The sequence below is a fragment of the Hippopotamus amphibius genome, chromosome 5 (assembly GCF_030028045.1).
Source record: "Hippopotamus amphibius kiboko isolate mHipAmp2 chromosome 5, mHipAmp2.hap2, whole genome shotgun sequence".
NCBI classification, from domain to species: domain Eukaryota; kingdom Metazoa; phylum Chordata; class Mammalia; order Artiodactyla; family Hippopotamidae; genus Hippopotamus; species Hippopotamus amphibius.
The window spans coordinates 173,233,378-173,303,633 of NC_080190.1; the positions used below are offsets into that span (position 1 = coordinate 173,233,378).

A 70,256-nucleotide genomic window follows, 5' to 3' on the forward strand; every position below is an offset into this window, starting at 1 on the left:
GACTTACTATGGTTGTCTTTGACAGAAAGCTGAGCAGCGGAGGGGACAAAAAATTACAGTTTGGTAACACAGCTGTATGAATAGCAGATGCTACTTCTGCTGATTACTTTTAGGTTATGTTTTTGAACTGTAAGATGACTCGACTCTGAATTCTTCTAGTCCATTTCCTCAAACCTTAGCTGCAGCTCTCCAAACTGAAGCGTCCTATTTTTCTCCCACCCTTCTGGTCTGCAGTCATTAGGAACTAAAACTGCCCCTTTTGCTAAAGCCATGCAAACTACAGGTGGACAACTTTCTATAAACTTCTGAGAAGTCAGCACAGCAGCTCAGGTGCAGGCAATCTTTGTGCCCGTTGCCACGTCGGCCATTCAGAAAGGTCATTCGGAACATCCACGCTGCAAACCAGGAACATCTGTCCACATGTCCCGGCGGCCCTCAGACCATCTGAAGAATGCGTCAAATCGGACACGCAGAGCTCTTCAGGACTGGCCGCCCTCAGAACTCAGACACTGGTTTACAGTTTGCTCCCATCACTCAACGGTATTTTCCCTGCATTTCCATGGCAATGCCTTATTAAATTCCTGACTTCTCCCACAATGTAGGCCTACCTTAGCACCCCAGATGTGCCACCATCTCTTGTGTCACACAGCTGCCTAACTGAACGGATCGCTTTTCAAGACGAAGAGCTTCACTCAGTGAAATAATGGGGCGACCTACCACGTCAGCTTTCAAGTGTGAAACTTCCAGGCAAGGTGGAGAAGGGCACCCACAGGGCTCGAGGCACCGTGTCCACATATGCCAGCGCCGCCTAATGATCCTTTGGCGGAAAGTTACTTGAGAAACACCCAGTACAAGAAGAGCGCCCTGGCCTTACTCTGGTCCCCTGAAACCAAGAAGCAAAACTCCCATGGGAAGGTATTCCCCCACCATGACATGGGGAGGATTGGAGGGCATCCTTAGCGCCAAAGACAGGGGCACTCTGAGTCTGAGAAAGGGGTGTCCACAAACTGTTACTTCTTTAATCTGATGACGCAAGCAAAAATCCCCCTGTTGCATCAAATCTTTTCAAATAATCGATTCCTTGTCTAAACGGCCTGCACGCGGCCTTCTTCAGGCACTTCGTAGTCCTATACCCACGGGGCCTCCGTACTACAAAATTAAGTTGGTTCATTTTCCTTCTGTTAATCCATCTCACATTGACTTGATTGGAGCAGCCAGAGGAACCTAGAACGGTAGAGGAAATCTTTTCCTCCCTTACATCAGCCAGAAAGACAATCAAAGGGACATCCTAAAACAGAAAAACAAAATATTTGAAAGTGAAAAACTCACTGGATGGGATGAACAGCCAGCCACGTGCAGGAAAACAGAGCCAGAGAAAACCTGAAGACAGGTCTACGCAAAGTATCCAAACTGATACCCAGAGAACAAAAAACAAAGGCACGAACAGACCTGGGAAAAGCACACTCTCGGGTCAGAGTCCAATACCTGGCATCCATGCAACCGGAGTCCTAGAAGGAGAGACAGGGCCATGGACAGAGCCGACCTCTGAGGAGACGGTGGGGACACGACTTCCCAAGATGAACGTGGGGCATCAGCCCACAGCCCAGACAGCTCAGTGGCGCAGGTCCAAGGAAAACGCAGGCGACGCAGACCACTCTTAGACGGACCACAGCCGAACCGTGGAAAACGACTTTTAGTAAGTGAAAACCTGAACGTCTGCCAGAGGAAACGCAGCAGTACCTTCAGGGGGGGCCACATGCCAGCCACGCCTGGCCTTTCCACGAAAACCAGGAGACACAGAAAACCTCAAGGACAGTCCCTTCCAAAAGCTGTACAAAGACGCCGCCGATCACCAAGACTTGTAAGGAAGGCAAAATGCACTTCAAAAATGAAGGGGAAAGGAATATGGCTGGACACGAACACGGTTCCGCTGTCTCCTTACCGGCAGATCCCACTACAAGACCTGTTCACTGCACATCACATTTAGAAATAAACACAGGACAACAAGAGCACGACGCAGAGGAGGTCACAGACGTGGGGGTGGAAGAGCTCCTTTGGTATCAGCCAGTGTAGACTTCAAGGCAAAACGTATGACAAGAAAGAAAGATGGATGGAAATGTCACATCCATAAAGGATGTTTGAAACTCACAGTCCCTTTCCTGACCACAGCGGCAGTGAGCAAGAAACAGTCACTTCAGGGCTTTGGATTCAAGAAGGCAATTCCAAATAATAAAGCCCTCCCCTCCCCAGCCCACCCCTACCGCATCATCCCAAGTAGAAAATACAAACTATTTCCGGCAGCATGATGATAAAAATCTAGGAAACAAAACCAGACCTAAACAGCCTCAAGAGGTGGCAGGGAAAGACGGGATGGCAAGCATCCCTCGGAAATGCACAGAGGCTGAAGCCCAACGATCTGGTTTTCCTCCTCCAAAAAGTGACAGCCAATTCAGCCCCAAACAAAGGGCCTGAGGAAAGAAACCACAGGGGCTGCACTGGGGCGGGGCTGCTGGGTGGGAGGTGGGTGTTGCTGTACCCAGGGCCCCGGCCGCTAGGTGAGGAGGGGAGACCGCAGGCCCCACGGGTGTGGGCGCTTCGGCGTTCGGAGGGCTGCCCGGCACCAGCGGGATCCCAGAACCTCGCTCCAGGAGGCAGGGCCGAACCGCAGGAGCCGCCAGCACTGACCTGAGGCACAGGCCAAGCCTGCAGCGCAGCCCCCACTGCCCACCGCCCGTGACGTGCCCAACCACCTAGAACCTTCCACGCTCCCCGTGTCCTGCCCAGACCTTCTGGAACCGTCCCCGTCTCCCGTCTTCCCCTCCCCCCGTCCCCGTGTCCTGCCCAGAGCTTTTGGAAAGTGCCCCCATCTGGAGTCCTGCACAGACTTTCTGGAGACGTCCCTGCAGCCCCCACTGCTGCATCCTGCCCGGACCTTCTGAAACTGCCCCGCCTCGCCCGTCCCCGAGTCCTGGCCAGACTTTCTGGAACCTTCCCATGTCAGTCACACACACCCCCACTTGAGCCCCCCCCCCCCACGTCCAGACCTTCTGGAAGCTTCCCCACTCCACCCCCACCCTCCCCAGACCTTCTGGAACCTTCCTCACTGTTGCTGCTGGCGTCCCCCCCACTCCTTCCCAGACCTTCTGGAACCTTCCCCATCTCACTCACCCCCCCCCCCCGCCCAGACCTTCTGGAACCTTCCCCACTCCACCCCCACCCTCCCCAGACCTTCTGGAACCTTCCTCACTGTTGCCGCCGGCGTCCCCCCCACTCCTACCCAGACCTTCTGGAACCTTCCCCACCCCCCCCCCCACCCTTCCCAGACCTTTGGAACCTTCGGAGACACGACCCGGAGCGGTCGCACTGGCTGCAGGGAGCGCCGCCGCCGCAGGGGACTGAGGAGAGGCTGGTCAGGCGCGGAGCCCACAGCCCGCCCAGGAAGGACTGAGGGGCCTCTCCCGGCAGGCTTTGCGCGCGCGCATGCGCCGCTTCCAGAAGGTCCGGCCTGGCCTCGGGGCGGGCGCGCGTTCCCAGAGGCGGCTCCCCCAGAGTGCCCGGCCGCGGGGACGGCACCCTAAGGTGTAGGGAGGACGCGGAAGGGGCGATGGTGCCAGAAGGCCTGGGCAGGATGCGGGCGGCGCGGAGGCTCCAGAGGGACCGCGCCAGACGCTGGGCAGGACGCAGAGAAACCAGGTGCTCACACGCGGCTGGTGCCGCGGAAGGACGGTGCAGCCCACGTGCAGAGCAGGGGGGCAGGCGCTTTAGACACCAAACGAGCAACTGCCCGAAGATCCGCAAACTCACTCCTCCCAGCGTTCCCCAGACGAACTGAAAGGTGCCCACGTGGCCATAGAGACCACATCCACGGATGTATGCGACAGCTTATGGGTCACGTCCCAAGGCCAGAAACAGCCCCGATAGCCTGCAGTGGGTAAACACACCATGTGACGTGCTCACCTGGGACGTCACTCAGCAGTGAAGGGAGGAACATGTGAAACACGCACCGACTTCAATGAGTATCCAGGGACTTACGCTCAGTGACAGAATGCCTTACTGTTTCTTTTCTATACCGTTGTGCAGGGGACCAACTTCACAAATGGGCACGAAATCAGCGTTGCAGGGGACACTGTCTCCAGATGTGGGTCGAAAGGAGGTTTGTGTGTCCATATAAGGGATAATTGCGGTGACAAAACCAATCTTTTTCCTCGCTGTTGTGAATGGCACTTCCCTATTAGTCGTGATACTGTCCTGTATTTTGCAAGATATTAACAAGGAACCGAGTAAAGGACTCGCAGGAACCTTCTGCATTTCCTGCACGTGTGCTTGAATACACAGTTATCTCAAAGTAAACGTTTAATGGAAAGGAAACAAACACACATTAATTACCTTACTATTGAAATGGCTACAGTTAGGAACTCAAGACTTCTGGGGTAAACTAAAAGTAACCTATTCACTTTATTCGGGACATGCTTTAACTCAAGGAGGAGAAAAGATTGAAAATGAAATATAGAAATGGTCTACAGTTTGATTTCCCCCCAGAGGGACCCTCTTCTACACACACAGAGCCAGAGTAAATAGTAAGACGAGAGCATTGCTTATGGGAAGAACCACACTGTGTAGAGGCGAAGCCACACAATATCAAAAACATATCACAGTCTAAATCCATATACACACCCTAACACAGGGTCAGAATACATACAGAAGACACCTTGGTGGAACTTAGGTATTGCAGACAACTCCATTATCCTAAATTTAGTTCCGATCACCGCTTCCCCTCCACAGCTTCTAGATGCAGGAGAAAGGAGGCCACACTTAGCACAGTGATACACTCAGGTCAACAATCTTTTCCTGAAAGGACCAGACAAGAAAGGTTCGCAGCCTTGTAGGCCTTCTAGTCTCTGTCAGGACTACAAAACCATGGTCCTTGTGGGGGTGGAAGCAGCCGGAGAGGACAAGTAAACATACGCTCCGCCCTGTGTTCTAACAAAGCTTTATTTACAGACACGGTTGGGGGACCCACGAGTTCCTGTTTGCCAGCCTCTGCTAGAGAAGGTTTGAGCAGCTCCGTTAACGAACTCAGAACAATGAGCATATGTGACAGCAGACCCAGAGATGACCAGATACAGCGGTTTACGGGGTCGCCTATGTCTCTACAAGGTGGACTTCATGCCATGACATAACCAGCATCAACAAGTCTTAAATGATTGCCATTACCTTGCGTTCCTTCTCTATTACAGTGAAATTAAGTGAGAAATCATGCCTCAAAAGAGAACCAGGCAACCACCAACGGCTTCGTAACTATTCGGGGCATTTCTAGACAAATCACACAGAAGAGAAGCCCCAACAGAACCTAGGAAATCGTGAGGTCTGGATGATTATGAAGTTATGCCAAGTTAAAAGTGTGGGGAAAGCAGTTAAAAAGTGCTTACTGCAAAGTAGATCACATCACAGGCGTGTAGGAGAGCAGAGTGAACATTCTCTCCGCTTCCATTCAAGATGTCAGAAAAAGAATACATTATCCACCCAAAGAAATGAGGAAGGACATATGAAGAGGATAGCAGAAATAAACAAGAGGTAAATCCACAAAGCCGAGGTTGGTGTTTTGAAGGATTCGCAGTATGGGTAAAACAGAGGACAAAACAAAGAGGAAAAATGGAATTCTCATTGCCACTATGAGGAATGGAACGGGAGGCATCCATCGGCCCTCAGAGACCTTATGAAGAGAATAAGGGGCTGTTATGGTCAGGCTCCCTGTGATGAGTGTGAGACTCCTGATGAAATGCACAAACACTAGAAAAACAGTTAACTGTAACCGCCTCCCAGTGAGATTGGGAGGCTGAAATGTCCTTAATACTTTCCAAATAAACCTACAGACCTGAGATTCTGTTGACTTTAGAGCTGTAAACCAATAGAAGGATCCACCAAGCTTAAGGACGGTGAGTCCCAACACAGCAAAGATGAATCTATGAATTCATGGAAATGGCAGTCAGAGTCTCAGCAGGTGGGGGTGTGTGTGTCTGTGTGTGTGTGTGTGTGTGTGTGTGTGTGTGTGTGTTTATGAAGACCATGTGCGGTTGGGCTCAGGATTGAGAAACAGACCAATGGAGAAGAAATGCAAAGTCAGAAAGCACATACATCCAGTTACCGGCTTCCTGACAAAGCCGACCCTGCCCTGGAGTGGGGAGAGACTCTTGTTGCCTTGGCGGGTGGTGGATACACGAGCTCTTAGACACAGTGTTCACAACACACAAAAGAAGCAGGTTCAGGACGTTGTTAGATCGCAATAATACCCAAAAACGAAGTGGTTAAAAAGGACAATGCAGAAGGCTACCTTCACATCCTTTAGAAAAGTAAGAATGTTCAAAACTGAACAAAATGCTGGTCACAGAAGAAAGAAAGATAACTGGTGTTATGTAAAAATTCACAACATCTGCCCCCAAGAAATACTGATAAGACAGTAAAACTACGCCCCACGAATGGGGAAGAAGCACTTCAAACACATCTGCTAAACGCCTTGTATGCAGAACACAGAATGAACTTCCTCCTACCAATCAGTGACTAAAACAGCAGAACATCCAATAGAAATCTGAGCAAAAGGCATGAAGGCAGTTTACCAGATGGGAAATTTGTATGGGTAATAAGTATAAGAAAGTTGTTGAACATGATTCCTCTTGGTGGAAAGGCAGCTTGAAAGCACAATACGATGACCCCAACAGGAACGACTGAACATTCAAAGAGGACCACACCGTGTGCTGGTGAGATTTGAAGTGTGAGGCTCCTGTGGAGTAGAAGTAGGTACAATCTGTGGGAGTCTCTTCAACAGCCTCTGTCAGAGCTGCACGTAAGCGTGTCCAACACCCAGCGTCACCACTCCTGGGTACATAGCGCCTGAAACACGCACACCGCCCCCCCCAGGACAAGGACAGGAGGACTCATGCAGCACCACTCGGGGTAGATTACAACCACACACAGCCTTGGTGTCCATCAGCAGTAAACCGTGGCATATTCATCAATGGAAATGGACACCTACGAGAGTGAAGAACACACAGCCACGCACAAAGGCAGGGACGCATTTCACAAACACCAGCAGGGAAGGGAAGGCGGCCGCAGCAGCTCACAAAGTAGGGTTTCCCTGTCATTGGTCCACAAGCAGGAAACTCATGTGTAGGCTCAGAAACGCAGGCGCTTCCTTCTTATCTTTGGCCTTGGCTGCGTCTAGTGCCTGAATGCAGGAACGGAGATAGGACTTCGGGACTTTCCACCCAGTTTTGTTCTTGAGCAGGGTGCTATTACAGGGTGGTGTGCGCTTGGTGAAAATCTGTTAAGCTGTCAACTTCCAATTAGGTATGCTCTTTTCTGTAGAATGTGGGACTTTAAGGAACTCCATATCGCATATGGAACATAAAGAAACGCAAGTGACTGGAGTGCAGTCGTCCGTTCCTTCTGATGTGTTTGCAGAGGCAACCTCAGAGGCACGCGTGGGCACATCCATCCTGGTTAGCTCCAGGAGGAAGTATTTGTGCAAAGGCTGTGAGGCTCAAGGGAACAGAACAGGTGGACGAGGCCTGTGGCATTTACCCCAGGCAGGTCTCAGGGGGAGCCCTGGTCAGAAAGCATTGGTTGGTCGAGGCCACTGGCGAGCCCTCCAGCGAGGGTCATCACGGTAGTTGTGGGGCTCTGCCTGGAACGGTGCGTCCAGTCTGCCCTGGGGAATAAGTGGCCTTTACGGGGCATCAGCGTCTCTATGTTGGGCCAGGAGCTGGGAGGAGCAGGCCAGGGGGCTCGGCAGGAGCTCATCTAGAGGGGCCATGCCAGCTGCGGAAAATCAGCTGAACACCATGCTATAGGGGCGCTCTGCTTGAGCAGAACATGTTTCCCGGTCTCCATTTTATTCAGCGTCCCAGAAATCCTACGACAAACACTGAACAGGACAAACCATTTGCATCGCGACATGACCAGGGACCATAAAAGTCCGTAGGGAGGCCAGGTGCCCAATACGGTGGCAGGGTTAGCAGAGAAGCGTCTCCAGGAGAAGGTCTTCAGGAATCACGAGAACCTCTAGTGGACTTGACTATTCCTGCTCAGTCAAGACTCTCAGGCAGTGTAACAGCATTTGGGGGCTGAGCTAGCTAAATAAACGTGCTTTGATATTTGCAAGTAGAAAACATGAAATCTGTGATTTTCATTTCCATTTCATTTTAGGGCTTAGCATTCATGAGCAACATATTTATAAGAGCTGTACATACAACTTCACCTTTGTCTGTGAAGCCGTGCAAACTTTTGAAACCCCGAAACACTGAAGAGCTAACACACCCGGGTGTAACTCTGGAACTTGCCTTTTCACTTAATACCTGGGGAACATCATCCTACACAAAAGCTTATACACACACGCACCTCACTTTTCCATCTCACTGGCGGTTAGGGTTCTGAAGAACAGACACACCCAAAATTAGCAATCCGTTTATTGACGGAAAATGACATTGTGTACATTAGACGTCATGAAAATCGTTGAACTGAGTGTCCATTTCTATCGTGTAGACTCATAGGCTATGACCCCAGTGAGGGCAGGACTTGCCTCTCTCGCTGGCGTCTCGCACCGTGCCTGACACGCAGAAGGCCCCAGCGCGTCTGTGTTAAGTGCTGAATGACAGGGGGTACTTAGCCATTTTAAACCTTGGCCGGTGACCCTACTGTTGTCCATCATTCTACCCGGGGCATAAGACCACCACCAAGTAATTCTAGGACCTCCCTTGCGAGGTGGGCAACTCTTTCCACAAGAAAGTCGGAAAACATTTTGCAGACACATGACTCGACAACCATAGGGATGTTCGGTCCCCCACCAGAGCCGCCGTGGACAGAGAGCTTCCAGACACCATCTACTTAAACGTGCCCCTGAAGGTCTTCAGGTTCGAGCAAAGTGATGGAGCTGACACTTGAAAAGCCTCCCACTCCAGCAAATCTACTCAATCAAAAACATGTCAAAAGTGTGTTTCTGGGCTGGCAGAAAGGGCAGGACATCTTCAAGATCCTGAAACAAAGAGGGACCTGGACCAGGGAGGAGGGAGCACAGAAGCCAGTACAGCAGCTGCCGGGGGAGAGCTGGGCGCAAGTCACCAAGTGTAACGCACCAGTGGCTCCGGTTACGGGGGAAAAGGACGAGAGGCACAGGACAGCAGGAAGACCAGAAATTGCAGCTGGAACCCCACGGAGAGGCAAGCCTTTTCAAACACTACAACGACGTGGAAAATGCAGCCCGGAAACCTGCCGTCCAACACTATGGGGAGGTGAGCTTCCCAAGACTGAGATGGGGGACGGATTCATATCCCCCCTGAGACCAAGAAAAGGCCCCCACATTGGTTCAGGATTTACGTTACTCACGCCTCAGAGGAAACCCCAGGCTGCAAAGAGTGGCCCTGGGAAAGTGACAACCCTTGGGCAACTGGAGGACACAGCCTCAAACCAGGCCCCAGCGACACACGGGACGTGCACGATGTTGCAGTTCATGGCCTCGGGCGTCTTAAAGGCAATACTGTTTCTACACTGAAAGACGTGAAGAGGCATACGGATTATGACGATCACACAGCAGACTGTCCAGAGGACCTGGAAGACTTTTAGAAACAGCCAGATGGACACACACACTGGAAAGGCACAGGGAGTTCCAAGCAGGATAAAGCAAACAGGCCCCCTACATAGACGTGATACAGGCACACTGCAGAAACACAGAACACCAAGAGACGCTCTTGAAAGCATCCAGAGACGCTGTAAGTTGGAGGTTGTCTCCAAAACGTGCGTGCTCAGTCCCAAGCCAAAGTCCTTTAACAGCAAGGAGATGCGATGAGGCCTTACAGATGGGACTGGCATCCTGGCTTCAGGCGGTACCCCTGCCATGGATGGGCTGGGAGACTCTGGCAGGTGAATGAACTCCCTAAGCCTCGGTTTCTTCACCTGCACAGCGGGATGAGCGTGGCGTCTGCCTCCCAGGGCTGCTGCGCAGAGCGAGCGAGCGTGTGTGCCGTGCGCCACAGAGTGACACACATTCACCACAGGGTCACGAGGTTCTGACTCTGTTCCTGCCGTCACCGTTCCTCCACTCACCCCAGAGCAGGGCCACAACCAAGGAGGCGGCTTTTGAGCGTGGGAGAAGATGTCCTCATTCCCTGAGTGTCAGTTAGCCAGAAAGCTGCACACTTTCCGAACACCAGTCTTCCTGTGTGCCCCTGGGGCCTGGTGACGTGGCAGTCACGCAGACCTCCCACATGAAGAGCGTGAGGCTCGGAGGGATCGAGGGCTGGGCCCACGTGGTAAGCCGGGGCTCCAGCTTGTGCCTACGTGACCACAGAGGCTGTGGCCTCTTCTCCGAGTCCCCTTCAACAGTGCCGGACTGGGGTGAGAGAAGACCATGCACAGGGCCACAGGCCTCTTCCAGCACAGGGGGAGTGGAGTGGTGGGGCTGTGCAAGCTCTTGGCCGCCTCTGGGATCTTGGCACCAAACAGATGCCCTTGGGGCGGCTCAGTGTGGCAGGGCTGTGCAGCCAGAAACACGACGCCTCCTGCCCTACTGCCTCCCTGTTACTGAGTACCTGGTTCTCACCGGACAAGGTCAGGGGGTGGGAGGGAGGGAGAGTGGAGAGACACCCCCCCATCTTGCCTCTGGGCCCCCTTTCTACCTGGGGGCATCACCTGGCCCAGGTGGCACGGGACCCACGTGCTTCTGCCAACTAGGGGAGCCCGGCTGGCTCTTAGTTCCTCAAAGCCTCTTCCACCCACGAAGTCAGGGTAGCCCCTCTGCTGTGGGTCACTGTGAGAGCCCAGAGGGGCTCCCTAAAGGGAGCACGAGGTGGCCCCACACCCTTCTTCTAGAGGCTTCTCTGCGGCCACCCTGCCTCCTGCCAGAGGGGTTCACCATCCCTCCTGCTCTCACATCGTATCACCGGCCCAGATGTCCAAGTCGACCCTTCTAGTAAACACGGCTCCCGGCCTGCCTATCCAGGCCCTTGGCTGGGCACTTCAGCCACAATCCCAGAGGACCGGCACTGCCAGGCGGAGCCCAGGCAGGCTGGGTGGAACCGGTAGGTGGACAAATAACAACCCAGCTTGAAGGGCAAGTCTACTGAAGAGCACTGCAGACAAAGGGGACGGCGTCTGAAACGGCAACGAGCAGGACAGGGGACGCCCAAGTGGCCAGCTCTTGCGTGGGGTCGAGTTTAGCAGAGAGGGCATAGAGACTGGACAGGGAGGCAAAGGGCGGGCTCTGAGGCCCCTTGCTTGCTTGGATGGACACCCGAGGAGCCCGGAGCTGTGCTGGGGCCGCAGGGGCTCAAAGGCCCTCGGATGCTGCTCCTTGCTGGACAGGGCCCTGGTGGGACTGGGCGCACGGCCAGGTCCTGCCGCCAAGCTTCATCCAGCTCTGCCCTGGCCTTGCTGCACAGGCTGGCAAGCCCTGACCCTCGGAGGGCTGGGCTGTTCCATCTGTGCAACGTGCTGCCTGGGCAGTGGTGTGGCTCAGGAAGCAGGGCCCATGGGAGAAAGGAGGGGTGGCCTGGGGTCAGGCAGAGGGGCGCTCGTGGCGTGAGTGGCCGACAGATGGCGACGCGACTAGTTGAAGGCCCGGAAGGTGAGGAGGGGGAGGGTGGAGGGCACCAATATGAAGCGGTAGATCATCTTTAGGTCCTCTTGCACAGGTGTCTCCACCAGGAAGTGCTTCAGCACCTAGGACAGAGGCGCGGGTTCTGCCTGGCCCAGCCTCCCCTGCCTTCCAGGGCCCCGAGGCTGAGGTTGGCGCCCCGGGAGCAGAAGCCTGGGGTTCCCAACCGGGCTGCCCGCCCACGCCCCACCCAGGCCCACTCACATGGTGCAGCAGAAGCAGCATCTCCACTTCTGCCACGCGCCGCCCCAGGCACTGGCGCACGCCAAAGCCGAAGGCCAGGTGTGGGAACCTGGTGCCAGCGGCCCGGTTGTCCAGCCAGCGCTGGGGATCATAGCGCTCGGGCCTGGCAAACACGGCGGGGTTTCGACCCAAGGAGTACAGTACCACCTGCACCAATGTCTGAAGACAGGTGGGGAGGAGCGGGGTCAGCTGCCCCGCGGGGGAAGGTCAGGGGGCGGGGTGTCTGCCAGAGGAGTCCTGGGGCCTCACTCACCCCGGCCGGGATGTGGTAGTTCTGCAGCACCATGTCTGAGCTCACGTGTCGCTCCAAGAAGACACCCACGGGGTACAGCCTGGGCACAGGGGCGGCCCATGGGGTCTTCAGCTGGGACGGGGCCCTGACTGCCCTTCTGCAGCCTTCCTAGCCCAGCGCCCATGGCCCGAGCGCAGCTCCCCCAAAACCCTCACAGGTGGCTCCTGGCCCTGGGAGCCCAGATCCTGAGGAGCTGCTTCCTTGCCCCTCCTGAGTCAGCCAGAGGTCCCTGCCCCCCCCGCCCCCCCCCCCCCCCCCGCCGGCCTGAGCAGCCCCGGGCTAATGAGGACCTGACCAACCAGGGCCCCGGGACACTGGGGTGGGACCCCAGAGGAAGACGCACTGCCATCCCTCTAGGGAGAGGAAGAGGAGGTGCAGGGGGATGCATCCTTGGGCAAAGCAGCTCATCAGCCCCAGGAAACGTCTGCAAGCCCCGGTGAGCAGGCTGTCCAGACAGCGGGGCCAGGGCAGCCGGGGTAGCCCAGGCCTACCACGCCTACCTCAAGGTCTCCTTGAGGGCCGCCCGCAGCAGGGGCAGCTCCGTGATGGCCCTCCGGGGATCTCCTGAGATCCTGGCCTCGGCCCCCAGGCTCTCCTGGCGCAGGGCCTCCTGCACGTCCGGGTTCCGAGCCAGCTCGAAGAGAGTCATCAACACGGGGATGGCCGTCTGCACGGACCACGGGGCCAGGGTTCAGGGCTTAGACCTCGGCCCAGGCCGAGCCCATCCCACCAGGGCACCCCTCCCAGAAAGATGGCCATCCCTGGGCCAGGGGACCTGCGCGCCCAGAGATGACAAAGCCCAGAGCCTTGAACCTCGAGATCCTAAAACCACCTCGTCTACGTCCCGTGAATCCCTCAGGGAAGGTGTCCCCAACCTCATTGAAGACCGGGCCTCCTCTGGCCACGTCGGAGCCAGGTTCCCACCCTCTTCTGGGTGCACCAGGGGCTCACTCTTGCCCCCTGCCCAGCGGGGAGGCTTCAGGAGCCCCGGGTCTGCCTGTTCTCATGGGTCCCCTCCTCTGGGCATCCACAGGCAGGTCCCAACCCGGGGTCCTAACAGGAACCGGCCACCCCGGGCCCCAACCGTGTCCTCCTCCTGCATCATTTCCCGGTGCGGGGAGAGGTGTCCGCCAGCCCAGCCTGAGAGCGGGCAGGCTCGATCTCTCCTAAAGGCCGTCCCCAAGGCAACGCTCCCCCGCATCTTCTGACGTGCAGATGTGGCCTCCCTGCTGCTCCCTGAGCTTTAGTCCATGTGGCCCGTGAGGGAGCCGAAGTCTGAGCCAGAGGCTCCCCACGCTGGCTTCCTCTAGCCTTGGATACCCGCCTGGTGCCCACAGCCCTTCCTGACAGGGGCCCTGTCCCTGCCCGCCCTCCTCTGCCCACGTGCCCTGTCCCCCGCCCCCCCATCTCAGCCGCACGGCCCTTCCTCGCTGTCTGCTCTTGCAGGCCTGGCCCGCTGCCCTCCCAGCCTCCTCTTCTTGGCCTGTCTTGACCAGCTTCTGTGTGGTCCTTCCACACTCAGCGGAAAGCCCTCTTTCTCCAGGAAGCCTTCCCAGAGCTGCCTCCTGAGGCACAGGCCCTGCCCTGAGCGCTGTCCCCTGTGGCTACAGCACAGCCCGCGCTCAGGGAGTGTCTCCACCACGGGTCTGTGCCTGTGCTCAGCATCCTGGGTGCCTGGCCCAGAGCAGGCCCTCAGAGCTGCCGGCAGATGGGGGCTGGCTCTAGAGGCAGGCGGCTTCAGCGGCACCCGCACCCCGGGGCACCCCGCCCCCTGTGCTGGTCGCGGCCACCTGCCCTCCCTCACACACTGGAGCCCCGTGCTGTCCTTCCCATCTGTCTGTCACCACCAAAGGCTCTTGAGTGACAGTCAAATGCACTCTGTCCCTGGGAAGGGTCCCCTGTGTGCCCTCCAGCTGCACCTCAGCCCTTTCCCCCTGCTAGGACCCAGATGGTCCGCAGGGGTCTCTGTGCTGCATGTCCCCGAGCCTGGTCCACGCTGCACTCTGCCTGGACCGTGGTCTCCCATGTGAGGCACACACACTCCCGCCCTTTGGGACTGGGCTCGCGTGTTCCCCCTTCTCGGTGCAGACGCTGGAGGCATAGATTGGGGACGGGGCGGGCAGGAGACATCTGCCACGGGAGGAGGCGGCCTGGAGGCAGGAGGGCTGCTATTCTACGGGAAGGGCTGGGAGCTGGCCTGACCGTGTCCACACTCCCGGCAGTGAGGTCGATGGAGTTGGCCTTGATGGCATCCGGGGTCATGTCTGCGCGTGTCAGCAGCTCCGCCACGATGCCGCTGTAGCGCCACGGGTGGCCGAGGGCCAGCTCCTGATAGATTCTCTGGATGGCTCTGTTGGCTGCGGGACACAGAGACACGGAGGCCCTGGGTCTGGTGCTGGGAAGCGCTTCGTGTTGCCGTCCTCCTACCCTTCGGCCCTCAGTACCCCCAGGTCTCCAGGGGCTACCCCCAGTTCTCAGACCAGCCCCGTCCGGCGTCACGGCCGGCTCTCTCGGGGACCGTGAAGAAGCCGCAAGCCCTGCGCTGGCCTCCGCGCCCCGGACTGTGGCTCCTGGAGGGAAGCTGGGGTCCTCGGTCGCAGCGCGGCCCGGTCCCCGGCCCTCACCGTACTGGAAGATGTAGTCCCAGGCCTCAAAGTGCGCCCTCCACACGCTGCCGCTCGCCCAGCGAGACAGGCTCCGGGGCAGGAACAGGAGCTGCACGGTGGACTTGAACATGACCTCCAGCGCCTGGATGAAGCTCCGGCTATGGGGGTCCGGGTGCTCGGCAAACAGGCCCAGCCGCTCTCCGTACAGGACCAAGTTGCTGGCTGCGGGGGGAGGGGGCTCCTGAGCCCGAGGCCGCCCAGGGCCGCACGACCGCCTCCCCGCGCCCGCCCCGGCCTGCGGCGGCCCCCCTGCGCCGCACCCTCCTCGGGAGCCCACACCTTCGATGGTGTAGTGGAAGACGCTGGGCCGGATGTCCAGGGTCAGGCTCCTGCGGGCGTTCTGCGCCGCCTTCGCCTGCAGGCCCCGGGAGAAGTCCCTGGCCACCTGGGCCACCAAGGGCGTGTACTTCTGCACTGCCTGCAGCGACAGCACCTCGGGGTTCAGCCGCAGTCGGTCCTGACGCCACTGCGGCCCGTTTCTGTCGAGCGGGGAGCAGAGCGTCAGGGCGTCCAGGGTCCGCAGCTGGCCCCGCCCCGGACCCCACCTGCCTGTCCCCAGAGGGGCAGGGGCGAGGCGGGGCGCCGCCTATGGCATCCTCAAGGGCAGGGCGCCTGCGCTTGGGCCTGAGCCGCACCACTTGCTTCATATGCTTCGCCCAGGTCGAGACGGGCGCCCCTGCCTGAGCCTGCTGCGGGGCTTTGTGCAAACGGGCAGGCCCCGTGCCTGGCACACCCGGCTCCCGTCCAGGCCCTCTCTGGGGCTGGAGGCTTTTTCTGCCGGGAAGGAGGCTGAGCCCCCAGGCAGGGGTGGCCCAGCTTGCTCACACCACGCCCCAGAGAGGGCCAGGCCCCCGGAGATCCTCCTCCCCAGCTCCCGCGGTGCGGCCTCTGTGCCAGCCTCCCTGCTCCCCTCCCCACAGAGCCTCCTGCTCCCCCGTGGTGGGAACCAAATCGAGTCTCTCTGTCAGTCTCCACGCAGAGCCCAGTGCCCACGGGGGCTCTCTGCAGGGCCTCCAGCGGAGCCGGGAGCCGGACGGGGGGAGAAGTCCCACCCGCACGCAAGCCCCTTGGAGGCCTGGGCAGGCCTCAGCCTTCTTCCCCTGGGCCTGCAAGAAGGGGCCAGCTCGGGTCCCCACCGTGCCCTGCTCCCCTCCCCGGTCCCAGGGCACACACGAGCCCCAGGGCACGGGCACACATCCAGAGCCGGTGGTCGCCCTCTCTCCACCCACCCAGACAGGCCCCGGGCAGGCCAACGTGGCGGTCTCGCCCGTCTCGCCTCCTCTCTGCGGCCAGGCTGCCCACGCCCCTCCCGCCGCATCCCCACTCGCCCTCACAGCAGGAACACGCCACATTTGAGCCCACGGTCCCGTCGGTAGGCCAGCCAGGGCTCCGGGCACATCCGCCGCGGGTGAAAGCCCTCCACCTGCTGCAGCCGCTCCACGTCCTCGGGCAGCATCACGAACACCATGTGTCTCCCTCCCACGTCATACCTGTGGGACAAAGCTCCCAGCCCTGCCGTGGGGCCGTGTCCTCCCCCCCCCCGGGTCCCACTCTGCAGAACCAGCGTGACGCTGGCCCGGAGCAGGCGGGCCCTCCCGCCGCCCCACTGAAGCCTCCCCTCCTCCGGGGTCTGCGCTCTGTGCTCCTGGAAGCAGAGGGAGCCGCGCAGGGCTCCATGCTCTGGAAGGGCCCCAGTAGGCAGCCTCAAAGGCACAGCCCTGCCCGCTGAGCCCCCTCCCCGCCCCTCCGCCACTCCCCGGTGCCCCTGCAGGGAGGTGGGGCAACCCTGTGGCCAGCAGGGACTCCGCCACCAGCAGGGACAGAAAGTGAGGGTTCTTCCCGGCGAGGTGGGCAGGGAGAGCTTTACCTGAAAATGGGCCCCAGCTCCTGGAAGGCCTGGTGCATGTCCAGGTGTAAGTTCTCAGAGCCCTGCTCCTTCCAGATCTGCAGCAGCCGCAGCCACTTGTTTCCGGGACAGCGGGGCATGGCTTCGAAGGGCAGCACCGCCTTGGGGCCCGGAGCGGCTGTGGTGCCCAGGGTGCGCGCCCTGTGCAGGGACAGCCAGGGCCCTGCCACCCGCATTCCGGCCTTTGCCCGCAGCGCCATCCTGCTGCACCCCTGCGCCTCGGGCCCCATTCTTTTATCTCGCGCGGCTTGTTGGCCCGGCCCACTGCATCACGTCAGAAGAGGAAGCGTCCCTGGGCCAGGCCAGGAAGCCCGGGGCAGCGGTCAGGGCTGCAGGCCTCCAGCGGCGAGAGAAAAGAGATGGACAGGTGCCCAGTCGGGCAGTGACGCAGGTCGGGCAGCGGGTGGCTGTCGTGAGCGGGGGCAGGGACCCAAGGGAGTGGGGGTGGGGGCAAGAGGCCCCCCTCCCCTCTGCAGTGTGGGAAAGGGGTGAGATAGATGGGTGCCTTATCTGAGCAAGGGATCAAAGGGGACCTTGGGGGTTTTCATCTCTTCTCTACAAGGACCGGAGCAGGAGGCAGTGGCGAGGGCTCTGCTCTAATTTTGTTAAGCCGCGTGTGTTTTGTCTACTCTTCCCCGGGTCCTATGCTCGGTCCAGGGAGTGGAGGCAGGAGCCAGAGGGGGTCCCTCCCGATGGAGGCTTTCCGTCCCACGGAGGCGGTTGGGGGATCCAAAGACACTGGCGGTGGCACTGGGCTGCCGGGCACCGGTGTGGCCGCGGCCCTGTCTGGCCTTGCCGGTGCGGCTGAGGAGCAGAGGAATCCCAGAAACGGGGCACGGGGTCTGGGCGGCACCCACTCCTCAGGCAGAAAGAGGAGCAGAGTCCCTGCCTCCCCCACGGGGCCTGGGCTCGGGGCCCACACCCTCCTTTCTCCCCGGAACATGAGCTCCCGGGCTGGGTCAGGTGCATGAGTGGGTGTGGTTGTGGGATCCCCACTGCCAGGGACGCTTTCCAGCAAGCACGCAACCGAGCCAACCCTGAGAGCCAACCCTAAGATGGGCGTCCGTGGCTCGGGGTCCCGCGTCGTCCCACCCACACCTGGCGGCTTTCCCATGAGGTGGGTGTCGCTGTCACGGTTCCCATTTTCTGAGCAGGCGAGTGACACCCAGGGCTTCTGTCACCTCCCAAGGCCCCCGGGGGCATCAGAGGGGCCGCTGAGCCCTCGTGCTCGGCCCTCTTTAGAGGTGGGCACGAGCCCTGACCTTGATTTGGGGATGAGGCGGGGGGGGTGTGGGCACCGCGGTGCAGGCTCTGGAGGCAGGACAGAGGGTATGTGTGGGTTTGAGCAGGGTGGGTGGCCGCCTGAGGGTGATGGGTCATTTGAGTTTAATTCGTTCCCTGCTCCTGACACTTCACTGGGGAACATCCAGCTGGGGTAGTGCGTCAGGACTGTCAAGGCCCCTTGTCAGGCTGAGACGCACGACGGGCCTCAGCCCCTAACGGTGAAAGAGCTGTCCTTGGGCCGAGACGCAGCCTGGAGTTACGGCCCGCCCTCAGCGTGCTGGCGCGGGCGTCCAGGCCACGGCGGCCAGCCTCCTGCAGCCCTGCTCCCGTGCTGAGGCTGGGCAAGCCGGATGTCTCCCCTAAGGCCCGGCTGTGGGCGAAGGCCCAGCCCAGCCCCAGAAGGCCCCGGGGCCTGAGAGGGAAGCCCCGCCCTGATGTTCTCCTACCCCGGTGAGGGCTCGCCGCTGTTGCCTGGAGAAGCACACGGGGTACAGGCGTCACAGAGCCAGGTCAGCGCACGGTGGCCCTGCGTGTGGAGGGCATCCCCAAGCAGAACCTTCCTCCTCCCCGGGGGCTGGGTCACGGCTTCTCTACATGTCATCCCCGGTCCTTCCTATCCCCACGCCAGGCACCGAGCCTGCGCCCCAAGAAGGGTCTCAGACCTCCCCTGGGCTAGGGGAGGCAACCAGAAGCCCAGCAGCAGCCCAGCAGCGACCCAGCCCCTGCCTCACCTGCCCACCCAGGCAGAGCCCCAGGACCCCGTGGCCGGGATGTCTGAGCTCTTGGTCACCCCCTGGGGGCGGCAATGCCAACTGCAGCTTGAGGCCAGCCAGGAGGGCCTCCAGGAGGCAGGGGCCCTCTCCTCCCAGCCCTGGACTTCACGTACCCTGGGATCCTGCAATGCCACTCCCAGGTCCATGCTGTTCCTAACAGTCTGGGTGTAATACACAAAGACCAAGAATGACCCAGCAATTCCACTCCTGGGTACAAGGAGGAAACGAAACACCCTCCTTTGAAAAGATGTTACAACATTGCCAAGATATGCAAGTCACCCAAGTGTCCATCAACAGGTGAATGATGGAAAAGGAAGATGTGCCGTACATTGGGTTGTCCAAAGAGGTAGTTTGGGTGTTCCCATACCATCTTATGGACATTCCTGAACGAACTTTTTGGCCAACCATATATATACACACACACACACACCCCCACACACCGCCACACACAGGTGTGTGTGTATATATGCATGGAATGTATTACTCAGCCGTAAAAAAGAATGAAATTTTGCCATGTGCAACAACACGGATGCACTTGGAGAGCATTATGCGAAGTGAGGTAAGTCAGAGTAAGACAAACACTGTCTGTTGTCACTCATATGCAGAATCTAAAAAATAAAACAAACTCCTGACTATAGGCAAAAACTCACCCGTACAGAGACTCACAAATATAGAGACCCAACTGGTAGTTACCAGCGGGGAGAGGGAAGGAGGCAGGGGCAGTATGGGGCAGGGGATCGAGAGGTACAACGTGTTATGTATAAAATAAGCTACAAGGGTATTTTGCATAGCACACGGGATGCGGCCAATATTTTACAAGTATAAATGGAGCATAACATTTTAAAATTGTGAATTGCAATGTCATACACCTGTAACTTACACGGTATTGTACATCAGCTCTACTTCAATTGTTAAAAAGTGGCACATTCACACAACTGAATTGTTCAAGTGATGCAAACGGCGGGTTACCTTTCACTCACACGCCTCTCTTAGCAAGTATGAACAAGCGCAGAACCTGGACCCTTCTCTTACACTCACACAGCGGAACTTCCAACAATGGCGGAAGGATTGCCTACAGGACACACAATTAGAAGGATGACCAACAGTGGAAGGCCTAGCTACCAAGACAGCACTGAATAAATGAGAACACATATGGAACGTTTGCAAGCCCACGACATGCTTTGCAGCTGACCTGAAGTAGACAATTATATGCACCAAATAAACCCGTTTCAAATGGGATCAAAGCCTAAGGCCAACAAGATCCGGTGAGGACGCCCAGTGTGGGGGAAACAGGAAAGGAGCCTCGCTGGGGACATGGAGGTTACTGCCTAGATTCCAGGGCTTGGTCGGGTCCTGCGTGCCCGGAAGTTTCCAGAAGGTCTGGGCAAGACAGGGGTGGGGGCAGGTGGAGGGGGGTGGACGCAGCCGGGAGGGAGGAAGTTCCTAAGTCTGGCTAGGGCCTGGGACCACAGGGAAGGTTCCAGAGGTCTTAGCAGAACACTGGGGCTGGGAAGGTTCCAAAAGGGGGGGGGCGGCGGGGGGGCGGAGGGGCGGGGCCCGGGGGCGGGGTGTCGCCCGGAAGGGCGGGGCGGGGCCCGGAGGGGCGGGGCCCGGGGGCGGGGCGGGGGCGGAGCAGGTGGAAACCGGCCCATAACGTCTGGGGAGGAAACGTGGCCACAGGCGAGGTCGGAAGGTGTGAGCAGAACACGAGATCGCGGGGAAGGTTTGAGGAGACCTGGGGAGGGCTGCGGCGGACACGGAGTGGGGGAGACAGTTCCCGAAGGTCTGGGCAGGATACAGGGCCCATGGAGAAGTTTCCAGAAGGTCTGGACAGAAAACGGGGACACAGAGACTTCCCAGAAATTCTGGGAAGGACACTGTGGCGTAGAAGGTTCAGGAAGGTCTGGGCAGGACAAGGGGTGGGGGGAAGGCGGGAGGACTCGAGGGGGTGGGGGGTGGGAAGGTCCCGGAAGGTCTGGCCAGGAGAGCGGGGAAGTTTCCAGAAGGTCTGGCCAGGACTCGGGGACGGGCGAGGCGGGGCAGTTTCAGAAGGTCCGGGCAGGACACGGGGACTGGGGGGGATGGGCGAGGCAGTGACGGTTCCAGAAGGTCTGGACAGGACACGGGGAGCGTGGAAGGTTCTAGGTGGTTGGGCACGTCACGGGCGGTGGGCGGTGGGGCCCGCGCTGCAGGCTTGGCCTGTGCCTCAGGTCAGTGCTGGCGGCTCCTGCGGTTCGGCCCTGCCTCCTGGAGCGAGGTTCTGGGATCCCGCTGGTGCCGGGCAGCCCTCCGAACGCCGAAGCGCCCACACCCGTGGGGCCTGCGGTCTCCCCTCCTCACCTAGCGGCCGGGGCCCTGGGTACAGCAACACCCACCTCCCACCCAGCAGCCCCGCCCCAGTGCAGCCCCGCCCCAGTGCAGCCCCTGTGGTTTCTTTCCTCAGGCCCTTTGTTTGGGGCTGAATTGGCTGTCACTTTTTGGAGGAGGAAAACCAGATCGTTGGGCTTCAGCCTCTGTGCATTTCCGAGGGATGCTTGCCATCCCGTCTTTCCCTGCCACCTCTTGAGGCTGTTTAGGTCTGGTTTTGTTTCCTAGATTTTTATCATCATGCTGCCGGAAATAGTTTGTATTTTCTACTTGGGATGATGCGGTAGGGGTGGGCTGGGGAGGGGAGGGCTTTATTATTTGGAATTGCCTTCTTGAATCCAAAGCCCTGAAGTGACTGTTTCTTGCTCACTGCCGCTGTGGTCAGGAAAGGGACTGTGAGTTTCAAACATCCTTTATGGATGTGACATTTCCATCCATCTTTCTTTCTTGTCATACGTTTTGCCTTGAAGTCTACACTGGCTGATACCAAAGGAGCTCTTCCACCCACACGTCTGTGACCTCCTCTGCGTCGTGCTCTTGTTGTCCTGTGTTTATTTCTAAATGTGATGTGCAGTGAACAGGTCTTGTAGTGGGATCTGCCGGTAAGGAGACAGCGGAACCGTGTTCGTGTCCAGCCATATTCCTTTCCCCTTCATTTTTGAAGTGCATTTTGCCTTCCTTACAAGTCTTGGTGATCGGCGGCGTCTTTGTACAGCTTTTGGAAGGGACTGTCCTTGAGGTTTTCTGTGTCTCCTGGTTTTCGTGGAAAGGCCAGGCGTGGCTGGCATGTGGCCCCCCTGAAGGTACTGCTGCGTTTCCTCTGGCAGACGTTCAGGTTTTCACTTACTAAAAGTCGTTTTCCACGGTTCGGCTGTGGTCCGTCTAAGAGTGGTCTGCGTCGCCTGCGTTTTCCTTGGACCTGCGCCACTGAGCTGTCTGGGCTGTGGGCTGATGCCCCACGTTCATCTTGGGAAGTCGTGTCCCCACCGTCTCCTCAGAGGTCGGCTCTGTCCATGGCCCTGTCTCTCCTTCTAGGACTCCGGTTGCATGGATGCCAGGTATTGGACTCTGACCCGAGAGTGTGCTTTTCCCAGGTCTGTTCGTGCCTTTGTTTTTTGTTCTCTGGGTATCAGTTTGGATACTTTGCGTAGACCTGTCTTCAGGTTTTCTCTGGCTCTGTTTTCCTGCACGTGGCTGGCTGTTCATCCCATCCAGTGAGTTTTTCACTTTCAGATATTTTGTTTTTCTGTTTTAGGATGTCCCTTTGATTGTCTTTCTGGCTGATGTAAGGGAGGAAAAGATTTCCTCTACCGTTCTAGGTTCCTCTGGCTGCTCCAATCAAGTCAATGTGAGATGGATTAACAGAAGGAAAATGAACCAACTTAATTTTGTAGTACGGAGGCCCCGTGGGTATAGGACTACGAAGTGCCTGAAGAAGGCCGCGTGCAGGCCGTTTAGACAAGGAATCGATTATTTGAGAAGATTTGATGAAACGGGGATTTTTGCTTGCGTCATCAGATTAAAGAAGTAACAGTTTGTGGACACCCCTTTCTCAGACTCAGAGTGCCCCTGTCTTTGGCGCTAAGGATGCCCTCCAATCCTCCCCATGTCATGGTGGGGGAATACCTTCCCATGGGAGTTTTGCTTCTTGGTTTCAGGGGACCAGAGTAAGGCCAGGGCGCTCTTCTTGTACTGGGTGTTTCTCAAGTAACTTTCCGCCAAAGGATCATTAGGTGGCGCTGGCATATGTGGACACGGTGCCTCGAGCCCTGTGGGTGCCCTTCTCCACCTTGCCTGGAAGTTTCACACTTGAAAGCTGACGTGGTAGGTCGCCCCATTATTTCACTGAGTGAAGCTCTTCGTCTTGAAAAGCGATCCGTTCAGTTAGGCAGCTGTGTGACACAAGAGATGGTGGCATATCTGGGGTGCTAAGGTAGGCCTACATTGTGGGAGAAGTCAGGAATTTAATAAGGCATTGCCATGGAAATGCAGGGAAAATACCGTTGAGTGATGGGAGCAAACTGTAAACCAGTGTCTGAGTTCTGAGGGCGGCCAGTCCCGAAGAGCTCTGCGTGTCCGATTTGACGCATTCTTCAGATGGTCTGAGGGCCGCCGGGACACGTGGACAGATGTTCCTGGTTTGCAGCGTGAATGTCCCGAATGATCCTTCTGATTGGCCCGTGTGGCAACGGGCACAGAGATTGCCTACACCTGAGCTGCTGTGCTGACTTCTCAGAAGTTTATAGAAAGTTGTCCACCTGTAGTTTGCATGGCTTTAGCAAAAGGGGCAGTTTTAGTTCCTAATGACTGCAGACCAGAAGGGTGGGAGAAAAATAGGACGCTTCAGTTTGGAGAGCTGCAGCTAAGGTTTGAGGAAATGGACTAGAAGAATTCAGAGTCGAGTCATCTTACAGTTCAAAAACATAACCTAAAAGTAATCAGCAGAAGTAGCATCTGCTATTCATACAGCTGTGTTACCAAAATGTAATTTTTTGTCCCCTCCGCTGCTCGGCTTTCTATCAAAGACAACCATAGTAAGTCTACTGTGTTTGCAACGTAAGGCTAGTTCCAGTCAACTTGGCTTGACCGTTTAAATAAGTGCAGCAGGAGTAGAGCTTCACCATGTGGACTTGAGAACTCTGTCTTGCTGGAACTTTGCACAAGGAGTCACTGATTGGACTTCTGAAGCCTCCGGAGGCAGGGGAGCCGGGTCCCGCATGTGCCGTCAGACACCGTGTGCAGCGCCTGCCCGCCTGGGTGAACTCCTCCTTCCTCGAGGCTCCCAGAACGTCCTGAGGTTCCTGCCCCTGCCGGGAGGTGCCCTTCCTTACTGACCTGCTAAGGCCACCAGGAAGCCTGTCACCAGGTACCAGGCTGTTTTCCAAGGGGCTTCTTTGGCTGCATAGAATCAGTGTTCGCTCCTTCAAGCTGTCTGGTCATACCTGAGTCTGTGTATTTCCTCCTCACAAATGACATTCCAGTCAGAGCCTTGGTAACCTGACCAGTGTTTTCAGCTGAGTCCTGTTAGGAGGAGAACAGGTTCTTAGTGAACTCATGCAATCAGCTCTACTGCCGGGAAGATAAGACTACTCACTGGGAGCTTCCCGATTCTGTAGGGATTAGGCAGAGAGGAAGAGTAACTGCTTCATCTTGGTTTGCAAGGTGCAGCTTGTCCAATTGCCATGAGTCATAGATAGCTTAAGAGGAAAAGTTTCCTTACATCCTGAAAATCAAACCACTGAAAAACTCACGAACGTTTCAAAGTTAAAAAGTCATCAAAAAATCAGTCATCCCCTCAGTTCCCGGTCCCATGTAATTAATTCTTGTTGTGCTTGGTCTTTTTTGTTAGAGGTTTTCTGAAGCCATCCGTGTTTCCCTTAGAGTTCTGTAAATCCTCCTCTGGTTCAGTGGTTGATTGGAAGTGTTATCAGAAAGCTGTTTTCTAGCGTGCTTGTTGGAGTCCTTTCCGTGAATCCCCCTGAAGAGAAAGCACTTTTGCAGGAACACTTTTGTAGGAGCATCAGAGTAGAACAGTATCCGTAACTAACAAAAGACTTAAAAATGGCCACAGGTAAAAATCTGATGAGACTTACAACTGTCAAAGAAGTTGGCTTATTTCTGTGACACATGACACTTCAAGATAATAAGCAGAATTGCAAGTGATGACATACCAGGACATATCGGATTTCCAAGAATTTCATATGATTGCTGGAAGACATATTAATAACATAAACCCATGAAACATCCTCCAAGGGTGTCTACGCATCGCTTGTTTGGCAATGCTTCCCATGTAATGTAACGAATCTCGTTGTTAATTGCAGCCTAGTTGATTTGTAATATCGTGTTAGTTTTGGGTGTACAGCACAGCAATTTGTGTACGTATATTCATATAGATATACAGATTCTCTTCCCTTAGGCAGTATTACAAAATCCTGAGTACAGTTCCCTGTGCCATACAGTTGGTCCTTGTTGGTTGTCTGTTTTATATATAGTAGTGTGTATATGCTAATCCCAGTCTCCTAATTTTTCTCTCCCCCACCCCCTTTCCCCTTTGGTAACCATACATTTGTTTTCTGTGTCTGAAACTCTCTTTCTGTCTTGGAAATAAGCTCCGTGTTTTGTTTGTTTCTTTTGTTTCTTTGTTTTTTTAGGTTCCAAGTAGAAGCGTTATCATCTGATATTCATCTTTCTGTGTCTGGCCGACTTCACTTACTCTGATAATCTCTAGGTCCCTCTATGTTGCTGCAAACGGCATTCTTTCATTCTTTTTATGACTAATAGTCCAATTGATATATACACCACATCTTCTTTATCCATTCGATGTCAATGGACATTTAAGTTGCTTGCATGTCTTAGCTATTGTAAATAGTGCTGCAGTGAACGTTGGGGTGCATGTACCTTTCCAAATTATACTTTCTCTGGGTATTTTCCCAGGAAGGGGATTGCAGGATCATATGGTAGCTCTATTTTTAGTTTTGTAGGGACCCTCCATCCTGCTCTCCATGGTGGCCACACCAATTTACATGGCCACCAACAGTGTAGGAGGGTTCCGTTTTCTCCACACCCTCTCCAGCATTTGTTATTGGTCGATTTTTTGATGATGGCCATTCTGTCTGGTATGACATGATACCTTGCTGTAGTTTTGATCTTCATTTCTCTAATAATTAGCAGTGTTGAACATCTTTTCATGTTTCTTTGACTATCTGACTGTCTTCTTTCGATAAATGTCTATTTAACTCTTCTGCTCCTCTTTTGATTGGGTTTTATTGTTTATATTGAGCTGTAGGCACTGTCTGTATACTTAGGAGATTAATCCATTGTCTGCCTCATTGTTTGCAAATAATTTCTCCCATTCTGTAGGTTGTCTTTCATTTTGTTTGTGGCTTGCTTTGCCGTGCAAAAGCTTTTAAGTTTAATTAGGTCCCTTTTGTTTAGTTTTGGTTTTATGTCCATTACTCTAGTAGACGGATCCAAAAAGATATTGCTGCAATTTATGTCAAAGAGTGTCCTACCTAGGTTTCCCTCTCGGAGTTTTGTAGTACCGGGTCTCACATTTAGCTCTTTAATCCATTTTCAATTTATTTTCGTATATGGTGTTAAAAATGTTGTAACTTCATTCTGTTACATGTAGCTGTCCAGTTTCCCAGCACCACTTATTGAAGACGCTGTCTTTTCTCCATTTTATTTTCTTGCCTCCTTCATTGTCCATTAGTGGACCATTGGTGTGTGGTGATCTCTCTCCTGTTCCCCTGATCTGTATTCCTGTTTTTCTGCCAGTACATTGCTGTTTGATGACTGTGGCTTTGCAGTAGAGTCTGAAGTCTGGGCGTGTGATTCCTCCAGCTCCATTTTTCTTTCTCAAGATTGCTTTGGCTCTTCGTGGTGTTTTGTGTTTCCATACAGATTTTTTAAAGATTTTGCTTCTAGTTCTCTGAAAAGTGCCATTGGTAATTTCATAGGGATTGCATTGAATCTGTAGATTGCTTTGGGTAGTATAGTCAGTTTGACAGTATTGATTCTTCCAATCCAAGAACATGGCATATCTTTCCACTTGTCTGTGTCATCTTCCATCTCTTTCATCCGTGTCTTTTGGTTTTCAGAGTATGGGTCTTTCGTCTCCTTAGGTAGGTTTATTCCTAAGTTTTTTATTCTTTTGATGCGATGGTAAATGGGACTGTTTTATCAATTTCTCTGTCTCATCTTTCATTGTTAGTGTATAGAAATGCAGGAGATTTCTGTGTACATGTCTGTATTCTACAACTTTAGCAGATTCACTGCTGAGCTCTAGCAGGTTTCTGGTAGCATCTTTACTATATTCTCTGTATAGTATCATGTCATCTGCAAACAGTGACAGTTTTACTTCTTTTACAGTTTGCATCCGTTTTATTTCTTTTTCTTCACTGATTGCTGTGGCTAGAACTTCCAAAACTATGTTGAATCCAAGTGGCGAGAGTGGATATCCTGCCTTGTTCCTGCTCTTAGAGGAAGTGCTTAGAGAGTGACGTTCATCTCTGTATCCTCAGTGCCAAGGGTTTTCCCTGTCTACCTTCTGACTTCAGCTCTCCCACCTCCTTGTCTGCACATGTCACACTTGGGCGAGAGGCTGATGGAAGACGCCGGTAGGGTGATGGGCGCAGGCTTCTCTTCCGAGACCACTTGGTCCCCCAGGATCCGCCGAGAGCTCTTGGAAGCTCTGCCTTGGGAAAACCGGCTTGGTCTTTACAGATCCTGGAGACCGAGGGCCTCATCACGGCCCATGAGCCCAGACAAGCCTCCTGGTTGGTCTTCCCTGCCAGATTCCCTCTGCCTGAGCCAGCCTGGGCTTCAGCCAGTGGCCAGACACACGGGGGGAATCGGGATGACAGTGACTCCTCTGGGAGAGGCTTGTCTGTCTTTGCGATTTCAGTTCATCTGGGGCTTGGTGCCTCCCTGTATGTCCAAAAGCTCTAAAAATGGGACTTTAAACCCTCGTCGGGTTTCCTGGTTGTGGCAGCCCGAGTAGCATCCTACCTATCCCTGGTCGTGGTCATGTTGCATGGGTCCTCGTGATGTACCAGGAGGCTGAGCGACGGTGGAGGGGGTGTCCCTCCAGTAGGGGTTTCTTGTGCTTTGGCCACTTTTCCCAGGACCAGGACGTTCATGACCTCTGCAAAGTGATTTTCCTGCCCGAGGTTTATGGTCCCACAGTCATGTCCCTCCTGACCCAGGCCTGCTGTGGAAAGGTGGGCTCCTTCCGTGCTTTTCCTTGAAGCCGAGGCCCACGTGAGTTCTCCAGGCGTCTCTGTGCCCACAGGCCACACTCGCCGGCCCATCTCGCTCTCTGACACTTCGCTCCTGTGTCGCTCCTGGGGGATCCTGTTTTGTTCTGTGTGGGAAGCGCAGTCCCCACTCTCCACTCTTCAGGGGCCCTGGCTTCTCCTCCAGGACCTGTTTAGCTGTCAAACCCTGAATCTCTGAGCACTGGGTGGTAACAAACGGTGCCGGGAATCGTATTACTGGTGGACGCTTTGCAGGCTGGTTTCTGCTCTGTGCTCATCCAAGCTCTTGAGCACTTTCCCATCTGCCTGAAGGTCTCAGCGGGGCGTCAGTGAAGACAATTGCTGGGCAGTGGTCAGCGTCTTGTCTGGGTATGTGCAGTGCAGAAGGGTTCAGAGCGTTCAGAGTGCAAGAGGCGGAAGAGGGCCTCGGGGCATTGGCTCTGGGTCCTGAGCTGCGGGCGAGACTGGCCGTGGGAGCAAGGGTGGCACGAGGCCTGGGGGGCGCAGATGAGGGAGAGCAGGCAGCAGCACGTGGGAAGGGGCTGCGGGGAGGCGAGGTCCGGGCGTGGAGAGGGTGGGGGTGCACGCGGGCGGCCACCTGGCTGGGCGAATCAGCAGCCCCTGCAGGGCACGGGTGCTGAGCGCCTCCGCCCTGGTCCTCTGCCCCCGAGTGCGGCAGCCCGTGCTCATCCGAGCGGGAGGCCTGTGGCTGCACGCAGGGCGAGGCCCAGCCTTCCCTGAGAGAGCCCGGCTGAGGAGAGCAGGGGGCCGGGGCGGGGTCCGTGGTCCGCACCTCGGGGGCATGGCGGGCGGCTGCACAGTCAGCCCCGTCCTGGGCCCCTCCGCCGGTCCCGGGCAGGTGCACGTCGGGGGCGGCCACCGGCTGGGTGGGGCTCCTCGGGGTGACAGGCAGCAGCAGGCGAGGCCGCGCCGCTCAGAGAGGAGCCTCGCTGAGCCCTGAGGGCATGTCCTGCTCCTGACAAGGGAGGTGGGGCTCCCCAGGGAGCAGGGCTGCCAGGGGCTCGTGGGGGGGCAGCTTCCAGAAGGAGCGTAGGCATTGGCAGCAGTGGGGGTGCCGGTGGGGGCTCACAAGAAGATGTTTCCGATGCAGCCGCTGCCTGGTGCCTGGGGCGGCTTTCTCTGGAGCAAGTGCCGCTGTCTGGACTCAGGTGTGGCGAACCCCAGACCCTCCCCTGCCGGTAATTCAGGGCTACGTGGTGCCCAGGCCCCGGGAGACGTGATAGCGTGCGGTGCACGCTTCCTAGCCTCAGGGCAAGGTAGGCTTCGGGCCGCTTCTGCACTCGTTCCCCTGTGTAGCCACCACCCCCTGGGTTTGTCACGGTGCTTGTGCAAGCGGGAAATAGCTCAGTGGACAGTGTTGGAGCTGTTTACACGAGGCGCCCTTGAGGTCGGGAGACACCGAGTGGATAAGGGGCGACATGGGGGCGTGTGGTCCACGTGGAGACCGCCCCAAGGCCTCGCTCACCCGGCCGTGCCCTGCGTGCTGGAGAGCAGGCAGGATGTCCTCGTCTAAGATGCAGACTTGAGCTGGGCGAAGCCTTCCTGTGCGGGAAAGGGCTGCTGCCCAGTCCCCGCCCAGAGGCGCTCCCAGCCCCGAGCGAGAGGCTCTGGAAGCTGGCAGGGGTGGCGGGGACTTGCGTGCTGGTCAGGCTGGGAGACCAGGAGCCCCTCCAAGGAGCCCCGCCCCCGCCGACGTGTGCCCTGGGCCTCCTCCCTACAGGTCCAGGCCCCGCCGGTCATGATGCTCCTCTTTGCCTTGCCTCTGCTCATGGGCTGGCCTCTGGGATTCGTTGACTCGGCCTGTGAGTATCAGTCCTTCTGTGTCTTGGAGGGGATGAGACTTCACTTAATTAGGGTCATTTTAAGGGTCTGACTGGAATTTTCATCGTCTTAGCCAGCTGAGATCTGCATCGTCAGCGCAGTTGGTGGGCACAGGGTGTCCGGGAGCAAGGGGAGGGTCAGGATGGAGGAAGGCTTCCTTCAAAGACCAGTGGACCCTGGGGCCTGAGGGGGCAGGGGTGTCTCTATCTGTGGCCCTTCCTTCTCTGGGAGAGGCTGGAGTGCCTGAGAGCAGGGAATTCAGAGGAATTTTGGCCTCTTATGACTACCAGGCCTTCCTTGAAAAGGTGGGTCCGATCCACAGAGCAGAATCTTCACCACCTGGCCGCCTGGAGGCATTCTGGGAACCTGTCTCTGATGACAGGAAATATTCCTGGGTGCACCTGGTTTGTATCCAGGGACCCTGTCCTGCCTGGGCTCAGAGCCCACGGAGGGCTGAGCTGTGCGTCCTCAGGGAGTCCGTGAGGCTGAGGGAAGGGGCCAGCTGCTGGAGGGCTGCAGTGGGTGGTGACAGAGAGGAAGAGGCATGTTGGAGCAAGCCTGAAGCTGCTCTGTTTTATCTAGGGACTTATAATTTGAAATGCCATGAGTGTGCGGTCATCAACACCTTCAGTTGTTCCAAGATTAAAACGTGTGACTACAACATCCGGCGCTGCATGACAGTCTCCATCCGTGAGTACCTGCGGAGCCTCTTACCCCGTGACCTGCTCTCCCCACCTGAGCAGGTTCCGAGCACAGGGCCACGCTGTTCTCTGTCTGCGCCCAGCCACATGGCCTTGGCCTGTTCTGTCCCCATCCTGAGAGCATGCTCCGAGGACTAGGCTCAGCCCTGGGAAAGGGCAGTAGCGACCTCTTGCAGAGACACACACTCTGCCAGGCGGGGCCTTCTGTGCACACGTGGCCTGCGATGTCTCCGGGAGCCGGTAGGACTGCTGCCCCTTAAGGCCTCCACCCCTTGGCAGTCCCTGGTCATGTGGGTGGATGCCCCAGGGCAGCCCGGGCGATTTCTTGTCGCCCTTTGGACTGTGGTCCTCTGGCGAGGTCTTCCAGCAGAGCAGGCCCAGGAAGAGGATGCACCTTGGATCCTGGGGACATTGCCTTCCACACAAAGGATTCTGCCCAGTTTCCAGGTGCTGGAACAAGGAGACAAAACTCACCACAGAGACAGACCCAACAGTCTTTTCCTGAAAGGACTAGACACTAAATGTTTGCAGCTGTGTAGGCTGTCTAGATTCTGCCACAGCTACAAACATGGTCCTTGTGGGGGTGGAAGCAGCCATAGAGGATAAGTCGACCTATGCTCCACCCTGCGTTCTACAAAGCTTTATTTACAGACACGGTTGGTGCCTGGGTTTGTGCCATGAACTCTTGTTTACCAGATTCTACTACAGAAGCTTTGAGCAGCTCTGTTAGAAACTAGGAAGAAAAAAAAAAAACCCCAGAAGACCCCAACGAACTCGGAAAAATCAGCATATCTGATAGCAGACCCAGAGATGACCAGCTACAGCGGTTTACGGGGTCGCCTGTGTCTCTGCAAGGTGGACTTCATGCCATGACATAACCAGCATCAACAAGTCTTAAATGATTGCCATTACCTTGCGTTCCTTCTCTATTACAGTGAAATTAAGTGAGAAATCATGCCTCAAAAGAGAACCAGGCAACCACCAACGGCTTCGCAACTATTCAGGGCATTTCTAGACAAATCACACAGAAGAGAAGCCCCAACAGAACCTAGGAAATCGTGAGGTCTGGATGATTAGGAAGTTATGACAAGTTAAAAGTGTGGGGAAAGCAGTTAAAAAGTGCTTACTGCGAAGTAGATCACATCACAGGCGTGTAGGAGAGCAGAGTGAACATTCTCTCCGCTTCCATTCAAGATGTCAGAAAAAGAACAGATTATCCACCCAAAGAAATGAGGAAGGACATATGAAGAGGATAGCAGAAATAAACAAGAGGTAAATCCACAAAGCCGAGGTTGGTGTTTTGAAGGATTCGCAGTATGGGTAAAACAGAGGACAAAACAAAGAGGAAAAATGGAATTCTCATTGCCACTATGAGGAATGGAACGGGAGGCATCCATCGGCCCTCAGAGACCTTATGAAGAGAATAAGGGGCTGTTATGGTCAGGCTCCCTGTGATGAGTGTGAGACTCCTGATGAAATGCACAAACACTAGAAAAACAATTAACTGTAACCGCCTCCCAATGAGATTGGGAGGCTGAAATGTCCTTAATACGTTCCAAATAAACCTACAGACCTGAGATTCTGTTGACTTTAGAGCTGTAAACCAATAGAAGGATCCACCAAGCTTAAGGACGGTGAGTCCCAACACAGCAAAGATGAATCTACGAATTCATGGAAATGGCAGTCAGAGTCTCAGCAGGTGGGGTGTGTGTGTGTGTGTGTGTGTGTGTGTGTGTGTTTATGAAGACCATGTGCGGTTGGGCTCAGGATTGAGAAACAGACCAATGGAGGAGAAATGCAAAGTCAGAAAGCACATACATCCAGTTACCGGCTTCCTGATAAAGCCAACCCTGCCCTGGAGTGGGGAGAGACTCTTGTTGCCTTGGCGGGTGGTGGATACACGAGCTCTTAGACACAGTGTTCACAACACACAAAAGAAGCAGGTTCAGGACGTTGTTAGATCGCAATAATACCCAAAAACGAAGTGGTTAAAAAGGACAATGCAGAAGGCTACCTTCACGTCCTTTAGAAAAGTAAGAATGTTCAAAACTGAACAAAATGCTGGTCACAGAAGAAAGAAAGATAACTGGTGTTATGTAAAAATTCACAACATCTGCCCCCAAGAAATACTGATAAGACAGTAAAACTGCGCCTCACGGATGGGGAAGAAGCACTTCAAACACATCTGCTAAACGCCTTGTATGCAGAACACAGAATGAACTTCCTCCTACCAATCGGTGACTAAAACAGCAGAACATCCAATAGAAATCTGAGCAAAAGGCATGAAGGCAGTTTACCAGATGGGAAATTTGTATGGGTAATAAGTATAAGAAAGTTGTTGAACATGATTCCTCTTGGCGGAAAGGCAGCTTGAAAGCACAATACGATGACCCCAACAGGAACGACCGAACATTCAAAGAGGACCACACCGCGTGCTGGTGAGATTTGAAGTGTGAGGCTCCTGTGGAGTAGAAGTAGGTACAATCTATGGGAGTCTCTTCAACAGCCTCTGCCAGAGCCGCACATAAGCGTGTCCAACACCCAGCGTCACCACTCCTGGGTACATAGCGCCTGAAACACGCACACCGCCCCCTCCACCACCACCCCCCACCCCACCCCCGCCCAGGACAAGGACAGGAGGACTCATGCAGCACCACTCGGGGTAGATTACAACCACACACAGCCTTGGTGTCCATCAGCAGTAAACCGTGGCATATTCATCAATGGAAATGGACACCTACGAGAGTGAAGAACACACAGCCACGCACAAAGGCAGGGACGCATTTCACAAACACCAGCAGGGAAGGGAAGGCGGCCGCAGCAGCTCACAAAGTAGGGTTTCCCTGTCATTGGTCCACAAGCAGGAAACTCATGTGTAGGCTCAGAAACGCAGGCGCTTCCTTCTTATCTTTGGCCTTGGCTGCGTCTAGTGCCTGAATGCAGGAACGGAGACAGGACTTTGGGGCTTGCCACCCAGTTCTGTTCTTGAGCAGGGTGCTATTACAGGGTGGTGTGCGCTTGGTGAAAATCTGTTAAGCTGTCAACTTCCAATTAGGTATGCCCTTTTCTGTAGAATGTGGGACTTTAAGGAACTCCATATCACATATGGAACATAAAGAAACGCAAGTGACTGGAGTGCAGTCATCCATTCCTTCTGATGTGTTTGCAGAGGCAACCTCAGAGGCACGCGTGGGCACATCCATCCTGGTTAGCTCCAGGAGGAAGTATTTGTGCAAAGGCTGTGAGGCTCAAGGGAACAGAACAGGTGGACGAGGCCTGTGGCATTTACCCCAGGCAGGTCTCAGGGGGAGCCCTGGTCAGAAAGCATTGGTTGGTCGAGGCCACTGGCGAGCCCTCCAGCGAGGGTCATCACGGTAGTTGTGGGCCTCTGCCTGGGACGGTGCGTCCATTCTGCCCTGGGGAATAAGTGGCCTTTACGGGGCATCAGCGTCTCTATGTTGGGCCAGGAGCTGGGAGGAGCAGGCCAGGGGGCTCGGCAGGAGCTCATCTAGAGGGGCCATGCCAGCTGCGGAAAATCAGCTGAACACCATGCTATAGGGGCGCTCTGCTTGAGCAGAACATGTTTCCCGGTCTCCATTTTATTCTGGGTCCCGTGAATCCGACGACAAACAGTGAACAGGACAAACCATTTGCATCGTGACATGACCAGGGACCATAAAAGTCCGTAGGGAGGCCAGGTGCCCAATACGGTGGCAGGGTAAGCAGAGAAGCGTCTCCAGGAGAAGGTCTTCAGGAATCACGAGAACCTCTAGTGGACTTGACTATTCCTGCTCAGTCAAGACTCTCAGGCAGTGTAACAGCATTTGGGGGCTGAGCTAGCTAAATAAACGTGCTTTGATATTTGCCAGTAGAAAATGTGAAATCTTTGATTTTTCTCTCCACTTCTTTTTTAGGTTTGAGTACTCGGGAAATGCTCGTTTTAAAGAACTGTACATACAACTGCACTTTTATGTATTCAGTCCATCAGCCTCCTGAAGCCCCCAGAAAAAAATATTTTCCTAACAGTTTCTATTGGGTTAATTGTTGCGGTTCTATGACTTGCAATTTTGGGGGACCTACTAATCTTGAGAGAGACATCGCACCCGATGATACAATCGAGGAGGAGCTGGAAGGAACTGAGCGACTGGGGGAGTCGGCTTTGCTCCTGAGCTTTGCCTCCATCCTAGTCAGCAATACACTGACGTGAGAAGCCCCTCTGGATGCTCTGATTATGTCCCCATTTCTCAGAACAAGTTAGATGTCCTTTGATCTCTATGAGCCAGAGACACTGACCCCCACCCCCCCAGACCCCCCTTGGCGAGTTAGCCATTTCGGGCTTGTTTCAGGAGAGAAATAAACAACACTGTTGTCTGGCTTCTGTGGACTCAGAGATTTCTTTGTGGTTTTAGCGCTTGGTCCTTTTATCCCTCACTAGGCATCATCTGACCCATAGACAAAACTGTCCTGCCCCTTTAGGGAGCTGAGATGGAGCGTTTTATTGAAAGCAAAAGAGTCACAGGGCATAGGCTATGTGCCCACTGAAAGATGGCCCCAGGCCTGCCCAGGCCACATGTTCCTGAGGCACCTGAGCCTGCATCCTTCCAGTCTCGGGGGGCACGACCAGAGCGGAGCGGGTGTCGGCGATGCGGTGGTCTGTGGGCCCTCAGGGCCTGCCGTTGAGCCTGCGTCCAGCGCCCTGTGTGGCACAGACGCGTCCTGCACGACTCGAGCCGTCTCTCAGGATGGCGCCTGGCTGCCCGCGCGGGACAGGATGCTTCCCCAGATGCTGACACCTGGGAAGGGCCGGCTGGTGGCGGCTGGGACACGTCAGGGACAGAGGTGCAGGCTCCTGCTGCCGGCACTCTCCGTGCGCCCATCGCAGTCGGTGTCTGAAAAAGGTGTGGACGGGTCGGAACATCAGCCCGTCTGCTCTCTTCCTCCTCCTGCTCCTTTAAATCCATACGTGAACTGAAATTCCTGAGAGAAAATTCACAGAACATCACATCATCGTGTAAAAGTGTGTGCTTCAGTGTCTCTTAGTCCATTCCCAGCGATGGGCACCCATCACCCCTATGTAACTCCAGACTATTTCACAGCCCAGAAGGAGCCCCGCATCCAGCCAGCAGTGCCTCCCCTTTCATCGTCTCCACCGGGCTCGGTGCCATGGATCTGCCGTCGGTCTCTGGGTTTGCCTGGGCTGGGTCTCTCAGGCGGGCTTCTCCAAAGAAACAGAACCAGTAGGAGACATGAATCTACGTCATGAGAGAGAAGGGGGTGGAAGGAGGGATGAGGGGAGAGAGAGAGAGTAGACACTGGAAGGGGAGAGCGATTTTCAGGAATTGGTTCACAGGCTTGTAGGTGCTGGCAGGTCTGAAATCTGTCGGGCAGGCTGGCGGCTTAGAAATTCAGCTAAGAACTGTGTTGCAGCCTTGAGTCTGAATTCCGCAAGGCTGTGGGCAAGAAACTCAGGTGGGGTGTCTGTGCTGTAATCTTTCAAGGAGACTTTCTTCTGCTTTGGGGAACCTGGGTCTTTGCTCTGAAGGCCTTCCCGGGATTGCATGAGGCCCACCCACGTCATGGGGGAGGCGTCGGCTGTGCTCAAAGTCTCCGGGTGAAGGAGCTAATCATGTTGGAAAAGGTCTTCAGGGCAACATAGACTGGTGTTGGCGGGGGACCTGAACGCCATAGCTCAGCTAAGCTGCCTCGTGAAATCACCCAGCACTCGGGACATGTCATAGAAAAGGTGTCATACCATCCTCGGCCTCTCGTGTCTGGCTTCTTTCACTTGGCGTAGTAGTTCCAGCATCACGCATGTTGTAACGTGTCGTTCCCATGTTTGTTTGTTTAAATAGCCTTGCTGAGATATAATTCCCATACCATGCAATTCACTCAAGCAATGTATAGACGTCACTAAAGTTTAGCCCGCTCACAGGTATGTCAACCATTACCATTATCCATTTTAGAGTGTTTGCCTCACCTTGAAAAGAAACCCCATCCCCATCCGTGCCCACCCCAGGCTCACCCCCTTTCCCATCACTAGGCAGCCATGAACGTGCCTCTGTCCCGACAGACTCCCCTGTTCTGCACATTTTCTGTGAGTGGAATCCTCCAACCCGGAGCCGTTTGTGACTGGCTTCTTCAGCTCGCCCTAGCGCTTCCCAGGCTCGTGTGTGGCGTGGTGTGTTTCAGGACGTCCTTTCCCTGCTGAACAGGGCTCTATAGTGAGGTTACGCCTCGTTTAGTGTGTCTGTTCATCAGCTGATAGACGTTTCGGCGGTTTCTACCTCTGTCGTCATGGACAATGCTGCTCTCGGCCCACATGTAAACATCTTTTACGTGGACACAGGCTTTTCATTCTCTTGGGTGTATGCCTCGTAGCAGAGCTGTCAGGTCCTACAAACGCTCTCTAACCATTGGAAGAACTGTCAGGCTGTTCCCACAGTGGCTGCACCATTTTACATCCCCACCAGCAAGCAGGGCATGAGGGTTCTGGTTTCTCCACATCCTCGCCAGCACTTTTTGTGTCTGATTCTCTGGCGCTGGCCGCCCCGGGGGGTGTGCGGTGGCAGCTCACTGTGGTTTGTTTGATTGGCGTGTCCCTGCCGGCTCACGAGGTTGAGCATCCTTTCACGTGTGTGTTGGCCCTTTGTGAGTGCATCTTCCTTGGAGAAATGTCCATTCAAATGATTTGCCCAACTTAAAACTTGGCCTTTTTGCAGCCGAGTTTTGAGAGATCTTTATATATTGGGAAAACAAGTATCTCATCAGACACAGGATTTGCAAATACCTTCTCCTAGTCTGCCGCTTGTCTTTTCACCCTCTAGGAAGTGTCCTTTGAAGACCAAATATTTCCTTCTCCCCCCTTCCTGCAACAGCAGGAGCAGGGCAACATGGCGATGCTAAGAGCTGAGGAGGAGGCACCAAGAGCCCTGCACACCACAGAAGTGCCCTCGGAGCGAGACAGGAGGGAAGGTGGCCGGGTACCGCCTTTAAAAGAATGACATAGTCATGCAAGGTCATAAAAACGGGTTGGAATCAAGTACGTCCCAGATGTTGGAGGATTCGACTCCCAGTGGACCTTCAGCCTCATCATAGGCTCATTGGGATACATCAGCTACATGACACCCCCACAGGTGCCATGACAGCTCTGAGGCCGCCATAAAGACCAAAACGTGGGCAGTGGCCCAACTCCTGGAAACCCCTGCCCCTTCCCCCAAAGAACTAGAATAATCTTCTCACTGGTTAGCCTATGAAATAATCCAGCCCATAAAAACTAACCACCCCCACAACCCAGGCCCACTCTCACTCTGAGACAGCCCACACTCTGTCTATGGAGAGTGTATCTCCCTGAGTAAATGTGCTTTCACTCTACTTTGACTCACTCTTGAATTCTTTCCTGTTTGAAGCCAAGGAGCCTCACTTGGTGGCCTGTGCCAGGGACTTGCCCAAGACTTGGCATGTAACCATCCTCTTGTGCCCCCTTCTCCTGTAGCATAAGGAGGACAGACGCCGGGCAGGACCCTCCTCCTGGAGGCCGGTGGGTTCAGGCAGGAGACAGAGAAGCCTGGGAGGGGTGGTGAGGGGGCAGGGGCCAGATAGGATGGAGCTGAATGTGGCTACAGAGAAATGGCAGGCATCACTCGGGCCCTGGGACTGAGACGGGAGAGTCTGGACTCCCGACCAGAGTGTGCCCAGGCTGGACAGCGCCACCCCTGGCACCTCACTGCAGCCTGGGCAGGTGCCAGGGGAGCAAGTGTCAGGGCAGAGCCCCAGAAATGCTTTCCTTTCCTTTCTCCTCCCCTCCGCCCCCTTGTTCCCCTCCCCTCCTGAATCCCAGCAGGACACTATGGGGCTCTGGGCACGGAAACCTTTCGGTCCCCCTCAAAGCTGCATGACGTTCCCTGAGTCCCAAAGGGCAGATTCAAACAGTTGCTAATCCAGGAAGAGAAGGGATGCAGAGATGAGGGGGGAGCAGCCAAGAAACAGCAGTGCACTCTTGGGTTCTGCCTCAGGGAGACACATAACATTGTCTTTAAGCCCTTTTCAGAACTAAAACCCAGCAAATGGAAGATGTCACCTGAGGCCAGAATAAGGAACCAGAGAAGCTCAACAAGAAGCTTTTCAGAGGGACTTCCCTGGTTGTGCAGTGGTTAAAAATCAGCCTGTCAAGGCAGGGGACACAGTTGAGCCCTGGTCCAGGAAGATTACAGATGCCTTGGAGCAACTAAGCCCGTGCACCGCAACTACTGAGCCTGCGCTCTAGAGTCCATGAGCCACAACTACTGAGTCTCTGTGCCACAACTACTGAAGCCAGTGTGCCTAGAGCCCGTGCAACAAAAGAAGCCACTGCAATGAGAAGCCTGCGCACCACAACAAAGAGTAGCCCCCATTCACCGCAACTAAAGAAAGCCTCTGTGCAGCAGTGAAGACCCAATGCAGCCAGTAAATAAATAAATAAATAAAGATTACCAGAGATGAGATTAAAGGAATGCAGGCCCTGCCCACACCCTAATCTTATCAGCAGCCCCACACTTGAACTATAAAACTTCTCACCAAACTCCCCTGGGTGGGGACACATAGTTTTCAAGAACAGGAGCCCACTGTGCCCCCTTTGCCTGGCAAAGCAATAAAGCTATTTTTCTCTATTTCACCCAAAACTCTGTCTCCGAGATTTGATTTGTCACCAGTGTAGAGAGTCCAGGTTTTTGTCATCACTCCATCTGCAGGGGTTCCTCTACCCCTCCCCTCCCTACCTGCCCTCACCAGGGCTATAGGAAATGGAAACTCAGAGCCCTGGGCCCCTCCTCCTGCTCCTCCCTGCCCAGCCCCACCCAGCCTCCCTTTGCTCCTGCACAGCATACGCCTCCCAGCCTCCCCCCATCTCAGGGAGGGAGGGGCAGTGGGAACCAGGAGGACCACCAGCCACCCCCAGGAGGTCTGGCTGCCTCTGAACCCAGCCCTCAAGAGACTTTGCCCTCCAACCCTGAGCACAGGAAATGTTGGGCCCCAAGGGTCACAGACACGATAGAGCAAGTTTCTTCAACTCTCTGAGCCCTGGTTTTCACTTCTGAAAACTAGAGGTAGCTATCAGTCTGCAGGATGCCTGGATGCTCAGAGCCTGAAGCCAGTGCTGCCAGGACCATGGGGGTTAGGGGTGTCTGCTCTTGCCTTTCAATAAAGCTATTGGCCTAATTAAAAAACAAAAATACTGGAGGTAACCACACCCATCTCTTCCCAGGGACAGTTTCAAAGAGCTATGAGAATCAGAGAAGTGAGAAATGCAGAAACAAAGGAAAACAGTCAAGCATGACAAAATAATAATTTAACCATAAATCAAAGATTTTTAGCTCCTCCTCAAGGGCTATAGATACTATGCTGAGCCATGTCCTTGAGTGGTTTTGCAGATACAAAAGCCCCCACCAGGTGGAAGAAGTTAACTGCATGTGGACCACCAGCACTTAGCCCCCAGAACAGCTGGAACTTGAGAACTGATCATGCTGACCCTTGTGACCTCACTTGGTTACCTCCCTGTCAACCAAGCAGAGAACTCTGCGTGAGCTGAACATGTACCCTGAGACCCTCTCTCTCACACTGTTTTTAAAAACCCTTCCCTGAAAGGCACTGGGGAGTTCAGGTCATTTGAGCATGAGCTGCCTGTTCTCCTTTTTGGTGCCTGCAATAAACGCTGTACCCTCCTTCAATCCCAACCTGGGTCAGTGGATTGGCTTTGTTGCAGGTTGGGCAAGTGGACCCAAGTTTGGTTCCAAAACAGTATTAACAGGAATAGAGCATTTGTTACACAGATACGCTTGTATCTGCTTCCTGCCCCTTGGCTCCCAGTGTTCTCAGAGTCATGGAGTGTCCACCTGGTGCCCTGAGCTTCTGGATTCTTCCACTTCTCCTGACTGGCAGGTGACGGCAGCTCCCGGGGCCTGAGTATGTCATTGTTCACTGAGTTAAAGAGCACAAGTCTGCCAGGAATCAGGGAGGCTCAGAAAACTAAAACTCAGAGGAAAACAGGCCTCCTCCACCATTTCACCATCCCAGACACAAGGGTGTATGCAAGTATGTGTGTGCCACGTGCACACACATGTTCTTTATTGACCAGGATACAAAGACATTGCACATAAAAACCTCTCATGTAACTGAGCAGCTGTAAAATATTCCAGTGTTTGCATGCCCCAATGAAACAAGAGGGAAGGGGGCAGGGCACAACCTTTAAAAGAATAACGTAGCCATAGGACATGACAAAAACTGGCTAGAAAAAAAAAAAAGAAACATTAAAAAAAAAACCAACAACTGGCTAGAGCCAATTAGATCCAGGATGGTAGAAGATTCAACTTCCAGGGGACCTTGAACCTCATCATACGCTCATTGTAATACATCAGCTAAATTTCACAGCTCCCAGAGCCATGACAGTTCTGAGGCTGACCATGAAAGGCCAAAAAGTAGGCAGTGGCCCAAACCCCAGAAATCTCCATCCCTTCCGCAAAAATAGTTGGAATAATCCTCCCACTTGTTAGCCTATGAACTTACCCAGCCCATAAAAATTAACCACCCATATTTGGGGGCCTCTCACCTTCTGAGACAGAGTCCATACTCTGTCTGTGGAGTGTGTTTCTCCCAAGTCTGTTCTCGCCTTTTGAGATGGACCACATTCTGTCTGTGGAATGTGTACCTCCCTAAATAAGTCCACTTCTTACCTCTCACTTTGTCTCCCACTGAATTCTTTCTGTGATGAGGCATCAAGAACCTGAGCTTCATTAAGTCCTGAGACCAGATGTGTGATCTCAATTAAAAGACCGTGGGTGGGACTTCCTTGGTGGTCCAGTGGGTAAGACTCCATGATCCCAATGCAGGGGGCCTGGATTCAATCCCTGGTCAAGGAACTAGATCCCACATGCATGCCACAACTAAGAGTTCACATGGCGCAACTAAAAAAAGATCCCACATGCTGCAACTAAGACCCAGCACAGCCAAAATAAAATAAATAAATAGAAATTTTTTAAAATAATAATAATATAAATAAATAAATAAATAAATAAATAAAGTAGAAGACCATTGGTTCAAGTCCCAATCTGAGTTGTGCAGTTTCACCATGATCTCCTTAACCATTTCCTTACCCTTTATTTTTTTTTTTTTTTTACTAACTTTGTCAGTTGTTAATAAGGAAATCCTGTTGGTTTTACCCTCAAAGTATATTGGGATGCACTCACTGCTCCCACTCACAGGCACCTCAAGGCTCCCAGACACACCCTCTCCTGCCTCTGGATCACATCACAGCCACCTCACCCACACAAAGACCCACAGTGGACTCTGCCAGGAGGAGCCGGCTTCCAACTCTGACCTGCACTCCCTCCCACCAGCCCCCTCCTCCCTGCTTCTGGAATATTCCAGGCACATTCTGTACTACTTGTTTTCTCCTCCTTGTGGGAAGTTGTTCTCCTAGATCGCCACATGGCCAACTTCTCACATTCTTTTCTGTCTTTGCTCAAATGCTCCCTTTTCTAGCAGAGGTCATTTAAAATTTAAATTTGAAATTACAAAATTAAATTTAAAATTGCAGCTCCACCCACACCCTGACACAGATTCCACTGTGAAGTCCCTGCATCAGGTTTTCTTCTCTCTCAAGCACCTCTGATATCTCTGTAAGGTACTTATTTATAACTTGTTTATTTGTTATTTATTGTCTGTCTCCTCGAATTATAATTGAAGATTCCATTAAGGCAAAGAGAGTTCTTTTCTTTCAGTTCAGTATTCCAAGTAGCTGGGACACTGACTGCTGAGTAGCAAGTGCTAAATTAACACAACGAATGAATGAATGAATGAGCAGAGGAATGAATGGTGCCCCCTGAACAGATCATCTTCTGAAGGTAATATCCCTGGACTGGGGGAGGCAAGAGATGGCAGCAAAGTAGAAGCACATGGAATCCATACCTCTCCACAGATGAATCAGGAATACATCAAGAGATGCAATAATTCCCACATAAGGCCAGCTGAACACCAGCAGAAATCCTTGGATATCACAAAGGACTGCAAAGATCCCGACATAACTGGTGACCTCTGAAGTCTGGATTACTCCACCAGAAGTCAAATTGGAGACCCTGTGCAGGAAGAACCGAATCTAGGACACTAGACCACCGGAGAGTCCTAGGCCACAGGGAAGATGAGCTGCAGAAAATTTTCACAGAGCCCCCCATCAGAGTGTAAGACCTGGCTTCACCCAACTGCCTGCAACTGCCAGTGTTGGACACCTCACACCAAACTACAAACAAGACAGGAACACAAATCCACCCATCAGCACACAGACTACCTAAACCCATATTAAGCTCACAGATACCCTAAAACACACCACCTGACACAGCCCTGCTCATCAGAGGGAAAAGACTCAGATCCACACACCAGAAAGCAGGCACCAGACCCTCCCATGAGGAAGCCTACTCAAGACACTGGACCAACCCCAACACAGGGGGCAGAGGGCAGAAACAAGAGGAATTACTACTAGGCAGCATAGGGAAAGCAGACAGCAAATCCTATAAATTAGACAAAATGAGGAAACAAAGAAACACCTTGCAGGCAAAGGAGCAAGATAAATACCCACAAGACCAAATAAATGAAGAGGAAATAGGAAAATTGCCTGAAAAAGAATTCAGAGTAATGATAGTAAAGATGATCTGAAGTCTCAAAAACGAAATAGAGAAAATACAAGAAACATTTCATAAGGACATAGAAGAACGAAAGAGCAAACAAACAGTAATGAACAACACAATAACTGAAATTAAAAATACTCCAGATGGTATAAACAGCAGAATGACTGAGGCAGAAAAACAAGTAAGTGAGTTGGAAGATAGCATGGTGGAAATAACTGCCACAGAGCAGGAAAGGAAAAAGAAAAATAAAAAGAATGGAAGGTGGTCTCAGAGACCTTGGTGACAACATTAGGCACACCAACATTTGAATCATAGGCATCCCAGAAGAAGAAGAAAAAAAGAAAGGGTCTGAGAAATATTTGAAGAGGTTACAGTGGAAAACTTCCCCAACATGGGAAAGGAAATCATTACTCAAGTCCAAGAAGCACAGAGAGTCCCATACAGAATAAACCCAAGGAGAAATACACTGAGGCACATATTAATCAAGCTAATGAAAATTAAACACAAAGGAAAAGTATTAAAACAGCAAGAGAAAAGCAACAAATAACATATAAGGGAAAACCCATAAGGATAACAGCTGATCTTTCTGCAGAAACACTGCAGGCCAGAAGGGAGTGGCAGGATATACTGAAAGTCTTGAAAGAGAACAACCTAGAGCCAAGAATACTCTACCCAGCAAGAGTCTCATTCAGATTTGACAGAGAAATCAAAAGCTTTCCAGACAAGCAAAAGTTAAGAGAATTCAGCACCACCAAACCAGCCTCACAACAATTGCTAAAGGAACTTCTCTAGGCAGGAAACACAAGAGAAGGAAAAGACCTACCCAAACAAACCCAAAACAATTAAGAAAATGGTCATAGGAACATACATGTCAATAATTACCTTAAGTGTAAATGGATTAAGTGCTCCAACCGAAAGACATGGATACAAAAACTGGCTGAATGGATACAAAAACAAGACCCTTACATATGCTGCCTACAAGAAACCCACCTCAGGCCTAGGGACACACACAGACTGAAAGTAAGGAGATGGAAAAAGATATTCCATGCAAATGGAAATCAAAAGAAAGCTGGAGTAGCCATATTCCTCTCAGACAAATTAGACTTTAAAGACTATTACAAGAGACAAGGAGAAGGACACTACATAATGATCAAGGGATCAATCCAAGAAGAAGATATAACAATTGTAAATATCTATGCACCCAACATAGGAGCACCTCAATACATAAGGCAAATGCTAACAGCCACAAAAGGGGACATCGACAGTAACACAATAATAGTAGGAGACTTTAACACCCCACTTACACCAATGGACAGATCACCCAAACAGAAAATAAATAAGGAAACACAAGCTTTAAATGACACATTAGATCATCTCAACTTAATTGATATTTATAGGACATTCCATCAAAAAACTACAGAATACACTTTCTTCTCAAGTGCACATGGAACATTCTCCAGAATAGATCACATCTTGGGTCACAAATCAAGCCTTGGTAAATTCAAGAAAATTGAAATCGTATCAAGCATCTTCTCCGACCACAACACCATGAGACTAGATATCAATTACATGAAAAAACTGTAAAAAATACAAACACATGGAGGCTAAACTATACATTATTAAACAACCAAGAAACCACTGAAGAAATCAAAGAAGACATCAAGAAATACCTAGAAACATGTGACAAGAAGAACACAATGACCCAAAACCTATGGGACGCAGGCAAAAGCAGTTCTACGAGGGAAATTTAGAGCAATACAATCCTACCTCCAGAAACAAGAAAAATCTCCAATAAACAACCTAACCTTATACCTAAAACAATCAGAGAAAGAAGAACAAAAAAACCCCAAGGTGAGCAGAAGGAAAGAAATCATAAAGAAATATATGCCAATAAATTGGATAACCTGGAAGAAATGGATAAATTCTTAGAAAAGTACAATCTTCCAAGACCGAACCAGGAAGAAATAGAAGATATGAACAGACCAATCACAAGCTCAGAAATTGAGGCTGTGACTAAAAATCTCCCAACAAACAAAAGCCCAGGGCCAGGTGGCTTCACAGGCGAATTCTATCAAACATTTAGAGAAGAGCTAACACCTATCCTTCTCAAACTCTTCCCAAATATAGCCGAAGGAGGAACACTCCCAAACTCCTTCTATGAGGCCACCATCACCCTGATACCAAAACCAGGCAAAGATGTCACAAAATAGGAACATTGCAGGCCAATATCACTGATGAATATAGATGCAAAAATACTCAACAAAATACTAGCAAACAGAATCCAACAACAACACATTAAAAAGATCATACAGCATGATCAAGTGGGGTTTATCCCTGGAATGCAAGGATTCTTCGATACGTGCAAATCAGTCAATGTGATACACCACATTAACAAGTTGAAGGATAAAAACCACATGATCATCTCAACAGATACAGAAAAAGCTTTTGACAAAATTCAACATCCATTTATGATAAAAAAAAAAAACTCTCCAGAAATTGGGCATAGAAGGAAATTACCTCAACATAATAAAAGCCATATATGACAAACCAACAGCCAACATCGTTCTCAATGGTGAAAAACTGAAAGCATTCTCTCTAAGAACAGGAACAAGACAAGGGTGCCCAACCTCACCACTACTATTCAACACAGTTTTGGAAGTTTTAGCCACAGCAATCAGAGAAGAAAATGAAATAAAAGGCATCCAAATTGGAAAAGAAGTAAAAGGGTCACTCTTTGCAGATGACGTGGTATTATACATAGAAAACCGTAAAGATGCTACCAGAAACCTGCTAGCTAGCACTAATCAATGAATTTAGTAAAGTAGCAGGATACAAAATTAACACACAGAAATCTCTTGCATTCCTATACACTAACAATGGAAGAGCAGAAAGAGAAATTAAGGAAACACTCCCATTTACCATTGCAACAAAAAGAATAAGATACCTAGGAATAAACCTGCCTAAGGAGGCAAAAGACCTGTATGCAGAAAACTATAAGACACTGATGAAAGAAATCAAAGATGATACAAACAGATAGAGAGACAGACCATGTTCTTGGATTGGAAGAATCAACATTGTGAAAATGACTATACTACCCAAAGCAATTTGCAGATTCAACGCAATCCCTATCAAATTACCAACAGCATTTTTCACAGAAGTAGAACAAGAAATCTTACAATTTGTATGGAAATGCAAAAGACCCCGAATAGCCAAAGCAATCTTGAGAAGGAAAGATGGAGTTGGTGGAATCAGGCTCCCTGACTTCAAACTATACTACAAGACTGCAGTGATCAAGACAGTATGGTACTGGCACAAAAACAGAAATGTATATCAATGGAACAGAATAAAGAGCCCAGAGATAAACCCATGCATATATGGGCACCTTATCTTTGACAAAGGAGGCAAGAATATACAATGGAAAAAAGACATTCTCTTCAATAAGTGGTGCTGGGGAAATTGGACAGCTGCATGGAAAGGAGTGAAATTAGAACACTCCCTAACACCATACACAAAAATGAACTCAAAATGGATTAAAGACCTAAATGTAAGGCCGGACACTATAAAACCCTTAGAGGAAAACATAGGTAGAACACTCTATGACACAAATCAAAGCAAGATCCTTTTTGACCCACCTCCTAGAATAATGAAAATAAAATGAAAAATAAACAAATGGGACCTAATGAAACTTAAAAGCTTTTGTACAGAGAAAGAAACCATAAACAAGAGAAGAAGACAGCCCTCAGGATGGGAGAAAATATTTGCCAATGAAGCAACTGACAGAAGATCAATCTCCAAAATATACAAGCAGCTCATGCAGCTTAATACCAAAAAAGCAAATAACCCAGTCCATAAATGGGCAGAAGACCTAAATAGACATTTCTCCAAGGAAGACATGCAGATGACTAATAAACCCATGAAAAGATGCTCAACATCACTAATCATTAGAAAAATGCAAGTCAAAGCCACAATGAGGTATCACCTCACACCAGTCAGAATGGCCATCATTAAAAAATCTGGAAATAATAGCTGCTAGAGAGGGTGTGGAGAAAAGGGAACCCTCCTGCATTGCTGGTGGGAATGTATATTGGTACAGTCACTACTGAAAACAGTATGGAGGTTTCTCAAAAACTAAAAATGGAACTACCACATGACCCAGCAATCCCACTACTGGGCATATACCCAGAGAACACCATAATCCAAAAAGAAACATGTATCATAATGTTCACTGCAGCACTATTTACAATAGACAGGACATGGAAGCAACCTAAATGCCCATCAGCAGATGAATGGATAAAGAAGATGTGGCACATATATACAATGGAATATTACTCAGCCATAAAAAGGAATGAAATAGAGCTATATGTAATGAGGTGGATATACCTAGAGTCTGTCATGCAGAGTGAAGTGAGCCAGAAAGAGAAAAGCAAGTACTGTATGCTAACTCATATACATGGAATCTAAAAAAAAAAAAAAATGGCACTGATGAACCCAGTGACAGGGCAAGAATAAAGATGCAGATGCAGAGAATGAACTTGAGGACACGGGGTTGGGGGGGATGGTAGAGCGAAGGGGAAGCTGGAACGAAGTGAGAGCGTAGCATAGACATAGATACACTACCAACACTAAAATAGCTAGCTAGTGGGAAGTTGCTGTATAACAAAGGGAGATCAACTCGATGATGGGTGATGCCTTAGAGGGCCAGGATAGGGAGTGTGGGAAGGAGTCACAGGAGGGAGGGTAATGGGAATATATGTTTAAATACAGCTGATTCACTTTGGTGTACCTCAAAAGCTGGTACAAGAGTGTAAAGCAATTATATTCCAATAAAGAGCTAATATATATATATATATATATATATATATATATATATATCCTGGATTGCAATTTTGGGGACAAAGTTTAGGAATATTTTTCTAACTTCCTGATACATGTTGCCAATTTCCTTCACAATAGGCTTTGCCAGTTTATATTCTCGCTGCCGTGTTTGAAAGAGGCGCATTAAGCTTGCACGTCTGAATGATATAAGCCTGCTCTCAGTTGGAGAGCCCCTCAATCCACCCATTTCCTGGGGGAGGGTGAAGCCCCGGCAGCAGGTTCCTCTGGGGCTGAAACCTTGGGAGGAGTGTTTCCTGCAGGCAGCCTCACTCCACAATTCTCGCATAGTCCTGCTAGAATCCACCACCAACTCTGCGGATGGTCAACCACAAACAGGAAGTTTCGCCACAGGCTGGGTCTGCTCTCATCCATCTCCAATGTGTCTTTTCTGCCCGGAATGATCCCCCCTGGCAACCCATCTCCCCTCATTTATCTCCCAGCAGCAGGCCTCTGCTGCAGGGTTTGGGGTGGTCACCAGGCCTCCTGCTTCACACTCCCCAGCTCCATTACGCTCTGGTTGCTGGGCCAGGCTCTGCAGAGAGTGCGGTGAGCCCAACAGCCAGCCCTGCCTCTGCCTCTCGGAGCTCACCTTCGGGGGAGACAGTTATAAGTGAATGAGCTTGTAGCTGAATGTCAGGTATTTGTAAGAGCTCCGACGGGCTGGTGAGGACAGAGCCAGGGCAGCTTTCCAGGTTCAGCTGGAAATGGATGGGCACCCAGGGCCAGTGCAGGAGGCTTGAGAGAGACCTGCACGCCTTGCTGAAGCACCAGAAGCCAACATGCACCAGAGCCCCGAGCACCGAGGGTGAAATAAACACTCTGCGGGAAATCCCGAACCAGGGCAAGCCACGACCTTCAGGAGGGACACAGGCCCTGCAAAACCGCAGCAGGGGATGGCGGGAATAGCGCGCACCTCCACCCGCCCGTCTGACAGCTATTTCCCTTGCGCCGAGCCCAGCAGGAGGCCAGAAGACAGGGATGCCCTTCAAGGCATCCAGATGCCACCCCCACCCGAACCCCAGGTCCCGCAGCTGGGAGGAGGAGGCAGAACAGGGGTGTGCAGTGCAAAGGGGACCCAGGTCTCATCACCTGCCGCAGAGTGATGGCCATCCAGTCCTAGAGCGGAGGCGCCCCTGCCCGAGAGAGAGGAGGAAGAAGCAACTGGAACGGAGCTTCCTCGGCCCTCACCGCTGTCACTGGCCCGGGATTAGCCTGATAACCAGAGCCCCTTTTCTCTCACTGCCTCACTGCCTGCCAGAACCTCAGGCTCATTCCTGCAGTTCAGAGTCCTGAGTGGCCCTCTATAGGGTTTCTCAGTTACCTGTTGTGTTGGGCTATTTGGCAAAGGACACTAGGAGGGAGGAACCCCAGTGACTCAAACACACAGACTCGATCATTCCTGCCCCTTCGGTGACGCTGCGACCTTGTATCCCACAGTAATCAGGAAAATCTCCCAGCTTGGACAGTGACCCACTTTCCTGTCTGGAGGGGCCCCGCGTGCCTGGGGCAGGGGACTGGTCTCAGCTCCCCGTTTTACGGAGCCGTGACCGGCTTTCCCAGGCCTTCCTTTGTACCTTTGGAGCCTCAGGCTTGCCAAGGCGAGCGGACGCTTGTGTGAGGACTACACCGTCTTTCTTCCCCACGTCACTTCACCTGTCCCTCCCCGACAGCTGATGCGATGCTTGCGGGACCAGGCCTGCCACTGTAAGCACCAGAAGCAGGAAACTGTAAGTATTTTTAAATCTTTATGTCAGAATTCCTAAGGGCATAATGGGGCAGGTTGTGCTTTCACTTCATCTGGCAAAATCGGGATTCACGCTAAATACTGCCCTACTCTCTAATGGCAGAAACAGCCGGCTAGTTCCGCAGCCGTGGAAGCCTGCCCTGTGTGGACAGGAGCAGACGGGGCGGGCAGGACTCACAGGCCAGGATCGCTGCCTGCAGTATAGGCCAGCGCAGTGGCCTAAGCCTACTGTCCCTTCCAAAGGTGGGAATGTGGATATAAACGGAAAGGAGAAATAATGCTGACGGTCAAAGAATAAATGCAAGGAAGGGAATCCAAGGTCACAGGCATGCTTCAAAAGGGGCGCCCTTACGAAGCCATCTCAAGCTCCACCAGGTGCCAGAAGGCGTGGGGCCACACTTTGCTGAGACCACCCCTGCTCTTGAAACAGGAGGACAAGATCAAGCAGAAGCCTGTGAACCGAAGCGAACTTGCCCTGGGAGGCGTTTTCAGACAGTGTCACGCCAGGCTGAACGGGCTGTGGATGACGGAGTGGGAATCCAGCTATGCACACCACTTCCCTCACTCCCAGTTTACACCAGACAAAGACTCCCTCCTGGGCCAAACTCGGCGCAGGCTCCTCTGAGCCCTGTTCTCAGCCGGGCCTCCGACGTTGACCCCAGTCCTGTCTTTGGTCTGTGTCACCTCGTTTTAGCAAAGAATCCTGCTACCTCAGTTTACTGGGACTCCTCCCACGCTTGCTATGTGATCAGGTTCCACCTCCACGTCCAAGTCTGCGGCCCCCATCAGCAGGAATCCCCCCACCACTGACGTCTCCTCTCAGTAAACATCCATGCACTGACCCCTCACTCTGCTCGTTGGACGTAAACCCCCAGCCGTCTCTGCTGCAGTAGGAGCTGAGGTCCGGCTCTCGCCTCTTGCAATCACTCTTGACCCCTATTGCAATAGTCTTGAATAAAGGCTTTCTTGCCAGTTAAACAGCCGTCAGAATACTCTGTGTCTGACAGCCTGGCGCCATGACTCTAGAGGATCTGGCCGCCAAGCCCACGGGCACCTGGGGAGCCTTTGCCTTCACTCCTGGCCGGCTGATGGTGGTCCCACAGTGAGCCCATGCAAGTGGAGGGCTGCCCGGCAGGGACATGTCCTGATTCTTGGGGTTCTCAGAATTCTCTTGAGGCTGAGTTAGAGTCCTGAGGTTCTTTTTGAAAGGTACTATATTAGTTTTCTAGGGACACCGTAACAAAATACCACACCCAGGCGAGATGGCTTACATAACAGAAATGTACTTTCTCACAGTCCTGGAGGCTGGAAGTGCAAGATCAAAGTGGCTGCAGGGTTATTCTCCCCGAGGCCTCTCTCCTTGGCTGGCGGACGGCCATGCTCTCGCGGCCCCTTCACGTGGTCATCCCTCTGTGGCAAGCTCCTCTGGTGTCTCTGTCAATCCAAATTGCCTCTTCTTAGGAGGACATCATTCTGACTGGATTAGGACCCAGCCGTGTGACCTCATTTAACCTTAATTACTTCTTTAAAGACCCTCTCTCCAAATAGGCACATTATGAGGTACTGAAGGTTGTGAATTGGGGGCATAATGTAGTCTGTAACAGGCACCATTGCTTTAGAACATGGGACGTCCTCACTGGGGTCTCATTTGGTTGGGATTCAGGTCTTTGTTATTTAGGGCATGTTTGCTTCGTAGACACCCTGTTCGGATTGTCTTCCTTTGTTTCCATTACTTTCACACTGCTCTTCCCCATGGGAAAGTCTCACTCTTTTGACTTGCTCTGAAGACTCCCACTGGCTGTATGGTTGGCCACCATGGCGTCAACCCATCCACTTCCCTCCTCGTTGGCAAATCCTTCATTAGTAAACATCCTTGATGCTACTAAGCATAGTTTGGAACCTCAATGGCCTCTTTGGGAAGCTTAAGAGCCGCAAGTGGCTCATCTAAGTCTTCTCCCTTCTCGTCTCCTCCTCTCCTTCCTCCTTTCCCCCAGGCTCCTTGAATCCTCTGTCTGATACATCCCTCTTCAAGCCCCAGCATCCTCCATCCCTCCGTTCGCCTGTTGGACCTTTCCCTTCCCACTCCAGCCCTCAGATCCCTACAGTCACTCAAATTTTAGGCTGCCCGCTTCCAGTGGGGGGCTCTCAAGGGACCAGGGACCCTAAAAGCAACCACCTCAGGCTGAGAAGGCTAAACGGAAGCAGACTGAGTATTTTATCCTCTTAGACGAGCTTTGGGGATGCCCAGAAGCTTCTTGGTATCCCCTCAGCACCTCAACCGAAATTTAGTCCACAGCCCCTATCAGACGTCACGACGAAAGAAGATCTTGAAAGTCTCTTCCACAGTGTTGGTGGGAAGGCCTAACCTTCCCTTGGAGCACCTGATTGTCTCATCTGCCAGAAACACAATTCAGGTAAAAATAGAAAGTGGGGCAAAGACAAGAGCCAACTCTTTTCATAAACCAGTGACGTCTGCAGCCCTGTGCTTATGCCTGACACAGGGCTAGGATGTCACAAGGAAAGCTCAAAGCTCTATTTGCATCTTCCTGAATGCTCATGGATGGATGGATGGATGGGTGGATGTACTATGCTACATGTATATGATATTTTCCTACCTCCAGATATTCTCAAATTAATTTATAAAATCCCATAAAGAAGCTTGTTCTAGTATAATTGACTTAGACATAAATAAGTACTTACATAAATGAAACATTCCTAAAACTCGCATACATATAGAAACTAACCCAAATGCTGCTCGGGTTCATGTGATTTGGTTAAATCTTTGGTAAATAAGACCAGATTAATGTTGTTGATTTAATTAAAAAAAAAAAAGCTAAGTCTTCTGAGTTATCAGCATTAAGAATCACATGAGCAAACATTTTTATCCTATTTAGATTTGCAAGTCAAATAAGCTATGTTATACCTACTAGCTGTTTAAGATTATAAAAATTATAAATTCAACAAATGTACAAGAAAAGATGCACTAAAAATGAATTGCTTGATGTCTATTAGTTCATGCATATCAAATGCAGCAGTAAAAATATATATATTTTGTATTTAAATTTTCTTCTGCTTCTGTGATTTTGGAGGTACTTCCCTAACATATATGTGCTATAAAAACAGTTAACAGGAAAATAACGTGAGAGGATAACAAGCTTAGTTTAATATTTTATGAAATTCTCATGATTAATCCAATCATATTTGTTAATACCACATGTATCAAGTTGATGTAAATGAAATAAAAGTTTTATGAAAGGACTTTTAAAGTATTATTATGTTCTATATCATGTCTGCTTTAAAAAGTTTCCAAAATCTTTTTGGTACTTTATAACTTTAGACTTTTGCTCAATTAAGTAATAGATATTCATTAAATACCCAGATCATTTTTAAGTAGAAACTACTGAAATATTAATGACTAAGCATAAGTTTACTTTTATATACTTTGGCTTCTTGTTTTTAAATATTACCAAAGTTCTAAATATATTTTATTCTGTTAATAAACTTTATTTTTGGCTTCATTGAAAAATGGTACTCTGAGGAAGCATAGACTATGAAAGTTGTGAGATAGTATAGTCATGAAATTTGCCAGCCTGCTACAGAATGCTAGTACACGGCGGACAGTTCACAGCTGTCTACTCCCTAGCTTTCTCTGTAAAATAAAAGTTACTGAGTTAAAAATTATGATCAATATATAAATGAAATTATTAGAAACAATAAGGGTGAAAGGAAATAATTTTTTATACAATGTATGCATGGAAAGTGGGATGGACTTTGATGAGGAAAAGTACACAAGGAAAGTAAGATGCTTTTATAAAAGGTAAAAAGCAGCTTGCCCTACAGTAAAAACCCCGGTTGTTCCAGTTGGAGGAGAAAAATGTAGGACAAAACCCAGATGAGTGCTGAACGTGTCAGGTTTGTAGAAAGGGAATCATATAGTGTAAATATAGATACAGATAGATTTAAACTTTCTGTTAACTACAAGTGAATTTGAACAGACTGTTATAAAACAGAATACCATGCACAGCTGTCTGTGTAGAACAAAAGGAATCTTATGCTGCACGGTCAAAGCTGGCTGAGGTTGGATGGATTTATTTATAACATTTTTAAATGAACTTTAGTATCAACAGTACACTGATGTCAAACTAGAATTTGGTTTTCTGTCAGTTAAAAAGATGACATTTTCTCAGTTTATTGGTCTGCTCTTAGTAAGAGACTATAAAAGAGCCCTCTTTACCTTGTGAGTGATCTGCCCAGAAAACAAAAGACCTGTGTTTTATCAGAATAATTTCCTGTGCTGGGGGTTGACTTTATCATGTTCTTGATTATTTAAGAGAACGAAGTCTTCTCATTTTAAAAGAGCTGGAGCTTTTTTTCTCCTTATACTTGTGGTACCACCTATATTTACTTTTAAAGTCTTGCATTGTCACTTTGGTTAAATAGGTAACTGAGTATTGTTTCATAGCGACCTATGATCCTATTTAGTCAAGTCTTCAAACCTTTTGATATTTCTGATAACAGGGCCTTCCCAAATCAAATACTAAAGAAATCTTGTGGATCTCAAACAGACATTGAGATTTCCCAGAGGGTCCCTGGAAAATCAGAATGGGTTGATTCTTTCACCTCATAAAAACAGAGACATCAAAAATAATGAGATTTATTTTATATAGGAAGTATTGTCAAATAAGAATTGATGCTTAATCTTCCCTTGGTTATATTTGTATGGATAAAATGTTATTAATATAAATAATTTAGAAATTATCTGATGTTCCTAGAAATTTGTCAGTATCTTACTTCCCTGTCCATCAAATGTTCCAGGAGTTCTTTGCCTATTAGACAACTAAAATATAATGTTATCAGTCATAACTCCAGTTATTTTTAAATGTTTTATACCACAAAAATATTTCCTGTCAGTTGTGCCAATTTTTGTAATGCAGTCTCATCAGATCTTTTTTAAAAAATTTTTTTTTAATTTTATTTATTTATTATTTTTGGGGGGGTACACCAAGTTCAATCATCTGTTTTTATACACATATCCCCGTATTCCCTCCCTCCCTCGACTCCCCCCACCCTCCCCGCCCCAGTCCTCTAAGGCATCATCCATCCTCAAGTTGAACTCCCTTTGTTATGCAGCAACTTCCCACTGGCTATCTGTTTTACAGTTGGTAGTATACATATGTCTGTGCTACTCTCTCACTTCATCTCAGCTTCCCCTTCACCCCCCACCCCCCTAAACCTCGAGTTCTCCAGTCCATTCTCTGCAACTGCGACCTTGCTCTTGTCTTGTCCCTGAGTCCATCAGTACCATTTTTAGATTCCATATATGTGAGTTAGCATACAATATTTGTCTTTCTCTTTCTGCCTTATTTCACTCTGTATGACAGACTCTAGGTCTATTCACCTCATTACATATAGCTCCATCTCATCCCTTTTTATGGCTGAGTAATATTCCATTGTATATATATGCCACATCTTCTGTATCCATTCATTTGTTGATGGGCATTTAGGTTGCTTCCATGTCCTGTCTATTGTAAATAGTGCTTCAATAAACATGATGGTACATGTTTCTTTTGGGATTATGGTTTTCTTCGGGTATATGCCCAGGAGTGGGATTACTGGATCATATGGTAGTTCTATTTGTAGTTTTTTAAGGAACCTCCAAATTGTTTTCCATAGTGGCTGTACCAACTTACATTCACACCAATAGTGCAGGAGAGTTCCCTTTTCTCCACACCCTCTCCAACATTTGTTGTTTCCAGATTTTGTGTTGATGGCCATTCTGATTGGTGTGAGGCGATACCTCATTGTGGCTTTGACTTGCATTTCCCTGATGATTAGTGATGTTGAGCATCTTTTCATGTGTTTGTTGGCCATCTGTATGTCTTCTCTGGAGAAATGTCTATTTAGGTCTTCCGTCTATTTGTGGATTGGGGTATTTGCTTTTTTGGTATTAAGCTGCATGAGCTGCTTGTATATTTTGGAGGTTAATCCTTTGTCTGTTGTTCCATAGGCAACTATTTTTTCCCATTCTGAGGGTTGCCTTCTAGTCTTGTTTATGGTTTCTTTCGCTGTGCAAAAGCTTTTAAGTTTCATTAGGTCCCATCTGTTTATTCTTGATTTTATTTCCATGATTCTAGGAGGTGGGTCAAAAAGGATCTTGCTTTGATGTATGGTATAGAGTGTTCTTCCTATGTTTTCCTCTAGGAGTTTTATAGTGTCTGGCCTTACATGTAGGTCTTTAATCCATTTTGAGTTTATTTTTGTGTATGGTGTTAGGAAGTGTTCTAATTTCATTCTTTTACATATAGCTGTCTCATCAGATCTTTAAGTCTTTTGTATTCCATAGATAGTTTTGTTTCATTCTGATTCTTCCCTGAAAGCATTTGCAATCAGCTACAGGCCAAAGTGCTCTGTCCTCATCAAAAGCGATGGTCTCAGAGACCCACGGAAAGGACTCTGACAGCTGATCTGGGCACAACTGTCTGAAGGCATTGCTTACATAACTTGGAGATAGTACCACTGGACTGAGTGGGGCTTTCCAGAACTCTGTGGTGAAGCAGATGGGTTTATAAAGCTTCAAAGCGAAGAGCAAACAAAATAAGAAGTTATAACATGACTGAATGGACAAAAAAAGGATGATTATGGTTTTGTTTCTAGACACAAAGAACTCCTTTCTATTTTCTCATTATCTATGACTCCTAACAATTTAGTAGACTATATTTTTGTAAACGGAAATGAAATATTTATCTTTTTCTTCCTGCTTGGTCTTCCCAGAATTCAGAAACTCCTATTGAGTATTCTTATTTTCATGGCAATATAATTATTTATATAGATTTGAAAAGAATCTGCCCTCCTTGGGACTGGCAGTCCAGTGGTTAAGACTCTGCACTTCCAATGCAGGGGGTGCAGGTTAGATCCCTGGTCAGGGAAAGATGCCACATGCCAAGTGATCTGGAAAAAAACACCCAAAATACAAACAAAAAACCCCACTCTGTCCTCCTTTTAATAGGACGTAATTGGAAACATTGGTTACATAACCAAGTCAAGCCATTTGACTGGAATGTCACATGGAATGATGTGCACAAAATCACATGTGGCCAGTTTTAAGGAACTGAGGTTGACTTTATGGACCAATGCTCACAAGCCCTCTTGGGAAAACCTGCCTGGTACCTGGCTTACAGAGTTCCCAGCCTTCCAGGTGAGAGGGAAGGTCACTTCCTGGGTGGTCTGGGAAACAGGATACTGGGGAGATCTGAAAGAGAGGAATTCACCCAGCTCTACAGTTACTGCAGGCAAAGTCTGGTGTCATGTTCTTTGCTTGGCTTCCTAGCCTCAGGAGGCTTTCAAAAGTCCAATCTGAGATTCTGTGTGGAAAATTCCAGCAAAGCAAACCCCCAAAAGGCCCATGTGGTCAATTACCATTCTTGCTGCACTTATGTAAATAATCAGGCCAAATCTTTTTTTTGTTGTTTGTTTTTATGTTTTTGTTTTTGTTTGGTTTGGTTTGGTGTTTGTGTGTTTGTTTGTTTTGGGTTTTTTGGCCACGAGGTGAGTCCCAGTCAGGCCAAATCTAATGAGAGCAGACATTTTGTAAATGAGAATAATCTTACTTTGATTACCTTTGATCAAGAAGGGGAGTGACTGTGGACAGAAATTTTATATTTCAACAGAAAACTACAGCCCACCCGGTGGGTTATTAGATTCTGGCCCTGCTCACTGTCTTTGAGGCTTTGTCACTTACCCGCTTACTGGATGGGATCCTGCTGGCTTTGTCAGACCCTACCAGAGTCTCGATTTTTCTAGCTTCCTTCAATACCTGGCTACAATTCTTCAAACATTTCCAATTTTTCTCCTGCTCTCATCACTGAGAACTAAAAGCTGACTTCTGGGACTTCCCTGGTTGTCCAGTGGTTAGGACTTTGCCTTCCAATACAGGGGGTATGGGTTTGATCCCTGGTTGGGGAGCTAAGACCCCACATGCCTCTCAGCCAAACAAAAATACATAAAAAAACAGAAGCAATATTATAACAAATCCAATAAAGACTTTTAAAAAAAAACAAAAAAACAAAAAACCTGACTGCCCAGATCCTTATTGAGCTCTAGATTGTCTCAGCGCTGGACTTTTCCCTCAAAATCTAAACCCCAGACAACTAAACCCCAAAAGCTCATCACCGCAGCCGGTCATGGGTGGGCATCTTTCATCCTCAGCTGCTGCTGTGCGGGCCTCTAGGAAGTGCACCAGAACACTCGCATCTTCTATGTTCGGTTCCAGGAAAAAGCCATGACTGGAGGCAATTGTACCAAAACCTCTCTGATGTCTGCACCATCACCAAAAACATTCAAACTGCAAACAAGTGAGTCTGTCAGCTTGCCACCGCCATGCTTATTCCACCGTCCAAAGAGACTCTGAGCCCAGCGTCTAGAAATCTTCTCTACTAAGTGTTGGCTGAAACTGGGTTTATAGTCTGCTCAAACCATTAATCGTTTCTTTTATTTTCATAGCGATCCTCCTTATTAATTACCTGATGGCTCATGCCATCCATCAAATATTCCCTACTACCAAGTCTCAACATGCCAGTCTCAGCTGGTCCTTAATAAACAAAAGGCAATCGCATGAGAAATGGATGCATATTGTACAGAAGAAAGAAGCATGTCACTTCTTTCCTTGAACAAGAGGAGGACCTCACAAAGACTCCCTCCGTGACCAAATTCTAGACCAGGCCTCAACCTTGACCCCCGTCCTTTGACCCGCCAAGTCCAGTTCTAGCAAAGAATCATGCTAAGTCCATTTAGCAAGAATCCCCCTACCCTCGATATCTCTCTTAGTAATTTCCCATCCACTGACCCCTCACTCAGCTCACCAGCTATAAATCCCCAGCTGTCTCTGCTAATTTGGAATTGAGTTCAATCTCTTAGCTCTATTACAATGGGCTTAGAGAAACTCTTCCTTACCATTTTTACAAGTGTCAGAATAATTTTTCTTTGACACATCTACCAGAATGCATTATAGTATTACACTGAGATTGTTGTAAAATTATAATACTCATTTTGATAGTCCAATGTATTAGGAAATTGAGCTGAAGGCTTTCTATCCCTTCCCCTCCTGCCTCCACCAAATGTTGCTGTGTCCATTATGCTCACACAGGTATGTTCATTTTGTCGTAAGGGATCCACGGTTAAGGATGAGGTGGCCTGTGATAAAGTAAAAAACATTTCTGGCCTCTGTCTCCAGTTCCAGACACAGGGCCTCAAAAACCTTTGGAATTTTGTGAGTGGTAGGAGTGCCTTGTTATTCATAATGAACTCTTTTCAACCACACCTGAGTTTATGCTAATGTGATGACTTATGGTGGGCCCTTAGATAGCTTCCAGCAGGGGGCTGGCCACCCCAAAAAGGCCAAGCACATGATTAAAGGGTCAGAACTTTTAACCCAAACCCTGAACTCTGGAGAGAGGAGAGGGACCAGAGACTGAGCTCAATTGCATGACAATGAGTTAATCGCGTCTGTGATGAAACCGCAATAACATTTCTGGACAGTGAGGTTGGGAAACTTTCCTGGTTGTTGAACACACTGATGTGCTGGGAGAGTGACGTGCAGGGGCTCTCAAGGAGAGAACTTTGTCCTATCTGTCTCCTCCCACTGGCTGTTCTTGAGTTGTACGCTTTATAATAAAACAGTAATCTAAGTGCAGAGCTTTTAGTGAGTTCTTTGAATGGTTCTATCAAATCATTAAAACTAAAATGGCGGTGGGGGTCATGGGAAGTCCCAGATGTGCAGATAAGTAGGACAGATGTGCAGGTAGCCCGGGGACTCCACTTGCAGCTGGTGTCTGAAATAAGGGCAGCCTTGCTGGGGACCTTGTCCTTTAAGCTGTGGGATCTGTGCCAACTCCAGACAGTGCAGGAATTGACTCGAATTGTAGGACACCCAGCCGCTGTCAGAGAATTGAGATGCAGTAGTAAATAGGTTGAAAGTAAATGAATGAGAGAAGATACACAATGCAAACTGTAAGCATGAGAAAGCTGTTAAGGTGATTAGACAGACTCCGAAGCAAAGAGTGTAACTAGAGATAAAGTCAGGCATTTCCTGATGATAAGGTAGCGAGTTATCAGGAAGACGTAGCAGTCCTTAGCATGTATACACGGTCAACTGAAAGAAAAATGTACAACCTAAAATTTGAGTCATGTTTTGTTTGATGGACTTTCTGAGGACTTCAAGCCCAAGAGACAGCTTCACAAGTAGCTCTGAGATTCTGCTCCGAAGAGGCAAGGCAGGATCCAGGATATATAATTTTTGCAACAAAGACCAGGTAGTCAGAATATCAAAAGATTATTATTCATTAAAGAAAACCAGTTATCTCAAGTTAAGGAATTTAGCACTTTTCTATGTATTGGGCGGGGGGGAATGGGGGGTCTGCAGTGGCTGAGGGCTGGGCTGTGGACACCCTGTTTGTCTCCATCCTCAGTCCCCTCAGGGTTCACCTTGCAGGGCAACTGTAGTGGCTAATGGCTGCGACATCCTCTGTTTACTGATATGATAGGCACATTTTTTATTCACAGCACATAACAGCAAAATTTCAAAATACAGAAAGCAAATCCACATAAAAATAAAGGGAGACACATACAAATCCACAACACCTCTCTCCCAGACTGATAGAAAAAGAGGGTAAAAAAAGTTCAGTAAGAATATAAAAGATGTCAACAGTACTCTCAGCCATCTCAGCATAACTGACACGAGACATGATGTCAAATAACTGCACAACAAGCAGTCTTTTCAGGTACATATTGAATATGTTCATCAAGACAGACACAACCTGGTCCATAAGAGTATCAGTAAATCTCAAAAGATGACATTCTTACAGAGGAAGACCAGAATCAGTAATGAGAAGATATTTAGAACAGAAGTGCCCAATAGAAATACAATGGAAGTCATGAATGTAATTTTAAACCATCTGGTAGGTGCATCAAAAAGTTAAAAGAAACTTGAAGTTAATATTAATACTATGCTTTATTTAAGCCAGTATATCCAAAATACTATCATTTCAACATGTAATGAATATTTTCAAACATGAGATATTTCATGTTCTTTATTTTCAATTGTCTTAAAAATCCAGTGGGTATTTTACACTTAAAAAGCACCTGAAAACAGGACAAGAAGACAACCCTCAGAATGGGAGAAAATACTTGCCAACGAAGCAACGGACAAAGGATTAACCTCCAAAATATACAAGCAGCTCATGCAGCTTAATACCAAAAAAGCAAATACCCCAATCCACAAATGGGAGGAAGACCTGCATAGACATTTCTCCTCAGAAGACATACAGATGGCCAACAAGCACATGAAAAGATGCTCAACATCACTAATCATCAGAGAAATGCAAGTCAAAGCCACAATGAGGTATCACCTCACACCAGTCAGAATGGCCATCATCAGAGCCTGGAAACCACAAATGTTGGAGAGGGTGTGGAGAAAAGGGAACTCTCCTGCACTGTTGGTGGGAATGTAAGCTGGTACAGCCACTATGGAGAACAGTTTGGAGGTTCCTTTAAAAACTAAAAAATAGAACTACCATATGATCCAGTAATCCCACTACTGGACATATACCCAAAGAAAACCATAATCCAAAAAGGAACATGTACCATAATGTTCACTGCAGCACTATTTACAATAGACAGGACATGGAAACAACCTAAATGCCCATCAGCAGATGAATGGATAAAGAAGATGTGGCACATATATACAATGGAATATTAGCCATAAAAAGGAATGAGATGGAGCTATATGTAATGAGGTGGATAGACCTTGAGTCTGTAATGCAGAGTGAAGTAAGCCAGAAAGAGAAAAACAAATACTGTATGCTAACTCATATATACGGAATCTAAAAAAAAAAATGGTACTGATGAACCCAGTGACAGGGCAAGAATAAGGATGCAGATGCAGAGAATGGACTGGAGGACGTGGGGTTGGGGGGGCGGGGGGCGAAGGGGAAGCTGGGAGGAAGTAAGAGAGTAGCATAGACATAGATACACTACCAACTGTAAAATAGCTAGCTAGTGGGAAGTTGCTGTATAACAAAGGGAGATCAACTCGATGATGGGTGATGCCTTAGAGGGCTGGGATGGGGAGGGTGGGGGGGAGTCAGGGGAGGGAGGGAATATGGGGATATGTGTATAAATACAGCTGATTCACTTTGGTGTACCTCAAAAGCTGGTACAAGAGTGTAAAGCAATTATATTCCAATAAAGAGCTTAAAAAAAAAAAGCGCCTGAATTTTGGGACTTCCCTGGGGGTCTTCCTCTGTGCTTCCACTGCAGGGGGTATGGGTTTTATCCCTGGTTGGGGAACTAAGATTCTGCATGCCATGCAGTGCATCCAAAAATAAATTTAAAAAAGCACCTGAGTTTCTACTAGCCACATGTCATGCGCTCAGTAGCAACACATGGCTAGAAGCTCCCACTTTAGAAATATCAGATCTGGAAAATCCCCCCGCTCCTTTTTTTTGAGGCAAGGATTATGACTTTATTCAGAAAGCCAGCAGACAAAGACAATGGCAGACTAGAGTCTCAATATAACCATCTTGCCCACAAATATTTTTTTATAAATTTATTTATTTATTTTATTAGCTGTGTTGGGTCTTTTTTGCTGTGTGTGGGCTTTCTTTTAGTTGTGGTAAGTGGGGGCTACTCTTCGTTGTGGTGCGCAGGCTCCTCATTGCCTTGGCTACTCTTGTTGTGGAGCACGGGCTCTAGGTGCGTGGGCTTCAGTAGTTGCAGCACATGGGCTCAATAGTTGCTGCTCACGGGCTCTAAAGCACAGGCTCAATAGTTGTGGCGCACAGGCTTCGTTGCTCCGTGGCATGTGGGATCTTCCTGGCACAGGGATCGAACCCGTGTCCCCTGCATTGGCAGGCAGATTCTTAACCACTGCACCACCTAGGAAGCCCCCAAATATTTTTAAATTAACTAGCATATTCCTGAAGTTCTAATGGTTCAAAGATAGACAAGAAAAATTAGAAAATATTTTGAACTGAGTGATAATAAAATCACAACATATCAAAATGGGTGGGAAGTATCAAAAGGAGACCTTAGAGGGAAATATACAGTTTAAATTCCTAAATTAGAAAAGAAGAAAGAAAGAGAACCAGAGGTGTAAGTTTCCTCCTGATTAAGCTAACAAAGTGAGTGAAATTAAGCATGGAATAATAGGAGGGAGAGGACCATAAGAAGCAGAAAGCAGTGAAATGAGAAATGGACAAACAATACCGTGAGCAGTGCCAAAACCTGGCGCCTTGAAAAGATTAACGAAACTGACGTTTTTAATCCTAGAAAGACTAACCAATAAAGAAAAGATAGAAAACACAATTTTCCAACATTAAGAATGAAAGAGGAACTACTATCACAGGTACTACATGTATTAAACTATTAACTGGAGCATACTTTTGAGGGGCCTGGCTCCTGGGAAGTGCCCCTCACACCTGACTTGGGGCACAGCTGGCACACTGCAGTCCTGAGGGGCGTCACAGTCAAGGGTTCACACCTCTTGTGAGGAGGAGAGGAGGGGAAAACAGAAAGACACTTTTCTCCACCCTAACTCAGCACTCAGTATTTCCACTCCCAGCCTGTCCCCTGGGTCCATAAAGCTGCAGGAGCATTTTTTCAGGGCTCCTTCCCAGTGAGGCCAACCCCACAACTGTCTGATCCATCTGACCCTCCATTGGTGGGCCATTCCATGACTGAAATGGGAGAAAGGGCAGTCAGCACTTTCTCTGGTTTAGCATCTTACTGATTAAAGATTTCAATGTCACTTTCACTTTTGGCCTGTTGCTAAAGTCAAACGCTCCAAATTCTGATATCTCAGGTGTCTCTCCAGCTGAGCTGAGCACTTGACAATTGTAAACAACTTGATGTCAAGATTTCAACAACTTAAATGGAATGGACTTTTTTTTTTTTGGAAAACCACAATTTGTGAAAACAGAAAGAAAGAAAGAAAGAAAGGAAGGAAGGAAGGAAGGAAGGAAGGAAGGAAGGAAGGAAAGAAAGAAAGAAAGAAAGAAAGAAAGAAAGAAAGAAAGAAAGAAAGAAAGAAAGAAAGAAAGAGAGAGAGAAAGAAAGAGAGAGAGAAAGAAAGAAAGAAAAGAGAGAAAGAAAGAGAGAAAGAAAGAAAGAGAGAAAGAAAGAGAGAAAGAAAGAAAGAAAGAGAGAGAGAAAGAAAGAAGGAAAGAAAGAGAGAGAGAAAGAAAGAAAGAAAAGAGAGAAAGAAAGAGAGAAAGAAAGAAAGAGAGAAAGAAAGAGAGAAAGAAAGAAAGAAAGAGAGAGAGAAAGAAAGAAGGAAAGGAAGGGAGAGAGAAAGGAAGAAAATCTGAATAGCTCCCTATCTTAAAAAAGAAATCAAAATGGCTGTCAAAGAAAACTTCGGGCCCAGATAAATTCACTGCTGGGTTTCATCAAATATTTCATAAAGAAATGACACCAGTTTTAAGCAAGTGTTTTCAGAAAGTAAAAGAGAAGGGCCTTGTCTGCTGTAGAAACCTGATAAAGGCATTCCACATACAGGATTTGAACACTGCTGCAGATCACTGGGCTCTGACAGATGGAGAAACGATGCCCCACCCGACAACAGCAAACACATATCCTCCTCAAGTGGACACAGAACCTCCGCCAGGATAGACCACATTAGCTTACAAAACAAGTCTTCACACATTTTTTTAAAATAAGATTTACATTCTTTAAGCTTTTTCTTTTTTTTCTTTTTTTCAGTTCTTTCTTGGAATATAATTGCTTTACACTGTTGTGCCAGTTTCTTCTGTACAACAAAGTGAATCAGCTGTATTTATACATATATCCCCATATCCCCTCCCTCCCGCAACTCCCTCCCACCCTCCCTGTCCTGGCCCTCTAAGGCATCACCCATCATCAAGTTGATCTCCCTTTGTTATACAGCAACTTCCCACTAGCTATCTATTTTACAGTTGGTAGCGTATCTATGTCAATGCTACTCTCTCACTTCGTTCCAGCTTCCCCTTTGCCCTGCTCCCTGTGTACCCAAGTCCATTCTCTACATCTGTATCTTTATTCTTGCCCTGTCACTGGGTTCATCAGTGCCATTTTTTTAGATTTCACATATATGAGTTAGCATATGATATGTGTTTTTCTCTTTCTGGCTTACTTTACTCTGTATGACAGACTCTAGGTCATCAACTTCACTACAAATAACATAACTTCATTCCTATTTATGACTGAGTAATATTCCATTGTATATATGTACCACATCTTTATCCATTCATCTGTTTATGGGCATTTAGTTTGCTTCCATGTCCTGGCTACTGTAAACAGTGCTGCAATGAACATTGTGGTACACGTTTCTTTTTGGATTATGGTTTTCTCTGGGTAAATGCCCAGTGGTGGGATTGCTGGATCATATGGTAATTTCATTTTTACTTTTTTGAGGAAACTCCAATTGGCTGTACCAATTTACATTCCCACCAAAAGTACAGGAGGGTTCCCTTTTCTCCACACCCTCTCCAGCAACTACTGTTTCTAGATTTTTTTTTTATTTAATTTTATTATTTTTTTGGGGGGGGGTTACACCAAGTTCAATCATCTGTTTTTCTACACATATCCCTGTATTCCCTCCCTCGCTCGACTCCCCCTCACCCTCCCTCGAGTCCCCCCCATCCTCCCCATCCCAGTCCTCTAAGGCATCTTCCACCCTCGAGTTGAACTCCCTTTGTTATACAACAACTTCCCACCGGCTATCTATTTTACAGTTGGTAGTATATATATGTATGTGCTACTCTCTCGCTTCATCTCTGTTTCTAGATTTTTTGATGATGGCCATTCTGACCAGTGTGAGGTGATATCTCATTGTGGCTTTGACTTGCTTTTCTCTATTGATTAGTGGTGTTGAGCATCTTTTCATGTGTTTGTTAGCCATTTGCATGTCTTCTTTGGAGAAATGTCTATTTAGGTCATATGTCCATTTTTTGGATTGGGTTATTTGCTTTTTTGGTATTAAGCTGCATGAGCTGCTTGTATATTTTGGAGATTGATCTTCTGTCAGTTGCTTCATTGGCAAATATTTTCTCCCATCCTGAGGGCTGTCTTCTTCTCTTGTTTATGGTTTCTTTCTCTGTACAAAAGCTTTTAAGTTTCATTAGGTCCCATTTGTTTATTTTTCATTTTATTTTCATTATTCTAGGAGGTGGGTCAAAAAGGATCTTGCTTTGATTTGTGTCATAGAGTGTTCTACCTATGTTTTCCTCTAAGGGTTTTATAGTGTCCGGCCTTACATTTAGGTCTTTAATCCATTTTGAGTTTATTTTTGTGTATGGTGTTAGGGAGTGTTCTAATTTCACTCCTTTCCATGCAGCTGTCCAATTTCCCCAGCACCACTTATTGAAGAGAATGTCTTTTTTCCATTGTATATTCTTGCCTCCTTTGTCAAAGATAAGGTGCCCATATATGCATGGGTTTATCTCTGGGCTCTTTATTCTGTTCCATTGATATACATTTCTGTTTTTGTGCCAGTACCATACTGTCTTGATCACTGCAGTCTTGTAGTATAGTTTGAAGTCAGGGAGCCTGATTCCACCAACTCCATCTTTCCTTCTCAAGATTGCTTTGGCTATTCGGGGTCTTTTGCATTTCCATACAAATTGTAAGATTTCTTGTTCTACTTCTGTGAAAAATGCTGTTGGTAATTTGATAGGGATTGCGTTGAATCTGCAAATTGCTTTGGGTAGTATAGTCATTTTCACAATGTTGATTCTTCCAATCCAAGAACATGGTCTGTCTCTCTATCTGTTTGTATCATCTTTGATTTCTTTCATCAGTGTCTTATAGTTTTCTGCATACAGGTCTTTTGCCTCCTTAGGCAGGTTTATTCCTAGGTATCTTATTCTTTTTGTTGCAATGGTAAATGGGAGTGTTTCCTTAATTTCTCTTTCTGCTCTTCCATTGTTAGTGTATAGGAATGCAAGAGATTTCTGTGTGTTAATTTTGTATCCTGCTACTTTACTAAATTCATTGATTAGTGCTAGCTAGCAGGTTTCTGGTAGCATCTTTACGGTTTTCTATGTATAATACCACGTCATCTGCAAAGAGTGACCATTTTACTTCTTTTCCAATTTGGATGCCTTTTATTTCATTTTCTTCTCTGATTGCTGTGGCTAAAACTTCCAAAACTGTGTTGAATAGTAGTGGTGAGGTTGGGCATCCTTGTCTTGTTCCTGTTCTTAGAGAGAATGCTTTCAGTTTTTCACCATTGAGAACGATGTTGGCTGTTGGTTTGTCATATATGGCTTTTATTATGTTGAGGTAATTTCCTTCTATGCCCAATTTCTGGAGAGTTTTTTTTTTTTATCATAAATGGATGTTGAATTTTGTCAAAAGCTTTTTCTGTATCTGTTGAGATGATCATGTGGTTTTTATCCTTCAACTTGTTAATGTGGTGTATCACATTGACTGATTTGCACGTATCGAAGAATCCTTGCATTCCAGGGATAAACCCCACTTGATCATGCTGTATGATCTTTTTAATGTGTTGTTGTTGGATTCTGTTTGCTAGTATTTTGTTGAGTATTTTTGCATCTATATTCATCAGTGATATTGGCCTGCAATGTTCCTATTTTGTGACATCTTTGCCTGGTTTTGGTATCAGGGTGATGGTGGCCTCATAGAAGGAGTTTGGGAGTGTTCCTCCTTCGGCTATATTTGGGAAGAGTTTGAGAAGGATAGGTGTTAGCTCTTCTCTAAATGTTTGATAGAATTCGCCTGTGAAGCCACCTGGCCCTGGGCTTTTGTTTGTTGGGAGATTTTTAGTCACAGCCTCAATTTCTGAGCTTGTGATTGGTCTGTTCATATCTTCTATTTCTTCCTGGTTCGGTCTTGGAAGATTGTACTTTTCTAAGAATGTATCCATTTCTTCCAGGTTATCCAATTTATTGGCATATATTTCTTTATGATTTCTTTCCTTCTGCTCACCTTGGGGTTTTTTTGTTCTTCTTTCTCTGATTGTTTTAGGTATAAGGTTAGGTTGTTTATTGGAGATTTTTCTTGTTTCTGGAGGTAGGATTGTATTGCTCTAAATTTCCCTCGTAGAACTGCTTTTGCCTGCGTCCCATAGGTTTTGGGTCATTGTGCTCTTCTTGTCACATGTTTCTAGGTATTTCTTGATGTCTTCTTTGATTTCTTCAGTGGTTTCTTGGTTGTTTAATAATGTATAGTTTAGCCTCCATGTGTTTGTATTTTTTACAGTTTTTTCATGTAATTGATATCTAGTCTCATGGTGTTGTGGTCGGAGAAGATGCTTGATACGATTTCAATTTTCTTGAATTTACCAAGGCTTGATTTGTGACCCAAGATGTGATCTATTCTGGAGAATGTTCCATGTGCACTTGAGAAGAAAGTGTATTCTGTAGTTTTTTGATGGAATGTCCTATAAATATCAATTAAGTTGAGATGATCTAATGTGTCATTTAAAGCTTGTGTTTCCTTATTTATTTTCTGTTTGGGTGATCTGTCCATTGGTGTAAGTGGGGTGTTAAAGTCTCCTACTATTATTGTGTTACTGTCGATGTCCCCTTTTGTGGCTGTTAGCATTTGCCTTATGTATTGAGGTGCTCCTATGTTGGGTGCATAGATATTTACAATTGTTATATCTTCTTCTTGGATTGATCCCTTGATCATTATGTAGTGTCCTTCTCCTTGTCTCTTGTAATAGTCTTTAAAGTCTAATTTGTCTGAGAGGAATATGGCTACTCCAGCTTTCTTTTGATTTCCATTTGCATGGAATATCTTTTTCCATCTCCTTACTTTCAGTCTGTGTGTGTCCCTAGGCCTGAGGTGGGTTTCTTGTAGGCAGCATATGTAAGGGTCTTGTTTTTGTATCCATTCAGCCAGTTTTTGTATCCATGTCTTTCGGTTGGAGCACTTAATCCATTTACACTTAAGGTAATTATTGACATGTATGTTCCTATGACCATTTTCTTAATTGTTTTGGGTTTGTTTGGGTAGGTCTTTTCCTTCTCTTGTGTTTCCTGCCTAGAGAAGTTCCTTTAGCAATTGTTGTGAGGCTGGTTTGGTGGTGCTGAATTCTCTTAACTTTTGCTTGTCTGGAAAGCTTTTGATTTCTCTGTCAAATCTGAATGAGACTCTTGCTGGGTAGAGTATTCTTGGCTCTAGGTTGTTCTCTTTCAAGACTTTCAGTATATCCTGCCACTCCCTTCTGGCCTGCAGTGTTTCTGCAGAAAGATCAGCTGTTATCCTTATGGGTTTTCCCTTATATGTTATTTGTTGCTTTTCTCTTGCTGTTTTAATACTTTTCCTTTGTGTTTAATTTTCATTAGCTTGATTAATATGTGCCTCAGTGTATTTCTCCTTGGGTTTATTCTGTATGGGACTCTCTGTGCTTCTTGGACTTGAGTAATGATTTCCTTTCCCATGTTGGGGAAGTTTTCCACTGTAACCTCTTCAAATATTTCTCAGACCCTTTCTTTTTTTCTTCTTCTTCTGGGATGCCTATGATTCAAATGTTGGTGTGCCTAATGTTGTCACCAAGGTCTCTGAGACCACCTTCCATTCTTTTTATTTTTCTTTTTCCTTTCCTGCTCTGTGGCAGTTATTTCCACCATTCTATCTTCCAACTCACTTACTTGTTTTTCTGCCTCAGTCATTCTGCTGTTTATACCATCTGGAGTATTTTCAATTTCAGTTATTGTGTTGTTCATTACTGTTTGTTTGCTCTTTCGTTCTTCTATGTCCTTATGAAATGTTTCTTGTATTTTCTCTATTTCGTTTTTGAGACTTCAGATCATCTTTACTATCATTACTCTGAATTCTTTTTCAGGCAATTTTCCTATTTCCTCTTCGTTTATTTGGTCTTGTGGGTATTTATCTTGCTCCTTTGCCTGCAAGGTGTTTCTTTGTTTCCTCATTTTGTCTAATTTATAGGATTTGCTGTCTGCTTTCCCTATGCTGCCTAGTAGTAATTCCTCTTGTTTCTGCTCTCTGCCCCCTGTGTTGGGGTTGGTCCAGTGTCTTGAGTAGGCTTCCTCATGGGAGGGTCTGGTGCCTGCTTTCTGGTGTGTGGATCTGAGTCTTTTCCCTCTGATGAGCAGGGCTGTGTCAGGTGGTGTGTTTTAGGGTATCTGTGAGCTTAATATGGGTTTAGGTAGTCTGTGTGCTGATGGGTGGATTTATGTTCCTGTCTTGTTTGTAGTTTGATGTGAGATGTCCAGCACCTGTAGTTGCAGGCAGTTGGGTGAAGCCGTGTCTTAGACGCTGACAGAGGCCTCAGTGAGAATTCTCTGTGGTTAATCTTCCCTGTGGCTGAGGACTCTCTAGTGGTGCAGCATCCTGGACTCAGTGCTTCCTCCCCATAGCCTCCGACTTGACTTCTGGTCAAGGAATCCGAACTCCAGAGGTCACTCATCCTGGCAATAAAGGAGATTAAAATAGATTATCCAAGCCCCAGACTAATGGTAAAAAGTTAATTCAAAGAAACAAATACTGAAT

The 70,256-nt window shown here is 49.4% G+C and overlaps 2 protein-coding genes across 5 annotated transcripts; one reads left to right on the forward strand and one right to left on the reverse strand.

Annotated features, from left to right (window-relative positions):
- Positions 1-11,336: 11,336 nt before the first annotated feature.
- LOC130853795 (cytochrome P450 11B1, mitochondrial-like) lies at positions 11,337-16,956 on the reverse strand. 2 transcript variants are annotated; one of them, XM_057736133.1, is made up of 9 exons: positions 16,713-16,956; positions 16,180-16,335; positions 15,125-15,324; positions 14,804-15,007; positions 14,382-14,536; positions 12,680-12,846; positions 12,141-12,219; positions 11,849-12,046; positions 11,337-11,709 (listed from the first exon to the last, which is right to left on the reverse strand). In XM_057736133.1, exons 1-9 carry the CDS (start codon positions 16,949-16,951, stop codon positions 11,596-11,598), a joined length of 1,512 nt encoding a protein of 503 aa, XP_057592116.1. In that variant the 5' UTR covers positions 16,952-16,956; the 3' UTR covers positions 11,337-11,595. The 2 variants fall into 2 exon arrangements, with proteins under 2 accessions (XP_057592116.1, XP_057592117.1); XM_057736134.1 differs by lacking the exon at positions 11,849-12,046 and having other exon boundaries at positions 11,596-11,709; positions 16,713-16,951.
- A 3,511-nt stretch (positions 16,957-20,467) lies between these two features.
- GML (glycosylphosphatidylinositol anchored molecule like) lies at positions 20,468-34,839 on the forward strand. Of its 3 annotated transcripts, XM_057737270.1 has the most exons (5): positions 20,480-20,531; positions 29,045-29,210; positions 29,675-29,756; positions 30,358-30,465; positions 34,391-34,839. In XM_057737270.1, exons 3-5 carry the CDS (start codon positions 29,693-29,695, stop codon positions 34,681-34,683), a joined length of 465 nt encoding a protein of 154 aa, XP_057593253.1. In that variant the 5' UTR covers positions 20,480-20,531; positions 29,045-29,210; positions 29,675-29,692; the 3' UTR covers positions 34,684-34,839. The 3 variants fall into 3 exon arrangements, with proteins under 3 accessions (XP_057593254.1, XP_057593255.1, XP_057593253.1); XM_057737271.1 differs by lacking the exon at positions 29,045-29,210 and having other exon boundaries at positions 20,468-20,531; XM_057737272.1 differs by lacking the exon at positions 29,045-29,210 and having other exon boundaries at positions 20,479-20,501.
- Positions 34,840-70,256: the final 35,417 nt, after the last annotated feature.

Excerpts from the sequence above, each read along its gene's own strand:
- LOC130853795 (XM_057736133.1), bottom strand. The coding sequence starts at position 16,951 with ATGGCGCTGCGGGCAAAGGCCGGAATGCGGGTGGCAGGGCCCTGGCTG. Across the intron at positions 14,537-14,803 it reads GGACTACATCTTCCAGTACG|CCAACAGAGCCATCCAGAGA; the intron begins GTGAGGGCCGGG and ends TGTGTCCCGCAG. Across the intron at positions 12,047-12,140 it reads ACTACCACATCCCGGCCGGG|ACATTGGTGCAGGTGGTACT; the intron begins GTGAGTGAGGCC and ends ACCTGTCTTCAG.
- GML (XM_057737271.1), top strand. The coding sequence starts at position 29,693 with ATGATGCTCCTCTTTGCCTTGCCTCTGCTCATGGGCTGGCCTCTGGGA. Across the intron at positions 29,757-30,357 it reads GGGATTCGTTGACTCGGCCT|GGACTTATAATTTGAAATGC; the intron begins GTGAGTATCAGT and ends TGTTTTATCTAG. Across the intron at positions 30,466-34,390 it reads CTGCATGACAGTCTCCATCC|GTTTGAGTACTCGGGAAATG; the intron begins GTGAGTACCTGC and ends CTTCTTTTTTAG.